At 33.8% G+C, this 70319-nt stretch overlaps 11 protein-coding genes across 15 annotated transcripts; 4 read left to right on the forward strand and 7 right to left on the reverse strand.

Annotated features, from left to right (window-relative positions):
• Positions 1 to 1779: 1779 nt before the first annotated feature.
• LOC25501351 (uncharacterized) lies at positions 1780 to 2752 on the reverse strand. The gene has a single exon (XM_013590542.3). It carries the CDS (start codon positions 2535 to 2537, stop codon positions 2049 to 2051), a length of 489 nt encoding a protein of 162 aa, XP_013445996.1. The 5' UTR covers positions 2538 to 2752; the 3' UTR covers positions 1780 to 2048.
• Positions 2753 to 7271: 4519 nt separating this feature from the next.
• On the forward strand, positions 7272 to 7856 carry LOC25501352 (putative F-box protein At3g16210). Its single transcript, XM_024773037.1, has one exon. The coding sequence runs from the start codon at positions 7272 to 7274 to the stop codon at positions 7854 to 7856; it is 585 nt and encodes a 194-aa protein (XP_024628805.1).
• Positions 7857 to 18416: 10560 nt separating this feature from the next.
• On the forward strand, positions 18417 to 20978 carry LOC25501353 (probable nucleoredoxin 1). The gene is made up of 4 exons (XM_013590544.3): positions 18417 to 18636; positions 18977 to 19456; positions 19563 to 20042; positions 20149 to 20978. The coding sequence occupies exons 1-4, from the start codon at positions 18544 to 18546 to the stop codon at positions 20806 to 20808; spliced, it is 1713 nt and encodes a 570-aa protein (XP_013445998.1). The 5' UTR covers positions 18417 to 18543; the 3' UTR covers positions 20809 to 20978.
• Positions 20979 to 23678: 2700 nt separating this feature from the next.
• Positions 23679 to 27038, forward strand: LOC25501354 (uncharacterized). 3 transcript variants are annotated; one of them, XM_013590546.3, is made up of 6 exons: positions 23679 to 23830; positions 24660 to 24803; positions 24878 to 25039; positions 25518 to 25640; positions 25884 to 26027; positions 26458 to 27038. In XM_013590546.3, exons 1-6 carry the CDS (start codon positions 23726 to 23728, stop codon positions 26902 to 26904), a joined length of 1125 nt encoding a protein of 374 aa, XP_013446000.1. In that variant the 5' UTR covers positions 23679 to 23725; the 3' UTR covers positions 26905 to 27038. The 3 variants fall into 3 exon arrangements, with proteins under 3 accessions (XP_013446000.1, XP_013445999.1, XP_039684722.1); XM_013590545.3 differs by having other exon boundaries at positions 23711 to 23866; XM_039828788.1 differs by lacking the exon at positions 23679 to 23830 and adding an exon at positions 24171 to 24270.
• An 882-nt stretch (positions 27039 to 27920) lies between these two features.
• Positions 27921 to 32831, reverse strand: LOC25501355 (pentatricopeptide repeat-containing protein At5g14770, mitochondrial). 2 transcript variants are annotated; one of them, XM_013590548.3, is made up of 3 exons: positions 29340 to 32831; positions 28966 to 29079; positions 27921 to 28300 (listed from the first exon to the last, which is right to left on the reverse strand). In XM_013590548.3, the coding sequence occupies exon 1, from the start codon at positions 32538 to 32540 to the stop codon at positions 29664 to 29666; it is 2877 nt and encodes a 958-aa protein (XP_013446002.1). In that variant the 5' UTR covers positions 32541 to 32831; the 3' UTR covers positions 27921 to 28300; positions 28966 to 29079; positions 29340 to 29663. The 2 variants fall into 2 exon arrangements, with proteins under 2 accessions (XP_013446002.1, XP_039684721.1); XM_039828787.1 differs by having other exon boundaries at positions 29242 to 32831.
• Positions 32832 to 33798: 967 nt separating this feature from the next.
• LOC25501356 (probable nucleoredoxin 1) lies at positions 33799 to 35941 on the forward strand. The gene is made up of 4 exons (XM_013590549.3): positions 33799 to 33945; positions 34146 to 34625; positions 34745 to 35224; positions 35336 to 35941. The coding sequence occupies exons 1-4, from the start codon at positions 33853 to 33855 to the stop codon at positions 35801 to 35803; spliced, it is 1521 nt and encodes a 506-aa protein (XP_013446003.1). The 5' UTR covers positions 33799 to 33852; the 3' UTR covers positions 35804 to 35941.
• A 443-nt stretch (positions 35942 to 36384) lies between these two features.
• LOC25501357 (pantothenate kinase 1) lies at positions 36385 to 42321 on the reverse strand. The gene is made up of 10 exons (XM_013590550.3): positions 41954 to 42321; positions 40423 to 40635; positions 40220 to 40266; positions 39688 to 39804; positions 39277 to 39396; positions 39089 to 39183; positions 38905 to 38998; positions 38636 to 38767; positions 37459 to 37571; positions 36385 to 36794 (listed from the first exon to the last, which is right to left on the reverse strand). The coding sequence occupies exons 1-10, from the start codon at positions 42039 to 42041 to the stop codon at positions 36569 to 36571; spliced, it is 1245 nt and encodes a 414-aa protein (XP_013446004.1). The 5' UTR covers positions 42042 to 42321; the 3' UTR covers positions 36385 to 36568.
• Positions 42322 to 46969: 4648 nt separating this feature from the next.
• Positions 46970 to 48824, reverse strand: LOC25501358 (putative UDP-glucose glucosyltransferase). The gene has a single exon (XM_013590552.3). The coding sequence runs from the start codon at positions 48754 to 48756 to the stop codon at positions 47302 to 47304; it is 1455 nt and encodes a 484-aa protein (XP_013446006.1). The 5' UTR covers positions 48757 to 48824; the 3' UTR covers positions 46970 to 47301.
• Positions 48825 to 51351: 2527 nt separating this feature from the next.
• Positions 51352 to 52976, reverse strand: LOC25501359 (putative UDP-glucose glucosyltransferase). The gene has a single exon (XM_013590553.3). It carries the CDS (start codon positions 52951 to 52953, stop codon positions 51493 to 51495), a length of 1461 nt encoding a protein of 486 aa, XP_013446007.1. The 5' UTR covers positions 52954 to 52976; the 3' UTR covers positions 51352 to 51492.
• A 1299-nt stretch (positions 52977 to 54275) lies between these two features.
• Positions 54276 to 55445, reverse strand: LOC25501360 (putative F-box protein At3g16210). Its single transcript, XM_013590554.1, has one exon. It carries the CDS (start codon positions 55443 to 55445, stop codon positions 54276 to 54278), a length of 1170 nt encoding a protein of 389 aa, XP_013446008.1.
• Positions 55446 to 61891: 6446 nt separating this feature from the next.
• Positions 61892 to 70060, reverse strand: LOC25501362 (ubiquitin carboxyl-terminal hydrolase 21). 2 transcript variants are annotated; one of them, XM_024772047.2, is made up of 7 exons: positions 69416 to 70060; positions 64415 to 64529; positions 64197 to 64307; positions 63959 to 64104; positions 63276 to 63440; positions 62732 to 62854; positions 61892 to 62486 (listed from the first exon to the last, which is right to left on the reverse strand). In XM_024772047.2, exons 1-7 carry the CDS (start codon positions 69899 to 69901, stop codon positions 62211 to 62213), a joined length of 1422 nt encoding a protein of 473 aa, XP_024627815.1. In that variant the 5' UTR covers positions 69902 to 70060; the 3' UTR covers positions 61892 to 62210. The 2 variants fall into 2 exon arrangements, with proteins under 2 accessions (XP_024627815.1, XP_013446010.2); XM_013590556.3 differs by having other exon boundaries at positions 63108 to 63440.
• Positions 70061 to 70319: the final 259 nt, after the last annotated feature.

Raw genomic sequence — 70319 nt, forward strand, 5'->3', positions numbered from 1 at the left:
AGGAACATCTTTTCCCAAAATTTCTTCTCTAAACATTTCCCATCTAACCACAGTTCCTGCACCCTCTCGAGCCTTTGACGAGCATTCCCCCACTAGTACTCAGCCTCTTATGCAAGCATGTGTGTCGCTAGTCTGACCTTATGTTCGTTAGTGCATGTCATCTCCCTGAAGATTCTTTCGATCCCTTGCAATGAGTTCTAGCCATCATCAGGATCGTACCTCCCCTTGAAGGTAAGTGAGTGGTTTCTCATAAACATATTCAAACGAAGCTCATCTGCTTCCCCTTGCTAGTTCTGCTATCCTTATAGCACATTCTTCAAGGCTTGTGCCAATGTAGTCATATCATTAGAAATTGCTTGATCATTTCTTCCATCCATTTCTTACTTGTATCCATCAAAATCAGGAACATTTAAAAATCGTAGGCCGAATGTACCGACCTGCTTTGATACCAACTATGTAACACCCTATTCCCGACAAGTATTTTGTATATAAAAATACAATTTAAAATTAAACACACGAGGGTGTCACATATAATCGTTCAAAAATCACTTCAAATTAATTAAACATATCGCAGCGGAAAATAAGTTCAAATATCGTTATATTGTCTTAGTAATTAATTGATTTCAAATAACGAATTTCAAACAAAGTATAATAAATAAAAATAAACCAGAAATCCCTAGTGTTACAGAATCCGAGCTTGACCCAAAATAAAATAAAAGACTCCAAGAAGCGAAATAAAATGACAAGAAAGGCTTCTCGTCATCCTCCAACTCATGGCTGCTACAATTCTTCATCCTAAACATCTACACTACAAGAGCGTAGCTGTCCAATCCGCAATCGGGGTGAGAATATATCCAAAATAAGAATTGCATAATCATAATGAATAGAAACAATGCATAATACACGTAAGCATCTTCAATCATATATAAATTATTCACCTCGTTAGATAATCATATTGTTAGATAATCAACTTCACATTGTTAGATAATCAACATTCACATCATTTAATAAATTACAATGAACAAGTATCACTTAAACAAAATGAATCATATCCAATTCTGGATATTAGAGGTATGTTACTGATTTTATCCCACCAACTTTAAACCTTCAAACACCCCATAATTCTTCAAAAGGCGTTACAATTTACAAACATCAATAAACTTAGCAAATCAACATATCCAATTACCATCCACATCACACAACCTTATTTTTTAGAGTATAATATTATACTCCGTCTTTTAAGAGAAGTTTGAATTGATATCTCATATTTTATGTTAAAAATATACAATCTCCTAATAAGTAGAGAAAAAGGTATACCCCTTCCCTATGAGATGCTCAGATTTAAATTTAAATATTTTTTTATAATTTCAAATATCAATGATTAATAAATTTAATTTTTTTTAAGGCATTTAAATATTTTATTATTAACTTTATGATTTTAGCATATAAAATTTGATTTTAGTTATCTTGTTTTATTGAGTAATTTGTCCAATATTTTTTTAATTTAGATGAAATTTATAATTTATATTTTATCTTATTTTGTTTCATTAAATGATAAGATAACACATTATTAAACCCATGCGTAAAACTTTTGTACACCGACAGTCTATATAAATTAAACACTCATTCAAGATACAATAATTAAATTGTCGTAGTAGTACATGCATTTAAATCCCCACAATTTACAATTTTTTTGAGAGGAATTTACCTTTTTTTTTTTTTTTTTTTTCTTGTAGTTTGCTTGTTTAGTTATCACAATTAATACACATCAACCATGCATTTCATTAAAAAACGCACTTCATAAAAATGTTGAAAATATATTAATTACTTTTTTTGGTCAAGGAAAATATATTATGTTACACATCTCTAAAAGTAAATTCAATATAGTTTTATTACACGTATACTGTACATCATGAATTCGTCCAGGACTGAAAATTCAAGAAATAATTAAAATAAGATAATTGGAAGGAATTAAACACACAGTGGAAGTTTTTATCAGCATAAGATGGCTAAATCTTACATGTATAATATATAGTTCAATATCATAGTCATAAACCTGCTCTATGCTGATCACTTTCATGATCAGATTTCATTTCAAAATCTTTCATATTACCATGTGGTTGAGATCCTTTCATATTACCATGTGGTTGAGATCCTGTGCGTGGTGGTTCAAAAGCAAGTCCTCTAGGCCTAGTAATTATTGGTGGAGGCATTCTTTTGTCAACACCAAGTTCAATGTCATCTTCTCTTGTTTGAAAATCATGAATCTGTTGCTGCCTATTTGACGGCTTAACGGGCCGTCTCTGCAGGCTGTTATGTTGACGATTTTGGTTGTCGTTGTTTTTATTGTAGCGTCGGTTGCAAAGGCGTCCGAGAAAACAAGCAACAACTGAAATGACTAGTATTATAGCAAGGACAATGAAAACTGTCCCAAAAGATCCATTTGAATGATGAGAAGATGGTTGATTTGTGTTAGTTGTTGGGTAAACTTGAACAGGTTGTTGTGGCTGTTGTTGTTGTTGAGCTTGAAGAGACATGTTTGGATTGGAAGAAGAGAAATATTTGGTTGAGAAGTGTTTGGGAATTTGTGAGTAAAAGGGTTTGGTATTAAGAGTTTGAAGTTCTTTATTCTTTGAGTGTATACCAAGTTTTTATTTGGGTTAAGACATCAAGCAAAGGTGGATAATGGTTGGTTACCATGAGAAGAGGTAATGTATAATGTAAGGGGTATCAAAATAATTAAGAAGGGTTTTTAGGATTTAAAATAGGGAGAAAATGAGAACCTTTCTTTATTAAAGAGATAAGTATATAAAGATACATATTTATTCTCTATGTTCTTTACGTAATTGTTTCTTTTAATTGCTTTGTTAGGAGAAAAAGTAAGAACAACTTTCTTGGAGCTTTTGGACACGACACGCTCTCTCCCCCTTGATCAATACCCCGGTGACTCTTCAAAAGTTGTAATTTTTAGAGTCTTCTTGACTCAACTGTTTAATTAATTTCTTTCATTTTAACGTTGATTTTAGTGTTATTTTTAATATATGTTTTATTTATTTTGTGGAGAAAAAATAAGTTGAAAACATGGGTAGTTTAGTCTTTTTTTTTAAGAAGCCAAAGATATATATGTGTGTGCGCGTGCGCCTAGCCAGAAAACATAACAAAGTCTCCGAAAATGACAAACAAAATATAACCAACATCAATCAAATTATGGCATTACAGGATGGAATATCTTGAACAAACAGACAGATTAGTCCACCAAGCATGAAAATCAGAAGAAGAAGAAGAAAAATAATTACGACAGTATAGAGTTCTTTTTACCTCATTGTTTGGTATCACTAAAAACTTTTAGAAAAACTTAAGCGCCAGTTGTTGAGAGTTTTTTTGGTGATAACGAGGGTTCGAAATTACATTCTAAACATCTTGGTTAAGAAATTTCATTAGAGGAAGGATTCAAATTTTCTCTCTTGAATTCATGATTGATCTTCTAGTATGTTGAGAGACGGAACATAAATTAAAGTTTAGAAATAATAGGTTGTTCACGGAGAATTCTTAAAATTAAACTATTGTAACTTCTTTATATCTCATTAGACTAGGATAGTGGATGAACCTCTTTAAATCTACTTGAACTATGCAACCTCTTTAAATGGTTGTCGAACGTGTTGGCAAAGAGGTTATCGAAGGTGATGGGCTCAGTTATCTCTTCTTCTCAATCGGCTTTCTTGAAAGGTAGGAATTTGGTGGATGGGGTGTTGACCTTGGATGAGGTGGTGGATTTAGCCAAGAGGAGGAAACGTGAGCTTTTAATTTTAAAAGTGAATTTTGAAAAAGCTTACGATTCGGTGGAATAGTGTTTTTTGGAGTATATGCTTAAAAGGGTGGGTTTTTGTGGCAATGGGTTAGTTGGATGAGGGCTTGTATCTTTGGTGGGAGTATGTCTATTTTAGTTAATGGGAGTCCAACGGAAGAAATTGACATTCAACTGGGGTTAAAGCAAAGTAATCTGTTAGCTCGGTTCCTCTTTATTCTTGTGGCGGAAGGATTTAGTAGGCTTATGAAGAATGTGGTGGAGAGAGGGTTGTTTAAGGGCTTTGAAGTGAAGAGGGGTGGGACGATAGTATCTCATCTTCAATATGCGGATGATACTATTTGTCTAGGGGAGGCGACGGTGGATAGTCTATGGACGTCGAAAGCACTCCTTAGGGGTTTTGAGATGGCTTCGGGATTGAAGGTTAACTTTCATAAAAGTTGCCTTATGGGTGTTAATGTGGAGGAGGTGTTTTTTGGATATGAGGTGTAATTTTTTGAATTGTAATAAAGGGGAGATCCCGTTTGTTTATTTGGGGCTTCCGGTGGGAGGAGATAGTGGATAGAGCTGACAAAACAGGCCGGGCCTACCGGAAAGGATTTTTGATGATTAGGCATGCGACTATTTGGGCGATTTGGAAAGAGAGAAACGATAGGATGTTTAACGGGGTGTCTAAAGAAGTAGAGGAGATAGTGGTAGTGGATGCCATTAAGGTGCTCTCTTGGATTTGGAGTCTTAATAGGTTGAAGATTAGAGCATTTATGTTTTATGAATGGTGCTGGAATCAGAGAGATGTCTTGAGTAGGGAAGGGAGGAGGTAGGTGTGGCTGCTGTTGACAGGTGCGTTCGTGTAGCGGCGTGGCAGCCCTTTGGCACTACTGTTGTGCACTGTTAGCTTCTGTTTTTGGTCAGCCTGTTTTGTTGCTGCGGCTGTTTGGTTTGTTCCTGGTTGGGCAGGTGTGATGCTATGCTCTCTGGCCGTCTGGTGTTGTGATTTTGGCCTGTTCAGAGTGAGGCAGTGGTATGCCTGCCTCTTTGCAAGTATATTGCAGCATCACTGTTTGATGCCTTGTTGGTATTTTGGGTTGGTATTGGTGTTTTGGTGTTCCGTATATATGCGGCATCGTATTGTATTATTTCTTCTCTTTTTTCCGCGAGTTTATTATGTGCGTCTTGCACGTGCTCGACGAGAATAATATTGGCCTTTTTAAAAAAAAAGCATGTCATGAAAAAACTAACCAATGACTCAATCAAATTAATGGTTCAAAAGGTTATTTTATATATCAAATTAGAATAGAACTCAGAACTCTTGCAGTAATGAGACATGCACTTATAAGAGATTCAAGATAGCATCAAAATAAGACACTGTATCAGACCCATCTTACAAACACCAGAGAAGATAAAAAAAGTAGCACCCGCAATCTGTATACGTCAAAAACAACCGTTAAACAAAGAGCTAGTATCATCTCCTTGAGCCTGAGAACTATTGATTAATATTTCATGTTATTATATGATATAGGGAAAATCTATCATACCATGGCAGCATTGTGATTAGAGGAAGAGTTAGTAAACCAGTCTTCATAACATGGAAATTGCATATAGAGAGAACCTGGACTTACAAAAACATGGCGGCATTGTGATTAGAGACGCATGAGAAACTTCACAGTCAGCTAAAATAGAATAGAGTTACAAGCGAAATTAAATTCGAGCGTCATAGAAGACCAGAATACATCTTGTGGTAAAGCTATAACAGTCAACTTATAGCAAGTTAGCAAGAAACTAAATTCAATTCAAACTACTTTAAATACGGCATTAGACAACATGTCCGCAAATCAGCAATTTATAGTTGTTCAAGTGAAAAGCACAAGATGAAATATCAAACAGGTAGCTTATCCTCAGCTGATGGTATACAAAACTTGTAAGAAGGTTCTGGTTTTTCTTGAAGAGACTGTTGGTTAGAAAAAATAAAGTAAATGATAAGAGATAAAACATTCAGAAGTCGTCAGTTTTGGCTTGGTTTGTGATTTGAAACACAAATAATGACCAATGAATGAAAAAAAAAAAAATAACTATAGGAAGAGTTGACGGAAAGAAAAATATAATTATGTCAAGAATAAAAAAAAACATTGGTATAGTTATAATATAAAAATGAACTCATTGTTAAACAGAGGGAACTCTGCAAGCTTCTTTTCAGCATAGAGAGCCGCAGCAATGCCTTTCAGAAAAAGAGCAGAATAGCAGACCGACAAGCTACTGCAAACGCGAACAAGAAACTGTAACAGCTTCACACAAGATCCTGGACTACAAAACAACAGGCCGAGACAACTCGAAAAGGAACACGCTCCTGAAGAAATGAAACTAACACGGTCAAAATGTAGACAAAATCAAAAAAACTCCCAAAAAAGTGCTTTTGACACCAAACATCATTACTTACGCACATTTTTTTCTTGTTGATGAATTTAAACCTGATTTTATAGATAAATATTTGATCAACAATACTATAAATCAGGTAACTGATTGATTTCGTTTGAAACCAAGAGTGAATAATATATCTATGCACCCTAATTTTTAAAGTGGTAAATTTGGTCCTACCAACTTAGCATTGTACGGCCACATAATCACTGTTTAACCGAGTTTGATGAAAAGAGGGTAATCGTGGAGACATTTTATAATTTAAATGACCAATTTATTGTAAAAAACTTAAAGGAAAGGGAGACAAATTTAGCCTTAAAAATATAATTAAATATTGCATGTCAAATTACATAGCTATAAAGTTCTAAATTCCATAAAACTTCATGTTTGATCATATCATGACAATAGTCAACGATAAAATTTATTAAATTTAAGATACATTTATTAAAAAATAAAAAAAAAACAGTTTGTATTTTAAGAAGACAAACTAACCACCCAAAGAACTTAAGAGAATTACACTTCAAGGTCACAATCCAACACCGCTAGACTAAATCAAGTGGATAACATCGCAATAATGGATTAACTTACTGATAATGAATTGGTGTAAATAATAAGAAACTTGGTCCGTAAGTGGTTAAAGATTCAATTTTTGACTCGTGTGTATGAAAAAATCTAATTTAAAAAAAAAAAACAAAAAATTTTGTGTTAACGGTCTCTCTCCAACGAATACTAGAATATTTATTTCAAGGGATTAACTTTAGTTTATATGATTTTCTTAGCCCCCAATTAATTTGTCCCACCCCACAAATAAGGATAAATAAACAAACAAACCTACTTGTTTTGCATGTCTTTAGTATTATTCTGTTGTGTCTTTCACAGTCACTCCGAACTCAATTGATGATTGCACGACCAACATAGAAACATAATCCCCACACTTCACAAAATCTTCATCATGTTTTCAATTGATTGCATGTCTTTATTATTGTTATGTTTAGGATTGCTTTGTTTTGCATGGAGCATTCTTTCATTCAGCTTACAATCAAGAGCTCTTTCTATGACTCCAACGTCTGAGAAGAATAAAGTTACTTGTAGCTATATCCACGATGACATTGCTTTATCTATTCTCTCTAAACTCCCTATTAAATCTCTCAAGCGATTTACTTGTGTTTCCAAATCATGGTCTCTTTTATTTCAAAACCCTAATTTCATCAACTTGTTCCGCAACAATCTTGTTTCCAAATCTCATGATGATGATGATGATGATGTGTGTTTCCTCTTCGTCTCGTACGCGTTTGTGAGTATGTTTTATTTGATTTCTGGTGAGAGGTTTCAGAATGTGGTAAACCTGGATCTGCCGCCACCATTTGAGAATCCATTTCGTAGGCCTTTTCATATTTTTTGTTCTGCTATTAATGGCATTGTTTGTGTTTATAGCTCTTGGGATCATAGTGAGGTAGCACTTTGGAACCCAGTTACTGGGGAAGTTAAGGTCATCCCTCCTGGTCTTGTAGAGCATCTACCTAATATCCATGTTTTTGGTACCTTGTGTCTTCATGGATTTGGTTATGACCATGTCAGAGATGACTACAAGGTTATTCGGCATGTTCAATATCGTTATATATCAACTCATTATTCTTGAAAAGAAGATTTACTCATGTTACCTGACTCATTTTGGGAGATATATAGCCTAAGAAGTAACTCTTGGAGAAAAGTAACTCTGTGTCTGGAGTGTACTTGAATGGAGTGTGCCATTGGTTGGGGGTTTCAGATGATGGAAAAACTTCTGTTGTGTCATATAATTTGGCCAATGATGTATTTTTCACTACACCAATAGTTAGGCATCATCGTTCTTATTCTATTTCTAGATTGGTGGTGTTAAATGGGTTCTTATCGATGATCACAGATTACTATATAACCAAGTCTTACACCATATCGATTTTGGGTGAAATTGGTGTCAAAGAATCATGGATTAAACTCTTCGATATTGGACCTTCATCTTATGTTAATCATGTTATCGCAGCCGGGAAGAACGGAAATATATTCATAAATAAAAAGAATGGTAAAATAGCTTGTTTTGATTTAACAACCGAGGTGATTGAGGAGATCGATTTTAAAGGTGCAAGTCGCGTATGTCAAATTGTACTCTACAAGAAAAACCTTGGTCCAATTGGAGGAATAAACAGTTAATTGCTTTTGTAGTAACAGCTTAAAGTTTTCAACCTGAAGGTTTATGAGTCTACTCCCTCCGTCTCAAAATATAAGCAAAATTCACCTTTTAGGTTCATTCATTTAATGATGTATATGGTCCATATTATGAACCACATACATAATTAAATGAATGAACCTAAAAAGTAAATTTTGCTTATATTTTGAAACGGAGGGATTAGTTACTAAGATTTAATGCTGTATTAAATAATAGGATGCAGTACTTTCTATGACATATTAGACTGATTTTTGCTTTACTTACCTGCTCACTTGTCTTTGTGTATTACTAATGAATTTTTTTCCTCTCTGTCTTTGTATGCTTAGAAAACAATTTGTTAAATGAAGTATTAAATGAAATATATAAAACAGGTAAATCTATTTTATATTCTCTAATTTTCATTAGATTAAGACTGATTCATGGAATTATTTGATGATTTTGGGTTGATTACTTCCATTATCATTTTATTATTATTTGGAAGATACACTGTCATCTAACTACATATAGTTCTCTTTTTAGGATTAGTATTTAGTTATTTATCTATCTTCCCAAAGTTTAAAATGGAGTGAAAATTACACCAACTACATAATGTAAGATTTGTTTGTTGAGAGAAAGGATGAAAGATTGTTGTAGAGACAACTTCACTTCGAATACTCGGAAAATGATTAAAGAAGATTTTGATGATTTTTTTTATTAAAAAAACTAATTTTGATGATTCACGTCCTTTGGCTCTTCCAATTGAAGAATGAGGAATACTATAATCTGCTATTGGCAATTAGCAACACTGGTATAAATTTGTGGTTTCTGGCGTTCATTTGTAAGCTAGTTCATATAGAAAACAACTACATGCAGAATTGTAGAAATGCTAGACACCAAACCAAGGTCTTGAAGAGTTCTGTTGATTTTGTAGAAATGTCAAGCAATATGTTAAAAGAGTGGTTGATTAGATATGAGTCTAGACACCATTTGGTTTTTATATCAAAGCTGAATATGATTGTTAGTAATTTGGTATGGTATCTGTTGGATAAAGTTGTATTCTGTAAGGATGTTGTGATAAATAGAATAGAGATGAAGAAGTTGATTGTGCAAGATTACACAATACGTGTTGATACTAGTTTCAGGTTTTTTTTTTTATTTTTTTTTTGAAACGGCAAATATTATTCACGTCGAGTGTATGCAAGACGCACAACAACTCGCAGATAAAATAAACGGTAAACATACAAAGGTGCCGCACATACACAGAACACCCAAACCCAAGGCTTCAAACAGTGAGGCTGAAGTATACTTGCATGGGGCAAGCATACCCCTGCCTCACTCCCGAAAGACCCAAAGAGCACCTGCCCGAGCAACAAACAACAAGAGCAGCACGGAAACCCAGCCAAAACAACAAGAGACACACCGGTATATTCGTTCTTCTCAAAAACCACCTCCAAGACAACCCCTTGATCTCTTCCACTATCTCATCCACCTCAAAATTTCTCCCATTGAAAATCTTCTCATTCCGGACTTTCCACAACACCCATAAGGTTAATAGTCTAGTGGTTAGACTCACACGCTTTAAGTGTGGAGAAATGGAGCTACCAACTGAGCTACATTTACATGACATGTAAATTTATTTTTTATTCTCTAATTATATATTACCATCCATATTTGAAAGAAAGAATGTCATGCTTTAGAATCTTATACTGCAAATCACAATTAACACATGTTTAATAGATTAAGACTTATAGATGGAATTATTTGGTGATGTTCTATTAATTACTTCCATTATCATTCTATTATTATTTGGAAGTTAAACTGTCATCTTAATTACCTTGTATACTTCTCTTTTTAGGATTAGTATTTGCCGAGTATGTTGTGTAGCTGCAACTTGTTTAGACATGAATGTGATTAGAATTGAGATATTCAGTCCATATCATTCAGAAGACTAGAATAAACATGTTATAACTTATAAGATACTTCCTTAGAGAAACCAAATTGAGAAGGCATAACCATATACATTAAGTGATATTCCTCAATTAATAGGACTCCATTGAAACCATCTAGTAATGCTACTTTGTTGAATACTAGTAAAGAGAGAAGTTCATAGGTTATATGTTCATTGTTATATACAAGGAATGTCTCCTTTACAGTAAAGGGAAATCCTTTTCAATTTGCATTTTAAGAATTAATTTGTAGTATCGTCAAATTGGGGCTATAGAGGTGTTGTATCACTGTTGCATAGCGGAAATAGAATAAAATAAACCAATATTTTCTGATATTAGCAATTGATATCATTGATATAAATGTGTAGTTAGACAACAGCTACATGCAGAATTGTAGAAATGATGAGCCACTACCAAGTTCTTGAGAGTTCTGTTGATTTTGGATTGAATTTCCACAGCTGCGCGGATTATCATTATTGCAATTCTATTATTTCTATATTTCTTGATTTATCTTTTTTTCTTTTACTAGAAAACAGAAAGACAGACATGTTAGTGTATGTATTTACGCCATTTCTAATAGTTCTTTTAATTCCTACAAAAAAATCTGCAGCAGTTTTATTACATGTTAAAGCCAAATTTGTTTAATTATCATTAAATTCTTCGTTTTTAAACAATTTTTTACAGACGTATAAGAACATTATAAAAAGTTTGACCACAAAAAAGTAAGTTGAAATTTTGATTTTTAGGTCCAGATTTTAGTTACTTTTATTTTAAACTTTTGTCTTTTTTAAAAAAAAAAATTATATAATTCTTCTCAATGTCAAAATTAAATTAAACTTTAGTAAGTACACTTTTTATGATGTTCTAAACATGTCTGCAAAAATCCAAGAGTGTTTAGATGAGATGGCATGGGCAGGGTCGGCCCTAGGCATAGTCTAGAGGTGTGACGACCTAGGACCCAGCCCTGTAGGAGGCCCAAAAAAATTGAAGCGAGGGCATGTATATAGTAAGGATGCATTTTATGCGCGTGTATATAGTAAAACGTATAAAAATGCCCCAACAAACTTAAGCCCAACAGATCTTCTCTTTTTATTCTCAAAACTATATCAAATGCCTTCGAAAATTGGTCTTCTCCCATAAAAAATTACTCACTCCCATACAAACTGACAAAAATACCCCAGCGTGATTTAAGTCACGCGTGTTAAATTCAATGTGACTTAAGTCACGTTGAGTACACACTCGTGATTTATCTGAATTACACGATTTTAACAACATAATCACACGTAATCGATCGAAACAACATTGAATGTCATTAATCAAGTCATTAATGACCCGCCATCTTTACACACTCATAATTGATCTGAATTACACCATTTTAACAACATAATCACACGTAATCAATCGAAATTTCATAAATTCGTGACTAAAATCACATAATCACACATAAACGATCCAAATTAATCAAGCATAATGAATTAATCACACTTAATGACACATAAATGATCCAAATTACACAAATTCATCATTAAATACACAAAATCACATAATCACGCATAAACGATCCAAATTACACTAATTCGTCGCTAAATACACAATCCACAAATTCATTAAAATGTAACATTGCGAACACAAAGTCAAACACATTACACTACTACACGTTAAATATTAGACTTTAATGGATCGAACATAAAGACGTAAAATGTTATTTTCAACCATTAACCTAAACGTGTAACAAAAAGGTCATTAACCATTATACGTTATTTTCAACCATTCGTCGGAAGCTTCAATTAAGGCCGGTTTCGGCTCAACGTCATCATCCACCATATTTACAGCCATCACTATGTGTATTGAATGACAAAATAACAAGGAAAAATAATATAAATAATTTGTGCAACAAGCTAACAAAGAAAAAAATTGGCGCGAAATTTGAAAATTGGGCATTACACCTGTGTGATTTAAATCACGCGGGCTTTACACCTGCTTGAGTTAACTCACGTTGGCCCAGTGTGAGTTAACTCATGTTCATCCTGCTTCCCAGACTGACGAACAAGCCTCAAAAACCAGCAAAATTAAATGAGTTAAGATGATACATTACCTGATTTTTTATGATTGATGGGCGTGGAAATTTGCTTCCTGACGATTAGCAATGATTTGAAATGAAGATTTTAACCCAAAAAATTGCATTTTTTAGCTTTTTGGAGTTGAAGAGGGAAAGAAAGTGGTTGTTGGAGTTGGGATTGATGGGTTTTGTACCAAATCAGTACATCCATCCCACGTGAGTTAAGTCAAGCTGAGTTTACTACATGCTTGGGTTAACTCGCGCTGAAGTCACGTGGGGTACATTCATACATTCAGTTGGGAGTGAGTGCTTTTAATGGGAGAAGAGCACTTTTCAAAGCCCTCAAACATTAAAAGACTCAAGACCAATTGATCTTCAACTTTTTTTTTTGGAATTTCTTTTTTCACCCTACTCATTCTCAAGCTCCTTCAAATTGATCATTTTTTCTGTTTGGAATTTTTAATTCAAAACTTATTTGTTGTATTTGGATTTTATAATTTGATTAACTAGTTTTTTAAAATAGTGACATAAATTACTAAAATGACATAAATGAAAATGAAAATTTAAATAGATATAATAAAAATTGTGAAGAATTGAACACATTTTATTATTTGATCAAGAATTCATCATATTTTTAAATTAACATAATATTTATTACAGCAAATTATTTGATAAAGAATTCATTAGAATCAACTATTTTTTACTGTTTATATGGCAATTACTTTTGTGAAAAATAGATACGATGAATCGAAAACATTTGAAATGATTTAGCATTTCAAAATGCTCGAAGAAACCACAGTCTTATGACTTCGCAATAAAAATTGTATTTTTTTAGTTGATATTTTGTAAAATAGTTGTAGATTCTCATTGGTGATCTATATATCCTTGTTTTATCAGACTGCTTTTTTTTTTTAGATACGTTTAGGGCTCCTAATGAACCGAATCAACTCGATTAGAGTTCGTAATTAGATTCGATAATTGATTCGTCGAACTTGGTTCATGAACCAAATGAGTCGAACTTGAGCTGAAAATTAAGTTCGTCAACTAATTGAGTTGAACTTGAGTTATATGTAATTCGATTCATTTGGTTCACGGGATGACTCGATTATATATATATAACACCTAAAAAATATTTTTAAATTTATATATAATTGATCTTACGCAGCAATTAGATAATTATATATATAATACTTTAAAAACTAAGACAAACACTTAGCAATAATAGGATAAAAATGAGTCAAAAATTGGTATAAATTCCAATATATTTTGATGTGTCAAAAATTTAAATTCTTTGACTTTTGAGTTACGTGGTTCAAGTGGCTTTACTCATTTCCATATCTAAAGTTACGTCCTTTGAATAAATGAATTGAACCTAATGAGCCAAAGCAAATTGTTCCTGATCTTTAAATGAGCCGAACTTGAGCTAAAAAAAAGTTCGTGTCAAACAAGAATCGAGGTTCGAACCGAGGCAATTCTTAACGAGTCGAGTCGAGCTCAGACAAGTTCGATTCGACTCGACTCATTTCCAGCCCTAGATCATATGTTTGATGTCTACATATCGTTTTAGTAATTAGTTTTGTTGGGTTTGGTTTGGCACCCCAACTTTTTTTGTTGTTCTTTTTTACTAATAATACATAGGATGACATGCATTTGACACACAATGTTTTGCGATATTAGCATAGTTGGAATTTCAAAACATGGTATTATGATAACTTGGGATATCAACATAGTTTAGATAGAAACTACCATAATTAATATATGTCTCATTCATTGTTTATCATAAGGAAAAAAAATCGTGTGTCAAATTCTAAGGATACCATTTTAACACATGATTTTAAATTATAAGATTTTACCATTTTTTAGTCTGTCGCTAAAGGACAAATTTCCATAGATAAATATCTCGAGGACATTGATCGACGGCTCAACGACTACATATTTTTCATCTTTACCTACGGACAAAACCGTGGATAATTCTAAGTATACAATTTTAAAAATATTAAGGACTTCTACCTATGGTTGTGGTTGTCAATAAAACTTATCATTGTTTTATTTTTGTTATATTTTCTTTTCTACTATATATTCTAAAAATGAACAATACATAAAATTATCACTAAAATTAATTTAATACAATAAAATATTATGATCAATATCATTGGAATTTGAAATTAATTACTATATATTATATATTATATCATTCACTAGACTTAACTAGAATAATTTTCTTTAACTATTAACTATATATTATATCATTCACCCATATCAATACTCACAGAAATACTCACATAAATCAAAATCTATATATACATCATTGCTCATTTAATTTACGGTAACAAAATTTGAATCACACTATTCATAATAGTTTATCGGACAAAATGACATACTATCAAGTTACAACTTACAATCAGTTCTACAATAAGTTCATACGTAAAAAAACTTACAATCACTTCTACAACTGGACATAATAAATCTGATTTTAACTTCTAATTTGTAGATCTAGCGAGTGCACCAAAGCTATTACCAACATCAACAAAAGTTGGAAGTCCACCAGTTGTCAAGCCATGTCAACAAGCTAGTAAAATAATCTTATAAGCCCGCGAGAAAGAATTGTTACAAACAAGATCAACGATGTGTGGTTCAATGACTTGATGATATGTTGCACCTAGCGGGAGATATTCAAGTCACTTGATGATGTTGATATTACTCGAATATTCACCGCAAAGATGTCTCAGAAAGGACATTTACCTCCTAATTTTATTTAGTACACTATTGGCAAGTTATGTTTCATCTCTCTTATTTCAAATTGTATTTTTGCTAACAAAATAACGAGCATTTTTTATTTTAATTTATGACTATTTATATATTATGTCATATGTGAATTTGGGTTAAAATTTTACCTAGACTCTATAAAATTTCTGGTTCCATTACTGTCCAGATTTTCAATGTTTTTATGTGTACACATCTTTCCACGCAACCTCTTATTTATCACTCTAGTGCAAAATTAAGAAAAAGAAATGTAAATGTGTAACTTGTTAGACAATATAAGAGGCTCCTCTCTTGGTAATTGATATAAAGAAGAGAAAAAGGACAAGAGAAAAGTGTTGTTATTTTCAATTTGTTTTCCTTGACAAAGTCATCTTCTAAATAAATAAAAAAGTTGACTTGTGTGTGAATTGTGAAGTCGTCGTGGCATGTCATTGTCCAATTCTGATCAGATTAAATTTTGTTAATAAATTGGACCAATGTCACTGATAGTATTCAATGCGTTCCCACTGCTTTTTTGTTAAGAAGATGCCGATCATATTCCACGAATCTGCGATGCAATTGCTAATTCGTACTATGCTACTATGTTGACGTAGACCAAGTTACTCAAGAAACACAATTTGTTGTTTAGTAGAATTCATTAATTTTTTGAACTTATTACTAGTATCATTTACCAGTAGAGGATTTCTTTTAGAAAAATTAAGATTTTAGTTTTATTTATTTATTTTAATATTATTATTATACTTGAAATTATGTTTTCAATGGTAAATAAGAAAAGAAATACATATTCCATCTCTCTACATAGAACCAAAGGTATATGATAGGATCGAGTGTCCTCGTGAGCTTAGCTCAGTTGGTAAGAACAATTCATAATATATGCAAGGTCTGAAGTTCAAACACCGTCACCACAAAAAAAAAAAAAAAAAGTATATGATAGGATGGAGTGTCATGATTGACTTGTCATTTTTTACTAGTTCATTCAACATTGAATTAAGACTCTTATAAAACCCAATAATAATAGTATGATCCGATTTATGTCATCATGTCTTAAATCTTTTATCCGAAGATCTAGTAAGTGTGTAATTCATTTGATAGAGAAATTGTGATATGTATGAATCGGAATTCGAATTTTAAATTTCTCATCTATTCATCGAAAGTGGATTTTTAGTCACTAAGTGGCCTTAAAGTCTCTTTCTTGGACCATCAAACATGTTCTAAAAGGATAACTATAAATATTGGTGAAGATGTTTCAATTATTAAAATTTAAGATGAGAGGATGGTGCCTTAACCTAAGAAGTGAAAGACCTTCGAACTCAACGAGCGTTTACATATGTATTTACATTTACATTTCTTCAAAAGTACCAGCAAAACTTAAACCCAAAACAACAATGTATTTTTTTTTTACATTTACATTTTTTTTTTAACCCAAAACAACAATGTATTTAAGATATGTCCTTTTCCCCTAAATCGTACCTTTGAAGTTTTGTTTCAATTATTTTTCATAACAAAATTATAATTTGAAAACATATTATATAGATACAAAAATTAAAATTTAGATAAGTTTAAGCGAAATAGATATACTATAAAACTAAAAGAAATTTATAAATTGGTAAGAACAAATTTATATATAGCTTTTTTCCGATTCAATTTGATACTCCAAGTCATTAACATTTGTTAAACTTTAGTTGTAAAAGGTCAAGCATAGCAATATTATGTAATTTTACTTTTGCATGATAATATTAAATTTTAGAAAATACTATCGTGCTAATAAAAGACAATTTTATATAGTCCCATGAGAGTGGAGTAGTAAGTATTCTTATCCTAATTCAGTCTCGCGAAATGGTTGGAACTTGGTGCAACATGTTCATCAACTACTTAAACTTGAGAAAATTGCTTACACCTACATGAACCGACGAAAATAACTTTAACGTAAATTAACTCACGTTCAATATACTTAATATGAGGTAACTCACGCTCATGTTAGATATGTGTGAATTAATGCACGCCGAACTCCAACGTAGATTAACTCAAGTTGGATTGGATTGCATTCAAACATCTATTATATAAATGCAACATCCTTTGTTATGCTTTGGTGCCAAACAAACACATTGAAGTAATTTCTAATTTCTAAATGGTTACATCTATAATTGACTTGATACAACAAATTAAGACAACAAATACTTTTACTACTTTTGATACAACAATTTATCTTTTACCTATAATAACCTTAATAATTTAATACTTCATTCCATATATTTCTCTCTCAGCAATAAATATATAAAGGTAATATAGGTAAAATCACATTTAATGATAAATTGAACTTTGAAAACAACAATTAATTGGAAACAAATTTTGTATACAAAAGTGACAATTATAAAGGAACGGAGGGAGTAGTTTTCAACAATAGTATAGAACACGTGAAATTAATTGTCCATATATGATGGACCACTAACTTATACGTGTCGATTTTGGTCATGGTTGGTAAGTTTTGATTGTGTTGATAATGTGAAAGGACCGATGAGAAGGATGTTGCATTTATGATATAGATAGATCTAACCATTTAGAAATAAGAAATTAGAAATAACGTGAGTCAGCTTACATTGGAAGTATTTTGGTTGGTTTGTAAGAGTGAATAATTTTGTATGGGAGAAAAGCAATTTTTTAAGATTAATTAGTTTAAAAGTGTTAGCATCACTCTCTTTTTAATATTTAGTCAAACTTTTTTTTTAATTGGGTGAAATATATGTGTGTTTCACCACTTTATGTGAATTTCATTTTTAAAATGCAGGATAAATGTTGATTTCATTCGATAAAATAGAGAGTTTGAGTAAGTGTTAAAAAAAGAGTGTTGTTAACGTTACTTTTGGTAAGTTATGCTTTGTCACTTGATGAAGTGAATGGTTGCTCATAAGGTTTAGCTAATATATTTACGCAGTGAATAGTAATTTGTTTCATTAAATATATAATAAGTAGTTATAATAGTTTATCAATATTTCAAAATTTCAATACAATCATTGTTTGCGCACCCGATTAATCAAAATAATTCATAACTTTAAAAATAGTCATTCAATTTTCACAATAACACTTTTTTGATAGTGATTGATATGACAAATAGACACTCATTGTCTTTTTCACATTTCTTAATGTGTTTATTTTGTGTGTTAATATTACCAAATTGTTGTTAGATAACTGTACTATTATGGTTCTTAAATAGGTGTCACTGCTCTAGTTAATATTTCCCTATCAAAAAATTGATGTGGGAGGTAATATGATTTTCTCTGCACGCTTTCCACTCCTATAAATAAGACGTCCTTGTTCGTCTAGTTGTGTTCTTCTTCTTGTTTTGTGTCGTTAGTCACTCACTCACTCTCCAACAGCTATGGCGGATTCTGTTGCTGATGTCACTCACAACGTTCACTCTATTCTCTCTTCTTCCGATAGAGACTTTCTTCTTCGAAACACCGGCGATCAGGTACTTCCATTCCACCGTAACTCCATTTCTTCTCTTTTCCTTTTTTTGTTGAGTTTTATGAAATTATTATGAGACTAATGTGATCAAATATTTTTTAATTTGATGAGTCATAATTTTAGTACTTTCTTGATTCAAACAAACCTCTACAATTTGTGGCGATTCATTTTGTTTAAGTGAAATTATTACATTGACCAGAGTTGACTAAGTTTTCCAGTGGTTTATTCTAGTGTTTTTCTTATTGGACATTGTGGTTTATGACAGTTATTTGAAGTGGTGGTTTTATTTGTACTTATACCGATGGAATATTGTGGTGCTATTTCTTATATTTTGAAATTCACAGGTTAAAATTGATAGCTTGAAGGGAAAGAAACTTGGTTTCTATTTTTCAGCATCATGGTGTGGTCCGTGTCGAGGATTCACTCCAAAGTTGGTGGAGGTGTACGATGAACTCTCTCCAAATGGTGAATTTGAGGTTGTTTTTGTCTCAGCCGATAAAGATGATGAGGCTTTTAAGAGCTACTTTTCCAAGATGCCATGGCTAGCTATCCCATTTTCTGATTCAGAGACACGCGGTCGCCTTGATGAATTGTTTCATGTCAACGGAATTCCTCATCTTGCATTGCTTGATGAAGCTGGAAAAGTTATTACTGAAGATGGAGTTGACATTATCCGTGTTTATGGAGCTGAAGCATACCCTTTCACATCAAAAAGGGTTCAAGAGTTGAAAGATATAGAAGAGGAAGCTAAGAGGAACCAGTCCTTGAGATCGATATTGGCCTCTCGTTCCCGTGACTTTCTGATATCATCCGATGGAAATGAAGTAAGCTACTAACTTTACTCTGTATCATGTAGTAGGTTCCTTTTGTTATTATCTGGTTGTTTTGGTTCATTTACCAATCTGACTTTTCCTTTCATGTGCACAACAGATACCTATCTCTGAGCTTGAGGGAAAGACAGTTGGTTTGCATTTCTGTGCGACTTCATACAGAGCATGCACGCTATTTACTCAAAAGCTTAAGGAGGTTTACAAGAAGCTGAAGGAAAATGGGGAGAACTTTGAGGTCGTGTTTATACCTTTAGATGATGAGGAAGATGCATTCAAGAAAGAATTAGAAAGTGCGCCTTGGTTATCCTTGCCTCTCAAGGACAAAACCTGTGCGAAATTAATTCAGTACTTTGAGCTATCAGAACTCCCCACCTTGGTTATTATTGGGCCAGATGGGAAAACTCTTCATCCTAATGCCGCTGAGGCCATTGAGGATCATGGGGTTGATGCGTATCCATTCACTCCTGAAAAGTTTTCTGAACTCGATGAAATAGCAAAGGCCAAGGAGGCATCTCAAACACTTGAGTCCGTTTTGGTGTCTGGCGATCAAGATTTTGTCATTGACAAAGACGGGAAGAAGGTAATATATCTTACAAGATAAATTCACTCGATTTTGTTGAGTGACTCCCCCGTCATTTCCTTTTTTTAATTTGTTATTAATAAGTTAGCATTTATCTTCATTTCAGATTCCGGTATCAGAATTAGTGGGGAAAACTGTCCTCCTCTACTTCTCAGCCCACTGGTGTCCTCCATGCCGTGCGTTTCTTCCAAAACTCATTGAGGCATACCATAAGATTAAGGCACAAAACAATGATGCACTTGAAGTGGTTTTCATCTCAAGTGACAGGGATCAAGAATCGTTTAATGAATTCTTTGCGGGAATGCCATGGCTGGCACTTCCCTTTGGTGACACGAGAAAAGAATTCTTGAGTCGCAAATTCAAGGTATCTGGCATCCCCAAGCTCGTGGCGATTGGACCAAGTGGCCAGACTGTCACGAAAGAAGCTCGGGGTCTGGTTGGGCTTTATGGGGCAGATGCTTATCCTTTCACTGAAAAGAGAATAAAAGAAATAGAGGCACAAAAGGATGACATTGCAAAGGGGTGGCCTGAGAAGGTGACGCATGAAACACATGAGCACGAGCTTGTATTGTCGCGCCGCAATGTTTATTGCTGCGATGGTTGCAAGGATGAGGGAGATACTTGGTCATACTTATGTGCAGAGTGTGACTTTGATCTCCATCCAAATTGTGCGCTGGGAGACAAAGGAAGCATAAATGGTGCCAAGGAAGAAGAGAAGCCCAAAGATGGATGGGTTTGTGATGGAGATGTCTGCACCAAAGCCTGAAATCTGCTTGTTTTATGTTGGTGATTACTGGTTTTAGTCATATGCTTGTGATGTTAGTTCTAATATGTCTTGTGAGTTGTATAAAATAATTTGAATCTTTGGATATTGTGATATGGATGATCATCTTTAATGTGTGATTTAATCTTGTGCATGAGTCACCCTGCCAAAAATTATGGTTATTCTCCTTCCTCTTACCTTTATTGTTATAGTCTTAGCTATTGCTTCCAAATGGGGAAGCTGGAAGCATTCGATTGATTGCTACTGCAACCATAGCTGCATAATATTTGAAATTGAGATTGAAATTAAAAACCAAATTCGTCATAGTAGCAAAACTGTAATTATACCCACGTATGAAATTTAATATTGCGTATTAAATTATCTTTAGTAAGTTCTTTTCATCAAACACCACACACAAGAGAAAGTATCTATGAATAGAGAAGCATAAATGCAAAAACACCACACAGAGGAGAAAACTTCTATGAATGGAGAAGCATAAACGCAAATGTATGCCTTTTCAATTCTCTCAATGTCAGCAATCACCTTCACTTTATGCTACCAATACATTAGAAGCTTATGTGCAAAGAGAACGCATAAGCACATTAAAAAGGGGTTCTTCACGCTTGTTATTATAGCCCCCCTACCCACCACCACCACCAAATAAAAAGAGAAATCAAAATAAAATTATGATGATATTTCTTAAACCAAGAGGGCATGCAAGACATATATGTGGTAGCAATAGTGTGGGTTCAACTATCGTTATTAGCGTTAAGATCTCGTTGATAATGATGATCTATATTCTAACTTTGGTGAGCCCCAACACATTTAATTTCCATAATAAAAAAACATAAGAACTACAAATTGGTGAGGGTGTACTTATTTTTGCATTTTAAACATCATAAATTCATTTTTTTCGCACTTCAAACCTAAGCGGCCCTACCTTACTCATTTTCACAATACAAACTTCTCTTTAAACCTAAATTCTCTCAACTCAAACTCTTAGAAACTCCCCTTTCCATACTCACCAACAACGGCCTCTCAAGCGCCGCCACCACATCATCGTGAGACCTCTTCCTTCCTTCTCTCTTGTGTGATCTCACTCTCATTTCTTCTCTCTCGTGCTCTTTCAACATTCCTTCCTCATTGTATCAGCACGAGAGTAAACTAAACAAAGAACATCATTTTTTAAGGTGAGGGGGGTGGTGACTTATGCATTTTTTGTAGTCGTTATTTTGTTGCTCAATTTTGTGTTATTGTTGTTGCTCACTACATTATTTAAATAGTTCATATTTCATTTTTGAGTTTTATAATCATTATACATATATCACAACCTTATATGACTCTAGACTTTCTCTTGAGGTGATTCTTGATATTGTTTTTCTATCAATGTCGATGAAAATCAATTCAAAAATAAGATCACATGAAGGATTTGTAGAATTTAAGTATTAGTTATTGATGAATTGTTTGTTGGACTTTATTTTTGAATGGACCGTAATGTTCAATGACAGGTTTATGTACCCAACCATTTTATGTTCTCAACCATTTAACTATTCAAATGTTGTATCATTCGACGGTTATTAAAGGGTTAATAGGTCTTTATCCCCTGTAATATAGGTCATTTTCGGTTTTCCCTCCTGTAAAATTTTTATTTTGATTCACCCCCTGTAAAATATTTTTTGTTTTGATTTACCCCCCTAATAGGCCAAACAAAAACGAAAATTTCTTGAAAAAAAAAATTTGGTTTTTGTTTGGCATATTAGGGGGGTAAATCAAAACAAAAATATTTTACAGGGGGTGAATAAAAATAAAAATTTCACAGAGGGGAAAACCAGAAATGACATATATTACAAGGGATAAAGACCTATTAACCCGTTATTAAAATATAGTAAACCCTAAACAATAATGATAATGGCCATCCTCTCATCCCATAAATGTTCAAAATCCAAAACAAAAAAACATTTATTAATAATTTCAATTAGTTATATGTACCCCAAATAATATTAAAACTAAAGTGTATATTTGTCATTTTTTATATGAACCTACACAAGCTTTATTCAAAAAAATAAACTCAACTTTTTTGTTTTGAAAAAATCAAACTAGCTCACTGAAACTGACATTGAGAGAATCGAATATGAGATCTTAAAAGAAACACGCTCTAAGGTCTCAAGTTAACCTAAGTGGATTTGTTCTTAAACTATTACCCACCCTCCTATATATTTTTTCTATAAAAATATAATCGATTAGTCCATAATCAAGAGATTAGCTTAATAAATTAAAAATAATCTTTGCTCAAAAAATTAAAAATAATCTTAACTAATAAGAGAAAGAGTTATAGTTTACTTTAGAGATTATATTATTTTTTCTTTTAAGGAGGCCAAAATCTAAAACTTCTCAAGAATGCCAAATTAATGCATTATTTTTAAAGAAGACCAAATTTTAAGAATTATATTACCAAATAAGAGAAAGAGTACTAATAGTTTATAGACCAGAATTAATGTATTATTTGTAAAAGTGACCAAATATTAAGAATTATCTTACCAAATAAGAGAAAAAGTAGTACTAGTTTATAGACCAAATTAATGTATTATTTTTAAAGTAGACCAAATTCAATCTATTTTGTTTTACCAAACATAAAATAAAATAAAATAAGAAAAATTATTTTTTGTAGTCCTTTAACTTAATTCAGGTCATGATTTTGTTATTTATCTAATTTTTTTTCATATTCTTTTGATCAATTTTTGAAATTCAAATATGTGGTCTTTCTGACATATTTTCATATGAAATTTAGATTTAATACTTAAAAAAACATATGCAAATTAAATCAAAATAAAATATGAAAATGTGAAAGATGAAAAGTCATGATTGGTTGGTGTAATGGTGGGTCCAAAACATTGAGCAGACAAATTGAGTTGAACATGTAATGCACGTGCCTTCTTCTTACTTATCTATCTTCATCGCTCATCCTCCATACCTTTCAATTCTCAAGATATTGTACAGTTCCCATTTCCAAGTTCCATCTTTGAAGGCAAGTTCTCAAAACTTAATCATATCATTTTATCTTGTAAGTATCTTCTACAAATCAAATATAACATTTATTATTTTTATTTCATTAGCCAGCCATTCTGTTTTCTGTTTTATTTTGAGTGAATCATGCACTCATGCTTGTTCTAAATTTTGGTTGAGTTCATTATCTTGAGTTTTGTGCTTAAACTTGATGCTTATAGTTTATCTTCTAAATGTATCCACCCATTGAAAATTTTCACTTTTACCATTTTATGCTAAAATCATTAATATTATTATTATTTTTGAAAACTCGGTATCCGGACTGACTAATTCGGGGGACCAATCCCACCGTTCACTAACAGGGACCCAACCAGTATTCAATTAGGCTGTGAAAGGATTTTAGAAGACCTTTCTTCGATGAAAAAGTCTTGTGGTTTCCAATAAAACGTTTATATAACCAAGGTTTGAAAATTAGAATGCAATCATGTTTTGGATCATTGTTACTGCAAAAAACAACTGTTAAATGTGGCTGATGCAGCCTCAACCGTGATTGCTGACCTATTTATTAACCAAGGTTTTAAATCGTGATACAATCGCATTTACGATCCTTGATATTGCACATTGTCACAATAACATAATAACTGTTTTAAATCGTGACAAAATAGCTTTTTGAATCTTTGATGTTGTAGAAAATCACAGTTAAATGTGGCTGATAGTGATACATTCATAACCACGATTGCATACCTAATTTTTCAACCTAGAATATAATTACCTCCATCAAGTGAGAAATTTATGACAAAATAGAACGATACTAATATTTATCAGAAGACATTTTTCTTAAAAAATTTCAGGTTTTTATGATGGGTGAATCAGAGGGTACCAAATTCAGCTTAGATGCTAGAAAGAATGAAAAAGTTAGGTTTCCAAAACGATTGGATCCTGCAATATCTAAATTTTTTGTGCAGCTACCTCACAAGTTTCAAAATATTGTAAAGGTCAGTCACCAATCCTAGCTAAAAGTTTAGTACGAATGTCGATTTGCGATTAACTTATTATCTTTTAACTACAGAATCAGATGAGTAGATTAGCGAAACATGAAGGAATGAATTGGGGGAGATCTGTTCAGAGAAATGGGAGTGTAACTTTTAGTGCTTCTGAAGCTGAACTGAAGGAACAACTGCAAGCATGGAAAGAAAATCCTTCTTGGGTTGATAAGCCACCAGAAATAAAGGTGAAGAGCAGTTAAATAGGATTGATTTTCTTTGGAAAATGTTGTCTTCGTACTGAAACTGAAGATTATTGGATTTTAATTGCTTTACAATGTAGTTAGACTAGTTTGCCTTAGAGGCTTTTCTTTAACCTGTTCCTGTCTAGGAAGCACTGCCACATACAAGGACACCAAAAGCGACAGAGACACATAGGCATCGGTAATAACTTAAGAAAATAAAAGTGATTGTTTGTAATTACAAGTGTTAGTGTTGGACACTTAGGCACACTGACAATCTGAAGTGTCGGTGCTACATAGGTTCCTATTGATTTAAACTTTTTGAGATACTTTTAAACTTCATAAAAAAAGTAGCTAATATGGTTTATTCAATTCTGCTTAGATTTAGAAAACTTTCAACTTAACTTTCATATGCCTTAAAGAAGAATTGAAATCATTTCTGAAATATCCATGTCTATATCTCAGTAAATGTTTTTTTTGGCAGGTGACTGTTCCCAAAGGTTCTCTTTGCAACCTCAATGTAGAAGTTGATGTTGGGCTTCCCCCTGATGCAGTATATAACATAGTGATAGATCCTGACAATAGAAGAGTTTTCAAAAATATCAAAGTAAGTGACTTCTATAAGTCTGCTCAGTGAGTTTAGTTACAATGATTACAAACTTGCTAAAATAAATAATTTGAAAAACACTGAAGAACGTCATAATTGAAACAGGAACGTTCGGTATCGAATGTTACTTCTTGATTCTAGATTATTATTTTTTACTTCTAACTTGTATAATTTATCAGTTACATAGTTTTGGCTGTCTCCTAAAGTTCTGCAATTCAAAATGGTGATGTTTTTCTTGGTCAGGAAGTGATATCCAGAAAAGTTTTGGTTGATGAGGGTCATAGGCAAGTGGTTGATCTTCAGCAAGCAGCTATTTGGAGATTTCTTTGGTGGTCTGGCACTATTTCAATTAATGTTTTGGTCGATCAAAACAGAAATGATTACTCTGTAAGGATCTATCCCTTTTTCATACAATGAATGGATTCCATATTTGAGGCACATATAAAGTTACCTCTCTTAAGACTCGTTGACTGGAAACCTTTTAAGCAAATGATTGTTATTGTTGTTACTGACATTTACCAACTACCTAAAATTGAAGAATATGTCTAGAATTTCAATTAATCAACACACATTCATTTAAAGGCGAACGCTAGTAATTAGTTGTTAGATATGTTATAATGTAACTCTCAGCTTGTGGTCACAGCTTTCACTAATCACAACACTATCCCTTGGTGTCTTAGAAACAAATGGGCCATTAATTGTTTGTTACTAAGAACATGAATTTCATCAGTTCTCATGTCAATGAATCTCATATAGTATTACTTTTCATCCAACCAAAAAGGATGTATATCTTACTGCTACCTAATTTTTGTGTCAGATGAAGTTCAAGCAAACCAAGACAGGATTCATGAAAAAATTTGAGGGCTGCTGGAGAGTAGAGCCTTTATTTGTCGATGAAGCAACCTGCTATCCCTTTAAACCCGTAACAAAGGAAGATTACAATATGTGTACAAGAGGAAAAGGAAGAATTGGATCTAAAGTTCGCCTACAACAAATACTTCAGCCAGCCATTGTCCCTCCACCTCCCATATCATGGTATTTGAGAGGAATCACTTCCAAGACGACTGAAATGCTTATAACTGATCTACTTGCAGAAACTACCAGAATCAGAGGAGGATATGAGGCTGAAAAGTCCAAGGAAGAGATTCAAGGAAAGCATGGTGAAAACTTGGACCTCATAGCTAACACGAATAACATTAAAGAGAGATGGATTTTAAGGAGAAAAAATGCGAAGCAGAGTCATAGAAGACCGTTAGACTGCTAAATGATTTTCCTGTATCTATTTTTTATAATTTTAAAGGATTGATCCATGGTTGTTCAGATCACTTTAAAGGATTTTGATTTATATATCTTTTTTTATAATGTTGATGCCACTAATTTTTGGCTCAATGCGTTCCAGTTTGGTCAACTCTTGTGGATGCATCCGATAACATAACAAGGCATGCCATTGTAGTTTTAGATTGTTTGGATTTCTCAAAATATTTGAAATATTAAACAGGTTACCAAGGAGTGACTAAGTATGAGATGCGTGATTTTCCATTTCCAGAATTAAGCTCTAAAAATAATAGTAATTTGTAAATACTTAATGGATTAATGAATTTTTTAGAAGCAAAATTCACAAGAACTCAGACAGTTATGCACCTGATCAAAGTTAGAAGAGAAGAGCTTCACTAACTACCTGGATCTGAAATCTGTGCATTTCATAAAACCCACAATTAAACATAAATTGCTCTTTACCATCGACTTGAGATGATACAGCTAATATTAAACCTTCACCAAACTATATTTAGCTAATATCCACTGTTGATTTGAGACCAGAAGGCTAAGATCAAATGTATCGCGCATTTACGATATTGAATCCAAATCCTAAAGTACCTGGAGGTCGTCGCATTGCAGTGGGGGGAAGTCGCGAGCAGTGTTTATCACGTGTTAAATGGGTATATAATTTGTGGTGAGAGAGAATGAGGTAGCAAGAATTTAGTTTAAATTTGGAAGAGAATAAACACCATCTTATTTCCCGGATTATCTTTTCTTTCTGCTTTAAGCATTTTCCCTTTGTATTTCAGAAACTCTGGATCTGTTATAGCTTTGATATAAGTCGTGTTATTTTCATCAATTTAAACAAAGTCTCTACATTTTATGGTGCCTTAATTACCTATTACAAATCTTTATTAAAGGATATATATCAGATCAAAACTAGCACCCAAAACAGAAGACACAACAAAAGAGATCTCAGTAATGAGCAACAATGTCATAGTTCGTGTTCACAAAAACCATTAGTTGTTGCACAGTATAATGCAAAAAATATTTACTAACGAGTTCACATTTGGAATTCTTTTTAATTCTAAGTCAATACTATAGTTATAACTTTCAACTATTTTGCATAATCAAATCCAGTCACAACTACAAATCATTGCTAGAAACTACCGATAACATCATCTAAGCTGCATAGACGCTATACTCTATACTTTCAACAACATTTAATTCCCCGTCTATTTGACCATGCATTTTATCAACAGCAAAAGATAACTTGGTGGGACTTTATTGGGCCTCTTGCTTGACCAATAATTCTTTGATGCCACGTTTATCAAAACTCATAAAGGCCAGCTCCAAGAAACCCTTCATGCCGCAAGAACATTGCTTTCACCTCACCTTTAGACCTAAAAAATAAACAAAGATTCACTAGTTTATGTTTTCTGATTAAAATCATGTCAGGACTCAGAAGCAAGTGTCAAGTGTGAATAAAAATCCTATGAAACTTTCCGTGCATTATAGCAAAACAATGACAGTTTTACATTCTAAACTTTAGCGCACAAATGCAAACTCACTCCTTCAAACCCTAACTTGCTCCCTGCCAACCCTTAGGAATGTGCTAAAATTGTAGTTGAGCATTTGCAGTTGCATGTTCTAAAATTGATGCCAACGTAGATAAATACAGGTTTTTATTGATGAAAAAATGTATAAAGTACTTGCATTTTATAGATGAAAGTTGTAAATCATAATATTTTTTCAATAATGCTAAATATAATTGTTTTTGTCGAACATGGAAGAGCCTCTGAGAAGTCTCAGATATAGCCTGATCATGGTCATGTTTGTCAGGAACTTCCCAAAGGCTATCTTTCTTGATCGATAAGAATAATAATGGTCAACTAGTATAGTTTTGGCCCTATAGAACCAAAAGTTTTTGTGAATGTTGTAAAGGACAGAAACAATTTTAAATGAGCTGTTATTCGTAAAGATATAAATCTATGTCCCACAACATAATCCATTTTAGTTACGAAGCACCAAATTAGCAGTTGAAGAGAGGATCTTCTTTGTCACTTACCAGAAATTAACAGCAACAGATAGTGTATCCACAGTAAAAGGATGCCTCTAAAAAAAAAAGTCCGCCAAAAAATATACTCTTCAGCCCAAATCGAAGGGCATTTAATCAAGAGATCTGAAATCAAACAACATAGCAAAACAAATAAGAGCCGAAATCCATTTCACTTCCTGATAAAAGTGACAAAAATATTGCATGATAAAAATATAAATAGAGGAAATCAGAATATAAGAATTTAACTCTGCAATTGGATAGCTTATAAGTGGGGGCAATCCTCACCTCATAAGCCGGTTTTGTGGGGTTGTGTTAGGCCCAACCACGATTTCTAAGAATTTAACTCTGCAATTGGATAGCTTATAAGTGGGGGCAATCCTCACCTCATAAGCCGGTTTTGTGGGGTTGTGTTAGGCCCAACCACGATTTCTAAGAGAACCCATTGATCATTGTTGATCCACCGCAACTTCAATTATCTCCCAGGTGCCAAGTCAGTCCTTGACACCGAACAGTAGCAGTTTCACATCATCTCACCGTGAGTGTTTGTCATGCATTCTTCTTTTGGGTAATTACCTTCAATAACCTTCTAGCTTCAGCGATGTGAAAATTGGATCTGATAAATAAGAGGGTGCTGTTAGATGGCCTGTGTCCTTTTTTTTTCCCTCATTTCTATCAGAAAATTTTTCGCCTCAGTTCGGTATGACTGCTTAAGTGCCTGGTCTATCTCGTGCTTTTAGAATGTCATAAGTTGAAGAATTAGGAATTCTTCCTTTTGTCCGCATCTCATTGAAAAGCTCTCCTGCTTTGTGCATCCTTCCTGCTTTTGCAAAACAATTAATAAGCACATTGTATGTTCCTGTGGTGGGAACAAAACCTTTGGTTAACATTTCACGATAAAATTTAGTGGACTCTTCTTTATTTCCAACTCTACCATAGCCAGAAACCAATATGTCATAAGTAGCAGCATTTGGGACAAATCCTCTTTCCTTCATCCCCCTGACTATTTTATCCGTCCCTTTCATTAAACCAGCATTTGAAAGACCCCATAAAAGGGTATTGTAAGTAGTAATATTTGGAGAGATTCCATCAACAAACATCTGTAAATAAGTCTTAAATGCCTTCTCCACGTGACTTCCTGTACAGTAACCGCGGATAAGGGCATTGTAAGTAACATAATCAGCTGAAATTCCACGTTTTACCATTTCATCAAGGACCACTTTTGCCTTTCTAGTCATCCCTAATCTGCATAATACAGTAATCAGTGTGTTATACACAGTCAGGGTGAGTTTGAGGCCCATGTCGATGAGTTTATTATGAATTTGTAAAATTGTGTCTGCTTTTTTAAACCTTGAATATGCTTTAACCAGAAACTTGTGAGTAATTGGGGTTGGTACAACCCCCATAACCAACATTTCATTTAAAACATCTGCTGCTTTTTGAACGTCGCCAGTTTTACAAAGCCCGCCAATCAGAATGTTATAAGTGACTGCATTTGGCATTATCCCGTAGCTCTTCATCTCAATCAAAATACCCAAAGCATCTTCTATGTTACCTTTGATGCAGTATGAGTTAATTATAGTGTTATATGTAACACAATTTGGAGCCAAACCCAATTCTATCATTCTTGAACAAACATTTTGCGGGTCATATTTCCCCAACCTCAAGAGCCCCTTAATCAAAGTGTTGCAAGCAACAACATCAAACCGGGTGTTTTTCTCTGTCATTTCCTGGACAATGGAAAGAGCGGCCGACTCGTTTCCTTCTTTAAAGTATCCATCTATTAGAGAAGTGTAATTAACGATATCCGGATCGATACCCTTGGAGTGCATATCTTTAACTAACGGTCGAGCTGCATCCATCCTCCCAACTCTTTTCAAGTTGTTCAATAAGATATCAAATATGACATTGCTTTCCTCCAATCTATGCACTTTGATTTCCTTATAGTAACCATTAGCAACATCTTGTTTACCTGCCCTAAAAAAGGCATCAATCAAAATTGCATAAACAAAAGTATTTGGCATAATATTCCTTTGGACCATCTCCCTTAACACATCAACTGCTTTACTAAGCATTCCTTTTTTAGCATATCCATTTATAATGGAAGAAAAGGTAATAACATTTGGAGGAACATGTTCCTTCTGCATTTTTTGTAACACTAACTCTGCAAGTTCCATTTCGCCTAACTTGCAATACCCATCAAGCAATGCCGAATACGTGACACAGTTTGGGGCAAGATTGAGCTTTAGAATAGTTTCAAACATTTCCTCGGCCTCTTTCGTTTTCCTAACTTTGAAAAGTCCATCCATTATAGTTGTGCACGTAACTATATCAAAAGAAACACCCCGAACAACCATTTGGCTTTGAAGATTAAAAGCCTCCATAACCCTCCCTGATTTGAACAAAGAGTTAATAATTGTAGCATACGAGACATGATTAGGATCTAAACCCATTTCATACATCTCTTTAAAAAAAACTGCTGCCTCGGTTAGTTTACCATGCCTACAGAGTGCATAAAGAATAGAACTGCAAGTAACCACATCCGACATGATTCCATTCATAATCATCTGCTCAGACAGAGAAAGTGATTCTTCAACTCCAACAAACTTACAGTACGCAGAGATTAATGTTGTGTATGTGACAAGTGTAGGCTGCAAATTTCTTATCTCATTTTGAGTTACAACATCATTATTTGTCAACTGATCTTCGTCTTTCTGAAATGCGAAAATCTCATTGAAAAGAGATTCAGCCCTTTTAAGATCACCCATTTTACAAAAAGCTTTAAGCAAAGTATTATAAGTAACAACGTCAATCTCGACATCACCCCTCCATCTTTTCTCCATCAAATCCATCGCTTGACTCATCAACCCACATTCACAATACCCATCAATCAAGGTGTTCAAACCAATAACATCTTTAGTAACCCCACCATCAACCAAGTTGTACATAACCCACTCAGCATACCGAACAAATCCAATTCTGCAATAACCCTTAACTAGTATATTACAAGTGATTGAATCAACACATAAACCTCTTTTAACCATTTCAGACAACAGACCAAAACCCTGATCAACCAACCCTTTCTGACAGAATCCCCATATAACAGTATTATATGTAACATTATCAATAACATCATTGTTCCTAAGATATCCTAAAGCCAAATCTAAATCACCAACTTTACACAACGAATGAACCAAAACATTAACACTGAAAACATCAGGCACAACCCCACAAAACACCATATCAGAATACATAACCTTTACCTGAGAAACCAAACCAGAGGCATTGAATTCAGACAAAAGGTTTTTCCAGAAATGTAAAGAGGGAACAAAATCAAAGGCACGCATGCGAGAGAAAGTATCAGAGGCGGTGGAGAATCTGCCACATTTCAAGTAGAGACTAATGAGAGTGTAGAAGAATGAAACATAGAGATGGGTTTTGGTGGGTGGGATCAAAATCGGATCTTTATGGAGTTGGGAGGAGAATTTTGTGATGGGTGTAGAGTGGAAGGTTCTTGTGACTCTGGTGGATGAGAGAAGGGATACAAGGTTGTTGGTTTGAACATTCTTCAGATGATGTTTCATCATCTTATTAACAAACTTCAAATGACATGTTAATGTGGCTATTCACCAGCATTGAAAAATGCATCAATTTTCATCTTTGTCGGAAACTTTCCTTTTGAAAAATGCATCGATTTTGTTATGTTTGATCATGGAATCACTCCTACAAAATGCATAATTCACACCAGGTGTGACTGAGGAAGAGGCACCGCCGCCGTCACCGGAGAAAGGGATGCAAGGTCGCCGCAGACTGAGACGAGCTAGAGAGTGTGAAACTGAATTTGCATTGGGGTATTACTCAAGATTCCTATACTTTTTTTTCATGGTGTTACAGGTTCGAACTTACATATATATATATATATATATATATATATATATATATATATATATATATATATATATATATATATATATATATATATATATATATATATATATATATATTTTGTTTTAATCAAAATTTCATAAAAAAAACAAAGCTCATATTTTCGAGCTGAATGATGGGCATGTGAATGTTATCTTCTCTAGTTAGTGGTATAAGGTACTAACAAATATTCACTTTTTAGTGACATAAAAATAGGTAAAAAAATAACGATGTCCCCTCTTTTGCTAGTATTCTTGTTTAATGTAATTTTTTTTTCTTCTGTGATGGTTGCGATTCGAACCCGGACCTTGTATATATTATGCATCGTTTATTAGGGGTGGAAATGAGTCGGGTCGAGTCGGGCTTTGCTTAAATAGGTTAGGCCTAGTTGAAAAAACTAAGGCATAAGCCTTGACCTTTTATATGTCATAGACTTTATTTTAAGTCTGACCTGACCTTTTTAAAAGTCTAACCTGACCTATTAGCCTGTTTAAAAGTATAGTTTGTATTACAAATTTCAAAAAGAGTTTGTTCATCAATTTTTTTTCTTTCAATTTGTGCAACGTACTTAATATAGATATAAATATTAATCAGATACAAATTAAACTAATAAAACACAATTGTAAAAATTATAGATGGATAGAAACTCAAGAATAATCATGTCTAATCAAAACAAGGATTTTAAATTCAATCTAATAATCATACTTAACCTTAAACATATCAGTGACAAGCCTTAATAGTTCACACTGATAACTTAACAAGCTTCTAAACGGTACGGAGTTGTTCCATGCAAGCCTTAATAGTTCACATAAAACAAATATTTATTATTTACTGATGCATTTGGTTCATAATACAATTCAGATACATAAATTATTTATGAATTTGAAAAATATTTATTATAAACGTGACAACTATAAATAAGTCGTCCCCTATTCTGCTAGTCCTACGTTATTCTTGTTTAGTCAGTCAATAGCGATGGCAGATTCTGTTGTTAATGTCACTCACGATGTTCACTCTCTCCTCTCTTCTCCAGATAGAGACTTTCTTCTTCGCAACACCGGCGATCAGGTAAAATATTAATAAACAATTTGTATTCATCTGAATTAAATACATCAATTCAATTGAATCCTCTATTTGATGTGGAAGAAATATATGTTTTAAATTTTTAATATATGAAGCACAGACAACGTATGATTACACTGAATTATGGTGTCTTCGTGTTTATGTTTTTAATATATGTCGTCGGGATTATATCTTGAGATTCACAGGTAAAAATTGATAGCTTGAAGGGAAAGAAACTTGGTTTTTATTTTTCAGCATCATGGTGTGGTCCGTGTCGATCATTCACTCCAACGTTGGTGGAGGTGTACAATGAACTCTCTCCCAAGGGTGACTTTGAGGTTGTTTATGTCTCACGTGATAAAGATGATGAGACCTTTAACAACTACTTTTCCAAGATGCCATGGCTGGCTATCCCATTTTCTGACTCAGAGATACGCATTCGCCTCAAAGAATTGTTTCATGTAAAAGGCATTCCTCATCTTGCATTGCTCGATGATACTGGAAAAGTTGTTACTGAAGACGGAGTTCACATTATCCGTGAATATGGAACTGAAGGATACCCTTTCACATCAAAAAAGGTTCAAGAGTTGAAAGATATAGAAGAGGAAGCTATGAGGAACCAGTCCTTGAGATCGACATTGGTCTCTAGCTACCGTGACTTTGTGATATCATCCGATAGAAACGAAGTAAGCGAATAACTTAACTCAGTATGATATAGTAGGTTCGTTTAGTTATTATCTGTTTGTTTGCCACAGATCATGTGGTTCATTTACCAATCTGACTTTTCCTTTCATGTGCACAACAGATACCTATCTCTGAGATTGAGGGAAAGACAGTTGGTTTGCATTTCTTTACGACTTCATACAAACCATGCGTGCTATTTAATCAAAAGCTTAAGGAGGTTTACAACAACCTGAAGGAAAATGGGGAGAACTTTGAGGTCGTGTTTATACCCTTAGATGATGAGGAAGAGTCATTCAAGAAAGAATTAGAAAGCGTGCCTTGGTTATCCTTGCCTCTCAAGGACAAAACTTGTTTGAAACTAGTTAAGTACTTTGAGCTATCAACACTCCCCTCCTTTGTTGTTATTGGGCCAGATGGGAAAACTCTTCATCCTAATGCCGCTGATGCCATTGAGGATCATGGGATAGACGCATATCCATTCACTCCTGAAAAGTTTTCTGAACTCGATGAAATAGCAAAGGCCAAGGAGGCATCTCAAACACTTGAGTCGGTTTTGGTGTCTGGCGATCAAGATTTTGTCATTGAGAAAGATGGGAAGAAGGTAATATTTCTTATTATATAAATATAGATGTATTGGATTATGTTGAGTGATTCCCCATCAATCCCTCTTTTTAATTCGTTATTAACAAGTCAGCTTTTATCTCCATTGCAGATTCCGGTGTCGGAATTAAAGGGGAAGACTGTCCTCCTCTACTTCTCAGCCCACTGGTGTCCTCCATGCCGTGAGTTTCTTCCAAAACTCATTGATGCATACCTTAAGATCAAGACAGAAGACAATGATGCACTTGAAGTGGTTTTCATCTCTAGTGATAGGGATCAAGACTCCTTTGATGAATTCTTTGCGGAAATGCCATGGGTGGCACTTCCCTTTGGTGACTCGAGAAAAGAATTTCTAAGTCGCAAATTCAAGGTAGCTGGCATTCCTAAGCTGGTGGCGATCGGACCAAGTGGCCAGACTGTCACGAAAGAGGCTCGAGATCTGGTTGGGATTTATGGGGCAGATGCTTATCCTTTCACTGAGGAGAGAATAAAAGAAATAGAGGCACAAAAAGCTGCCAAGGAAGAAGAGAAGCCCAAAGATGGATGGGTTTGTGATGGAGATGTCTGCACCAAAGCCTGAAATCCGCTTGTTATATTTTGGTGATTGCTGGTTTTAGTTATATGCATGTGAATGTCTTGTGAGTTGAATAAAATAATTTGAATATTCAGATATTGTGATATGGATGATAATCTTTGATGTGTGATTTAATCTTGTGCATGAGTCAACATGCCAAAAATTATGGTTATTCTACTTCCCCCTACAGCATTTTAACAATCACACAATTAAACACATTAATTGTTCTTGACCATTGACTTGAGATCGAATGGATGATATTACACCTTCACTAAATTATCTTTAACTAATATTTACTATTGATTTGAGATTAGACGACTAAGATCAATAAACATGTCATGCTTTTACATCTTGAATCCCAAATCCTAAACTACCTAGAGGCTGTTGCATTGCAGTGGGGGAAGACGTCAGCGGTGTTTACCACATGTTAAATGGGTATGTAATCTGTTGTTATAAAGAGTGAGATAGGGTGGAATTTAGTTGGAATTTGGGAGAGAATAGAGACTATCAAATTGCCCAGATTATCTTTTCTATCCGCTTTATGCATTTACTCTTTGTACTTAAGAAGCTTTGAATCTGTTATAGCGTTGAAATGAAACAAGTCAGTGTTATTTTCATTGATATAAACAAGTGGTATCTATTTTTCTATTACATTTCTGGTACCTATTACAAATCTTCATTAAAGAAGGTATATCAGATTAAAACAACTATTTTGCATAATCAAATTCAGTTACAACAACAAATCATGCAAAAAACTACCAATAACATCATCTAAGCCGCATACACACTACACTCAATACTTTCATCACCAATTAATTCACCATCTAGTTGACCATTCATCTTATCAACAGCGAAAGATAATTTGGTCGGACTTTGTTGGGCTTCTTGCTTGACCAATAATTCTTTGAGGCCATGTTTATCAGAACTCATGAAGGCACCTACAGCTCCAAGAAACCCTTCATGCCGCAAGAACATTGCTTTCGCCTCACCTTTAGACCTAAAAAATAAACAAAGATTCACTAGTTTATGTTTTTCTGATTAAAATCATGTCAGGACTCAGAAGCAAGTGTCAAGTGGGCTTAGAAATCCTATCAAACTTTCCATGCATTATAGCAAAACAATGAGAGTTTTACATTCTAAATTTTAGCGCACAAATGCAAACTCATCCCTTCAAGCCCTAACTTGCTCCCTGCCAACCGTTAGGAATGTGCTAAAATTGTAGTTGAGCATTTGCAGTTGCATGTTGTAAAATTGATGCCAACGTAGATAAATGCTGGCTTTAATTGATGAAAAGATATATAAAATACTTGCATTTTATAGATGAAAGTTGTAATCATAATATTTTTTATGATTCTAAATATAATTTTTTTTGTCGAACATGGAAGAGCCTGAGAAGTCTCGGACGTAGCCTAATCGTGGTCATGTTTGTCGGTGACTTCCTAAAGGCTATCTTTTGTGTTCAATAAGAACAATAATGTTCAATAGTATTGTTTTGGTCCTATAGAACCAAAAGTTTTTGTGAATGTTGTAAGGGACAGAAACAATTTCAAATGAGCTGTTATTGGTAAGAGATATAAGTCTATGTCCCACAACATAATCCATATTAGTTATGAAGCACCAAAGTGGCAGTTGATGAACAGAGGATCTTCTTTGTCACTTACCAGAAATTAACAGCAACAGATAGTGTATCCATTGTAAAAGGATGCCTCTGAATAAAAAATCCACCAAAAAATATCCTCTTCAGCCCAAAACGAAGGGCATTTAAGTAAGAGATCTGAAAGCAAACAACATAGCAAAACAAATAAGAGCCAAAATTCATTTCCCGCTTAAAGTGACATAAATATTGCACGATAAATATATAAATAGGAGGAAATTAGAGTATAAGAATTTAACTCTGCAATTGGACCGGACACGACACGGATACAGACACGCCGACACTGCTAATAATTTCAGAAAATCACATAATTCACTGTAATTATATGTGTCGGACACCGGGACACGGCTAATCCGAGAAGTGTCCGTGCTTCATAGGTGAAGAGGAAACCATTGGAGAGAATTATAATTTTTCCATTTTCTGTTCAATTTTAATAAACAATTGTTTTCTTTTTTATCTTCTCTAGCAGTTTCCTATTCCTTTTTCTTCGCTTCATAACAGTATCTGATGTAATGTTGAATGTTTTCATTATGCAGATATATTAGGTTAAAGAATGGTAGGTAGAGAGAGGTCAGAATGTCCTCTTAGATACAAAGAACTGACGCCTAGTATAGGATAAATACACAAGCGCAGCCCAAGAAGATTCACTAACAAAATAAGTCTCCAAACGCTAATATCTTTTTCGGTTACGCCAAACGCTAATATCTAACCATGCATATGTATGTAAAAGCTCATATCCACAATCATATTTAACTCTGCCTCTATATACTGAAATCAGTGCAAAATAGCTTTGATTTGTCCTTGTGCATACAACAATATTCTAGTTTTCCCATCAAACAAATATCAATAACATGCAAAGTAGCATTTTGGCTTCCTTCTTTTATCTAGCAACTAAGAATGTTCCACTATATCTTTTTTTTTTTAAATTGCTAATGAGAAAGAATACAGAGAAGAAACAAATAGGGTGAACAAGAAATATTCTTCACTAACCAACCATTATAAACATAGAAAGGCACAAAGAAGATCATTGCAAAAAAGAAAACCAAATTGCAGGTATCGAGACATGCAAAAAGGTTCTACTTCACTAGATACATTGTACGAATGGATATGCTTATGATAAAGAATTACTTAATAATATTGAGTAGTGCACAGTAGCGTTTACGAATCCACAGTACAAAACTGACCTGTCCAATATTATTTGAAATCATTCTTAGAAGAGATCGAGCCATATCTTCGGGTCTGTAATCTTCTCGCTCCTTTTTATCAGACATTGCCTTTCCAAAACTAGATGCTATTGCAGTAGATGAAAGACCAATCTGTTATCAATGAAAGAAAAATATATATTAGCAAACCGAATAGCTCTAAGATAATGTTGATCTCCATTTAAAACGTTTAGAGTAATTGTATTATCATATTGATCAGGAAAAGTGACATAAACTTTCACGAGTCATACCTTTGCATAATCCATTCCACCATAAATATCTCCGACAAGCATATCTACCTCTTTGTTGTTGCCCTGATAACTTAATTCCAGCAACTCATCAAAGCTGAACCACAAAGTGCATTGATGTTAATCCTGTGAGTCTATATAGAACCAATAATGAATATGTCCTAAAAATAAATAAGTAATAAATAACCTCTTGCATTGAGTTAAAAGCTTTCCTAAACCCCAGAAAGTGCCTCCACCTATACTCGTTCCACTAACTCGCTCGAATTTTCCATTTCCTTCCACCTATATGAATTGAAAACATTAAGAGATTTACTAGTGTTTAAAAAATTCAGAATTGGAAGAATATAGAAATTATGTATCTTGAATAATAACAACCTTGATCATGCTAACACCAGATCCAATATTAACAAGAAGATATGGATACAAATCATTTTGATCTATCTGCACAAATTGCCTTTGATCACCCATATAGGTATAGGCTTCTCGGTCGACTACCTATAGAAAGAAGAACAAGACAGAGATTAGATCCTGTATTGCGAAATTCTCAAAGTTCTTAAGAAGGAATACACAAACAACTACCAAATCTTATAAGCACTATTATGGCCATAAAACTAATCAATGTGGGATCAAACATATATGCTAAACTTTTGGGACATCAAAGATTATTTATTGAATGAATGGCAGAAAAATGGATATGAACCAGTCATTTATTTGATGTTTAAATATGGGTTATTATTTGATTTATAACAATAAACTAGCATAATTAGTATGTTAGTAGGATCCTACCTCGAGAAGAAAATTTGCTCCTGCAACAAGACAATCCATTTCATCTTCCTTGTCAAGATTTATCCCTAGCCTTTCTTTGAAGGGGTCTGCATATTTGTATGAACCACCACCTGTGGCCTTCACACCAATAATTTTCATTCTTAAGAAGTATATAACAAAGATCCAAGTGCTTCAATAATAAATATACATTACATTTTATTGAATGGACATTTTTCATTTGAAATGTCTCTCCAAACTTCTACATGTGCAAGTGCATGTGATTGTGATTGTGCACATATTTACTTTCTGAAATTATTATTAATACTCTTTGATTTTTACTAAGCTTCTAGGAATATATGTATGCTGACCAGGACACAAATTCAATAGCTAAGGAATAGAAATTGCTTCAGATCATAGCAGAGGGACTCAAATTGGTAACTTATTTAGATAGAACCTATTATATTTTCTGAAAACACCTATCTGCAAAAGCATAAGGGCAACAGAAACAAATGGTTCATAATATAACAAGTTCAAACTTTTAAATTTTAATTACCTTAATAGATATTGGTTGACTTCCAGGATTTTCTTGCTGCCGACTACCTGAATTCATCACCAGTTACAATTAATTGACGTAAAAAGCAGAGCAGTAATAAGAATGTGGTCACGTGATTCAGAATATTTGATTACAATGTGATGAAACAAACACTATCAAGTATCAGGATTTGCAGCAATGAAGAAACAAAATTCTACACACACCTCCAGGATGAAGTTTCATGGTCTTGATAAAATCTATACAATCATCTATCTTGCTTGTTTCAAACTTCTTAAAATTGAGCTTTCCTTTAAGAACAGGATGGTTCCTCCTACTGCCTTTGGATTTCTCTGAAGTATTTCTAGGAGAAATCTCCGCCTCACCGTCCACAAAATGATCATCATCTTTTGTGAAGTATACTAATTTATTAAGAGATCCTATCAACAGATAGAGAACATTATTAACCACCAAGAAACCAAAATAATATCGTACTCATTAAACGCCAGGCCAACACTATACATTGCAAATAATTCTTAGAATTTGGATTGGGTTTTGCTAAACCTAACAAAACATAATTGTAAGGTGAAAGATTGTCAAAGCAAAGATCACTGATTAGAGATGCTACAAATCATTTTAGTAATATTAGAAATGTGGGACACTTCTAGTCTAAGAATGCTTCTCACTGTCAAAATACAATAACATTATCTTAGAATCCTTAGTGTTAATTTAATCTCCTATATACAATACAAGAGAATCAAAGGCATTATTATAGTAGTAAATGGTGCTACAATTCAACTTAACACTTCTCTGATTAATCAAATTCTCAAAACATCTAACAGAGAGAGCTTGACCTCCACAATTCTGAAAAAATCAGAAGAAAAATTCCTTTTTTTTTTAATCAAAAGTCTGTAGATATTAACAAGTTCCAATACCAACCCCACAACCAATTCTCAACAAGAAACTTAGATCAACCTAAGTGATAGCAATTCAACTACATAATCATGATCATTTCAACCTTCGTAAAAAAAACCATGATCATATCAACAACCTTATCCAATTAGGCGGATTCAGTTACATGTATCAGTTATCCTGTTGAACCATAATCCTTCTATAAATTCGAAATTTGTATCAAGTGCTAGCATCATTCTCACTCCTATTGTTGAGAAATTACCAAGAGTGCATTTGAAAGAGCTTGTTTACACCTTATATTGGATTATCCTATTATACAAGTGTTTGTGTAATTGTCTGAGAGAGCTTACGAAAATAGCTTATGACCTATGCCTTTATTTATTTTTTGGCTTTGTCTCCGTAAGCGCACTAGTATAGATTATGAAAATAGCTTACATCTTATATGCAAACAGCTTAACTGCATTCCTCCGGTCCCACAAAGAAGGGGCTCTGGTAATTCAGGTCTGACCAATGATTGTTTCAGCTAGCATTTGAACTAAGGTTCTACCGAACGATTGGACTTCAATTGAAGTTCATTAACTTATATTTAAGCACTAATCATAATTAATAAACGTTTAAACAAGTTGATCACGTAAAAGCAGTCTAATTCTGAAACTCAACTGAACAAAAAGTGGGTAATCTTCTACATTCATTCATGATATGCAAATTGATCAGAATATTGCAAAAGGGTTCAATTCAATGAATAACACATTACTACTACTAACAGTGAAAATGGAATAAAGATTAAAACTTTATCACATAAAAAGCACACCCCAGAAAGAAAAAGAAGAAAAAAGTGAAAGTTACCTCCAATATCCAAAGCAAGATGATAAACATGAGTTGTTGATGGATTAGGATCAGAATTTGGTTGAATTTCAAACTCTCTTTGATCCATTTTGTTAATTTTTCTTCTTGTAATGAACTCTATGATGATTCTAACTCTTATTTATTGTACAAATCATACACAAAATGAATATTATATGGGTTGGTAGGTTGGTCTTTAAATGACTTCTTCTTCATCTAAATTATAACTAACATGAGATAAATGATTCTCACATTTTTTTAATCATTCTAATCTAACGATAATAATAATTGATTAATTAATAACAAGAAACAAGAGAGTAACACAATTGAGAAAGGGAAGTAAGACAAAGGAATATGACGATGTTTTTGTTTGAAGATTCGTTTTTTAGGTGAAAGAAAGAAAGAAAGAGGTAGGTTCGTTTTCAAATTTATGTTTTCTTTTTTGAAGGATAATTTATTTTATTTTTTGTTTCTGTTAATTTATTTCAAATATTTTTTGTTATAAAAAATTAATATATAATGAAGGTTTGTTAAACTTGGTGGATAGAATTATTTATTATTTTTGTTTATATAGAGATTTAAATCCTTTCTATTGGTGTGTTCTCTCTTTTAAAATTAAATATATAATCTAATCTAATAAATAAGACAACAAACATTGTAAGAGTCATTTGTTTAATTTCCCAATCAAAAAGCATGAAAGAGAGAGGATGAGACTTGGAAAGTAGGTAAGGTAACATGGTATAGGTATGTGATAGGAATTAAGATAGGAATGGATGGATAGTGTGACTTCTTTTCAGCTATTTAATTAATATATTTAATTAATTCCATTTAATTTAACTAAACATCCAAAACCAAAATGGTCTACAAGTCAGATTTTGCTAGTGGGTGGTGGCCAAAGAGCCATTGGTGTAGATGAAACCATGTGTTCTTAGAGAAACATAAAATGAAGGATTAAATGACACACTTGTTAATTTGATTTTCTGATTTTTATTCTGTTCTGATCAGATTTAATTTTGAGTTGATTGATTGTGATTAAAAGTGAGTTGTTGATAAAGTAATTTATGTTTAGATAAATTTATGTAAAAATGAGTTGAATTATAAATTTAAGTTTTATAATAAATTCTAAATCAAAGCTATGAATATAGTTTCTAAGTATTTTTTATCTCTAAAATTGATTTCTCAAAAAAAAAATGTGAAAAATAGCTTTAGAGTTAGAATTGTTTTTAACACTTGAAAAAACTTCTAAGACATCTAGGTGAAACCAAATACCTAATTTATAATGTATACTACAAAAACCAAATACCCAAAATGAAACCAAACACTTTTAAGGTATCTAAAAACACTTCTAAACATAATTTTATAGTTTTTTTTTAAGAAATTAAATTAGTTCACCATAATGACATTAAAGATAATCGAACACTCCAAGGTCACAAGTCAATACCATCATATCAACCCAAGGGAGCTATAGTTATAATTTTTTTTTTCTTTTCTAATTTTATAGTTATAATTGATTTTGGAACCTATCCTACAAAATCATCACAGACATATTGGCTAGACGAGTGAGAGTGGTGATGGACATGTTTGGCCCATGCTAGTGCAACATCATTCATCATTGGAAGAGTATCGACAACATTGTCATAGTACAAGAGTTTATGCATTCTATGAAATTCAAGAAAAGAAAGGTTGGGTAGATGAGTATAAAAATTGACTTGGCTGCTAGTTAACATTACAAATCTATGTTCGTATCTCCTCGTCTAAATATAGGTTTGGTTTGAAGGGTAATAATATGGAGAATGGGAAATGAGATTATACACTAATTAAGCTAAGTATCAAATAATATGAATTAAGTTATATCTATAGCCAATTTGTTTTGTGCTATTTATAGTAGCTTAAAAAGAAATCTATAAAAAGATGTCGACTTTCTGTACTCTTCTATAAGTTAAATAAATATTTCAAAAAGGCTTAAAATTAGGTATTACTTATCATCTATCAGTCATAACCTATGAAGTATGGACATTGACACCAATAGTAATTTTAGAATATGACATTATTGAAAGTAATCACATGTATCAATGTCAGACAAAGACACATGTTAGACACCAGACACACCTTCGATCAGAAGTGTTGGTTCTACTATTATGTGGCAAGGTCGCGGCTCATATCGTGATTGCATACATTTATTTAAAACCCTTGGAAGGGCCATATAAGAACCGAAAAGTCATAACCAATTTAAAATGAACTTTTAGCACTAGTAAGTTGTAGCACTAAATCGTTATTAAGTGATTGCTATAGTTGAACTTTTAGAACAAGTAATGATTAACAAAGTAACACTAATTTCTGAATTAGTTTATATATTTTTACTCATACCAAGTTTGATTCCCACAAGTACAATTGTCATAGTTGTGTACCAAGTAGGTAGCTCGGTTGATGAGTTAAGGGCCAATGGATCAGTTCTAAGAAAGAGGTCTAGAATTCAAACCTTAGAAACTAACATAACCACTAATTTCTGAATTAGTTTATATATTTTTACTCATAGTTGTGTCCCACTTATTTATCCATTGGGAGTGTTGGAGTGGAGGCCCGATCAATAAGAAAATCCGGAAGGGTTTGCGTATGATATGGGAGGCGGCGATTTGGATAATTTGGAGAGCAAGAAATGACCGTATTTTCAATGATGAGAACGCATTGTGGGACGAGTTAGTGGAGGAGGTGAAGGTGGTGTCTTGGAGATGGCTTTTAGGAAGATTTAATATTCCAGCATGTTTGTATTATGAGTGGACTTGGTGTCCCCGGGACTGTTTGATGAGGCAAAGGTAAGGTCGGCAGCTTTTGCTTGGCTTGGTACGGCTGTTCTGGTTTTTGGTGGGCAGTAAACAGGTTGCTGTCATGACAGTACAGCTCCTGTTCCTGCTGTTTTTCTACTGGTGCGGCACTTTGTTGATGCTGCTGTTGGTCTGTTTTCATCTTGGGGGTTTCAGCAGGTTGTGGCATAGTTATGGCTATGAATTCTGCTGGTTTCTATTGGATTTCAGTGTCATACCTTACGCTCGCTTGTTATGGCGGCTGTTTTGGTTTTTTCCCGTGGTTTGGGTTTGGGCTGTTTGGGTGGATGTTACGCCTATATGCGGCATCTTTGTTTTATTTTCCTCCGCCTCTTAGCATCTTGCGAGAGTACGGTTATCAATAATACTTTGCCGATTCAAAAAAAAACTAATTTATTAACAATTGTCTATCCAAGAAATTGTCACAGTTGGAGAATAATGTCTAAGTTTTGAAATCTATTGCATACAATTAGATTAGCATATGATAATTCTGTGTATAATAAAATGCAGTTTTATTTGATAGGTTCAATTCATTTCTTTGGCATATTTTCTTTTTGACTGGTAACAACGTTTGCAATCCAAAGGAATCCAGAGCATATGCTTCTGTTGCAATTGGATTCAAATTGATTTACACAATTAATCTCTTCTTCTCCCATTTTTGTCAATTGTCATCATTATTCCTTTTGATACATATACTTTCATTTTAGCTTTTTAGTACTGAACTCAAATAGGCTCTAATGGATGGGAAGTTTTGTATTCACTCCCAATAAGAGTTTTACACATGAGTATTATATTTTTAGCCAGACTTGTGTAGGAAGTATCATTTGTTTGATTGATTTTCTCTTATAGGATTGCTTGATATGAAGGTATAACAACATAAGATGGGTTGGAAAAATGAGAAGGGAGAGCACATGGAGTGGAATGCTCAAAACACAAGGCATTGGTTGAAATAATTTATAATCGGATGAAAAAGATCAATTGCAGCAGTCAACCTTTGAGACAGAAATTTGGGAAGATATAAACAACGAATTCAAGAATATCACAGGAGTAAATTTTGGCGTCGCTGGACTGAAGAAAAAGTTTGATCGCTTACGTTTTGAATACAATTTTGTATGTTCAACTATTTCAGTTTAAATAATACCATTGCCCATGTATTGTTATCTTTGTGTATTATGTACATGCTATTGAATTTATTCATTTACCATTAGGAGGGAGGAACATTACGCTACAAGTTTACGCAACATGAAATAGAGCATGAGTATAATATGCTTGTTGAAATATTCAAGCATATTATAGCACACCAACCAGAATATTAGACCATGCTTCAGCTCAAGGTCCACGAATCTTTAAAGAGGAGAGAGTAACAGAAGGAGCCCATCTTACAAGAATATGACAAAAAAGAGGAAAAATGCAGAGTCTTCAAGTGAGTACCAATATAAGGATGCAAAATATTCTAGAATTGAGAAATTGGAAAGATAGAAGCATCAAAAGTTAAGGCTGACAGGTATAAATCAGAAGTTGATAGTGCAGTAACAAATCCTTATTCAATAGAAGCATGCATGGAATTGCTCGACTCTATGGAAGACGTTCCTAGTAAGTTTTACAATAATGCATTGGTGAAATTTAAAAATGAGGACTGGAGACTTATGTTTATTAAGATGCCTTCCTCTAGGAGAAAGGATTGACTTGCATCTCTTGAGTAGCATTCAGTGAATAGTTCAAATACTTTTACACCTTGATTGGAAGTTCATACAGATTACTGTTGCGTTTACTTGTTTAGTTTTCTACAAATTGTCCTTTTATGAGCTTTTAGTTACATATTAATGCATTTTATGTTTTAAGCCATGAATTGAGTTTTTATCATTTCTGTTTTTTTGGAAGTTAGAAGGGGGAAAGGAAGAGGAAAGAAAAGGGGAGTATAGGATATAGCCCTCACGTCAGGGATTTTTATATGGCACATTAACCGAATACATGGTCGCTCTAGGTTGAATCGTTATCCCACATCAATACCTTCACATCAAAGGCTAATTTTCGAGTATTTAGTCCCCTCACAATTGTAATTACTGACACATTTGTCCTTGATATGACCTAAAATCCATAGGCAAATTAGTCTTTGATGTGAGATCAACGTGTAGTGTAGGAAGTAGGAAATGCATATTCAGTTAGCGTGCCACATCATAATCCCTAACGATAAAAGTTAACATAAGGAATATTTCGACTGAGATGTTACAATTATAGAGGTATGTACCAATTTACAAAATTTAAAAACTATTTTCACCGATCTTTACTATTTTGATGACTAATTGACCAGTAGAATCTAAATTTAGCGTAGTTTATAGACACGTACACATGACATCTATCCAACAAACGATCAAATCATTACAAATTCACTTCAAGAAGGTACTGATGAATTATTTATGCTTCTACCAAAAGATGTACTAGCTGTTGTACATTATTGGTTTTTGCATACCTAAATTTATTTCCCATCATGGGTTTTCTGGGATGTATTTCCTAGCTACAACAAGGACATCAAGAGAGAGTATTATATCTTTTGAATCGTGCCTTAATGTCTTCCATAAATGCATCAAGATGTTGATCAGAGGATCCACCTATGGCAACAGCAGCCTCTGCTGCCTTCTTCCACTTGATTGCGTTTTGCTTCAACTCCTCTGCTTTTGGTCCTGCCATTGCTTCTGATAAGCATTTCTTCACCTCATCTCTACATACCAATTTGTTTTCAGCCTGACCACAACCCAATCTGATCCCTACCCCAAAAACATCTACCAAAAACTTTGCATTTGTGACTTGATCGCCCCATGCTGGAAATGTTAACATCGGCACTCCTAAAGTAAGTGCTTCCATCGACGAGTTCCAACCACAATGTGTTACAAAGCATGCCACCGAAGGATGAGCTAGTACTTGTTCTTGTGGACACCACTTCACCACTTTTCCTCTCCCACTAGTTTCCTCGAAGAACCTGTCAGGCAAAAAATGTGGTTTGAACCCCACATGGGTAAAATCGGGAGGTGGTTTTGCTTTTAGTACCCACAAAAATGAGACTTGTGAGTTCATTAAGCCATAACCAATTTCATTGATCTGTTCTTGAGGAAGGTGCACAACAGTCCCAAAGGAGATGTAAACCACAGATGATGGTGGCTTTGAGTTCAACCACTCTATGATACACTCATCATCACTCTTAACAAAATCACCACAGATATTACTTGCATTTTTAATTTGTGGGTTTTTAAACAAAGGACCAATAGGTCTTATTTTGACTGAATTTTTAGAAACATAGTCGATGAAATCATGTTCTAGTTCCTCATACGTATCAACCAATACACAAAACACTTTAGACAAGTTCTTAATTTGTTCCATTATGATTGTCCCAAGAATTGAAAATGTACTAAAACCTTGAACAAAATCCGGGATCTCATTGTACTTAAGAACTACAGAAGACAATTGAACATCAATATATGGTTCTTCAACCGAAGGGAAACGTACCAGTTTGTGGAAATAGTTATAGTAAGCGGCGAAAACAGCACTAGATTGAACCCATAATAAAGCAGAAGGAATCTCATTTTCAACAGCTACATCACAAACCCATGGAAGAAAAGGATTGTTTATGATACAAGAAATCGGTGTATTTGACTCATTCTTGATCATTTGAGAAAGAAACTGTTTCCCAACAAGCTCGAGGTGTGGTAAGTAGGTAGTTTGACTTGTTCTAATGGGATCATCATCTGATAAACCGTCATCAAAGAACTGAAATGTGAGAGAACCATTACCAACTGGAATGACTAATTTTTCAGTGATATTGTTAACAGTTCTCAATTCTTTGCCAGCTTTCTCTGTTGTGATGAAGATAACAGAAGAACCCTTTGATGCAAGACACTTTCCTAGTCTAAGCATAGGATTTATGTGTCCTTGTGCTGGATATGATACAAGGAGAATTTTAAGGGGAGCTTTGGTATATTCCATTTTCATTTTCTTCCCTGCTTCTCTTCTTCAAAGTCAAGGATATATAATAGAATAGACAGTTCTTATTATTAGCAAGATTAGATGCTTTTTCTATTTTATTATTAAGATAGTAATAATCATCGTGTCACACATGGGAATAAAAAAATAGTTGTATGGTTCAACACTCCGTTTCTTACTAGTATTTTGGTACAAAACATAATAATCATCTTGAATCTGAAAAGGAACAGGGTAAGTGTTGGGTATGCAGTAGGACCTACTAATTAATTAGAAAAATAAAAAGAAAGAAATAAAACAAATAAAAATGTGTGTGAGCATTAACAAAGGAGCACCCATAAGAGCTAGGCCGGGGTGAGGCATACTTTTAAAAATCGGACCGATGATCGATTCGGTAAGGGTATTGAGTCATTGGATCATTGGTTGTACCATTATGTCACTGGTCGAACCGTATGGCTCGGTTATATGACTCGATTTATATAAAAAAATTATTTATGTTAAATTAGACTAAACCGAATGACTTTGAACTCAAAAAAATTAATTTATTTTTTACACTTAATAGAAGCACATTTTTACGACATAAATAAAAACAACTTTGATAGAATTTTTTTTTTAAGGGAAAACAACTGGATAGATATCCCTTGAATTTATATGCATATATTTTTTATGGATATAATACATGTTCAAATAAGTATTTAAAAAAGCAAAAGTGTGCTAAAAAATAGTAGTAATCAAGTAAAAAATGTTTATTATAATATCTGAGATGCCCGTAGATAATATGTAAATGATAAGAGTGTACTCGATTCTTTAAAAAAAAATAAAAAATAGAGTGTGCTTGGTTAAAAAAAAAAATGTTCAGTTATTAAATATAAATTATATCGAAAACAAAAGAGGTTCATGTTGCAGTGGATAAGTGATTGCGTTGCAATATAGGGGACGCGGGTTCAACACTCGGCGTTGACCGATTGCTCTACACATCTTTTAAATAAGTAAACTCATTACTTATGTGGGTGAACACGTAAAATGTGTTTTGTAAATTTTGAATTGAAATTTTTATTTTAATTAAAAGGTATATTAATAATTTTGGGATATAACTTGGATTATTTCGGGTGTGGGTAGTAAGTATATGTCAATCTTATTCATAATGTAATAAAAACAGAACTTTAACTTCTCTATAGTTATTGAGGTAGACAAAATTGACCAAATTATGTTAAGATTAAGGTTTAATTGCAGTTTTGACCCCCTATGTTTTAAGAAGTTGCGATTTTGATCCCTAACTAAATAAACTACAAAACCGCCCTTTAAGTATTAACTTTTTTTTGCAGTTTTGGTCCCGTGTCAATTTTGACCAAGTCTAACGGATACTATATTGTTTCTATTTTATGAATAATATAATAATCACATCTTGCTCGCATGAGAATTAAAAATTGTTGTGTTATTCAGCACTCAATAGTCAATACTTTTTCATGATAGTTTTTTTTTTTTTTTTTTTTTTACGAAACATATCCTGTGAAATCTGAGAAGGAACGAGACAAGAAACAGGGTCGTGTAATCATACATGTTCCTTTTTGCATGGTTTCTTTGGGAAAATTAGTAGACCTTGCATTCTTTATATTGAGATTTTGGGTTTATACCATGGTTTGAAGTTGTGTTGGGATACTCGAATTTAAGCATGTGGTGTGTCTCTCTGATTCAACTATTGTTGTTGACCTCATCCAAAAGGATTTGAATTTTCATCACAAATATGGGAATTTAGTCATGACTATTAAACACATTATTCGTAGAGATTGTGTGGTTAGTTTATGACATACTTTACATGAGGGTAACACTGCAGCTAATTTTCTAGCTAAGAAGGGGGCTCTTAGTGATAGTAGCTTTGTTATTTTGAATCAAGCCCCTCCTGATATGACATCTATCGTCTTGATGGGTGTTGAGTTTGTTCGACCCTAGTATGAGTCTTTTTTAGTTTTTTTTTCCTTCCCTTTTGTTACCAAAAAAATTAAGAAATAGTATACAAACAAAGACAACTTTTGGGTACCAAATAAAAAAATAGTCGTTATTCAAGAACTTTTAGATAAGAAGAAGCATATCTCTTCTAACTTAATCAATGTCGTGGGTTTGAATTCAGTATTGAGCATGTAACAGCGTTAAAACTCTTTAGAAGAATATGTCCTCTATTTAGATCCGCAGTTACATGTAGAAGATACCTAGTTAACACCAATAAAAAAAGACAACTTTTGTTTGTTGGCACATAAAATTGAAGACTACATAAATATTTGATTCTTTCAAACTGTAAAGTGAGATAATTTACTCTTTTAAATTTGTAAAACAATAGCAGTTTAGTCTTTTAATTAAAATTTCAGTTTTTATTTTTGTTGATAGAAGTTAAGGCTGACAGGTATAAATCAGAAGCTGATAGTGCAGTAACAAATCCTTATTCAATAGAAGCATGCATGGAATTGCTTGACTCCATGGAAGACGTTCCAAGTAAGTTTTACAATAATGCGTTGGTGAAGTTTAAAGATAAGGATTGGAGACTTATGTTTATTAACGCGTCATGTCATAGTTTCTAACGATAACGTTAACATATGGACTATTTTGACCGAATTTTCACAATTTAAGGGATGTATTTACCAATATAGAAAATTCAGAAATTACTTTTATATCTTTGGTTTTCGCACACGTAAATTTATTTTGAACATCGGTTTTTTGGGCATGTATTTCGTACACCATGGACAAGGCACATAATCAAGACAACTTATTACATCTTTTGAATCGTGTCTTAATGTCTTCCATAAATGCATCAATATGCCGATCAGAGGAACCACCTACCGCAACTGCAGCCTCCGCTGCCTTCTTCCACTTGATTGTGTTTTGCTTCAACATCTCTGCTTTTGGCCCTGCCATTGCTTCCAATAAGCATTTCTTCACCTCATCTCTACATACCAATCTATTTTCCGCCTGACTATAACCCAATCTGACCCCTACCTCAAAAACATCTACCAAGAACTTTGCATTTGTAACTTGATCACCCCATGCTGGAAATGTTAACATCGGCACTCCTAAAGTAAGTGCCTCCATCGACGAGTTCCAACCACAATGTGTCATGAAACATGCCACTGAAGGATGAGCTAGTACTTGTTCTTGTGGACACCACTTCGCAACTTTTCCTTTCCCACTAGTTTCCTCCAAGAACCCATCAGGCAAACAATGTGGTTTGAACCCCACATGTTTAGCATTAAGAGATGGTTTTACTTTTAGTATCCACAAAAAGGAGACTTGAGAATCCAATAATCCATAGGCAATTTCATTCACTTGTTCTTGAGGAAGGTGCACAATAGTCCCAAATGAGATGTATACCACAGATGATTGTGGCCTTGAGTTTAACCACTCTATAATACAATCATCATCACTCTTAACTAAATCACCACAGATATTACTTGCAGTTTTTGTTTTTGGGTTTTGAAATAAAGGACCAATGGGTCTTATTAAGACAGAATATTTTGAAATATAATTTATGAAATCATGTTCCAATTCCTCATAGGTATCCACCAATACACAAAACACTTTAGACAAGTTCTTAATCTGTTCCAATAAGAGTGACCCAAGAAATGGATACTTACTAAAACAATGAAGGAAATCTGGTATTTCATTGTATTTAAGGACTAGAGAAGACAATTGAACATCAATATAAGGTTCTGCATTCGAAGGGAAACGTACCAGTTTGTGAAAATAGTTATAGTAAGCTGCGAAAACAGCACCGGATTGAATCCATAATAAAGCAGAAGGAATCTCGAGTTCAGCAGCTACATCACTAACCCATGGAAGAAAAGGATTGTTTATGATACAAGAAATCAGTGTATTTGACTCATCAGCAGCATGATTCTTGATCATTTGAGAAAGAAACTTTTTCCCAACGAGCTCGAGGTGTGGTAAGTAGGTAGTAAGGCTTGCTCTAATGGGATCATCATCTGATAAACCGTCTTCAAAGAACTCGAATGCGAGAGAACCATTACCAACTGGAATGACTGATTTATCAATGATGTTGTTAACAGTTCTCAACTCTCTGCCAGCTTTCTCAGTTGTGATGAAGATAACAGAAGAACCCTTTGATGCAAGACACTTTCCTAATCTAAGCATAGGATTTATGTGTCCTTGTGCTGGATATGATACAAGGAGAATATTGATGGGAGCTTCTGAATATCCCATTTTCTTTTTCTTCCATGTTTTCTCTACTTCAGAATCAGATATATAGATAGACAATACTCATGAGAATAAAAAAAATATTTTTTCTATTTAATGGATGATATAATAATCATCATCTTTCTCACATGAGAATAAAAAAGAGTTGTATTATTCAACACTCAATCTCTTCAAAGTTTTTTTCTATACAGATAGTACGCATCAGAGTAAAAAAAAATACTTTTTCTATTTTATGAATAATGAAATAATCATAAAATAGGAAAAATACTTACTAGTTGAAGTAGTGGTTAGCACGATAATATACTTTTTCTATTTTATGATTAAGATAATAATAATCTTCCTCACATGAGAATAAAAAAATTCTTGTATTATTCAACACTCAATATCTTGATAGTTTTTTCTACAAAACATATCCTCTCGAATTTAAAGAGAGCTCTTTTAAAAAAATGAGGAGGAAGTCTTGTATGATCATCATACTTATTTCTAATATGAATAGCATTGTTAATAATTTGCGTCAACCCTAATTCTTAATGATTTTGGCTCCAAATTGTTCTGGCCATTAGATCAATCTATGTTGATCTCCACACTATAAAATTAGTTGTTTTTGAACACAGTAACGGGAACTTGTTGTTGAAGTCCAAGTTGCTAATATTAGGCGTACTCTAGCAAAACATCACCAAATAATTCCATGTATCAGTCTTAATCTATTGAACATGTGTTAATTGTGATTTGCAGGATAAGATTCTATTTTCTCAAAGCATACATTGACAGAGAGGAAAATAACTTTCATTTAAGTACATCAGAAAACCATTATGGAACACCAAAAAGTACACTGTACAAAATGTTTAAAATCTCAGATTCTATTTTCTAATAATCGAATATTTACCTAATTTTTTTTAGTTGACAAAACAATCAATTGAGTTGGAATATACAAATAAATAAGTAATACAGAAAGCAAACGCAGTGCATACATATCACAAGCAAAGTTTATTTAAGTTCAAAATATTATTATTTTTTAATTAGATCACCATTAGTATAAACAAGTAAACAGGTAAGAAAAGCAATAAAATAAAATAAAATAGAGCATGCATAGATCAACAGAAGTTTCTGAAATATGAGATATATTTCTACACAAGGAAGATCATGTCCATACAGCAGAACTAAAAATCAATCTAAAATGTCATAGTAAGATAGTAAGCATTGAAAGAAAAAAAAACTGGTGAATCCAAACAAGTACTGCATCCTATTGTTTAATAAAGCATTAAATCTTAGTAACTAGACTCATAAATCTCCTGGTTGAAAACTTTAAGCTTTGACTACAAAAGCAATTAACTGTTTATTCCTCCAATTGGACCAAGGTTTTTCTTGTAATGTACTATTTGACAAATATGAATTTCTCTTTTAAAACCGATCTCCTCAATCACCTTGGTTGTTAAATCAAAGCAAGCTATTTTACCATTCTCTATACTTAAGAATATATTTCCTTTCTTCCCGACTGCAATAATATCATTAACATAAGATAAAGGTCCAATATCGAAGAGTCTAGTCCATGATTCCTTGACACCAATCTCACCCAAAATTGATATGGTGTAAGACTCGGTAGCATGATAACGTGTGATCATCGCTATGAACCCATTTAACACCGCCAATCTAAAAGAAGAACGATGATGCCAATCTATTGGTGTAGTGAAAAACACATCATTGGTCAAGTTAAATGACACAACAAAAGTTGTTCCATTATCTGAAACCGCCAACCAATGGCACACCCCATTCAAGTACACTTTAGAGCCTAAACAACGAAAGTGAGGAATTGGTATATCAACAATAATTTTTCTCCAAGAGTTACTTCTTAGGCTATATATCTCCCAGAATGAGTTAGGTAGCATAGGAAAATCTTCTTTCCGAGGATAAATATCAGGTATATACCGATAACCAACATGACGAATAAGCTTGTAGTCATCTTTGACATGGTCATATCCAAATCCATGAAGACAAAGGGTACCATAAACATGAATATTAGATAGACACTCTACAAGACCAGGAGGGATTACCTTAACTTCCTGAGTAACAGGGTTCCAAAGTGCTACCTCGCTATGATCGCAATGGTTATAAACACAAACAATGCCATTAATAGCGGAACAAAAAATACGAGGACGAAAAAGCCTACAAATTTGATCCTCAAATGGAAGCAGCGGATCCCGGTTTACCACATTCTGAAACCTCTCGCCAGAAACCAAATAAAAGAAACTCATAAACGCGTACGAGACGAAGAGGAAACACACATCATCATCATCATCATCATCGTGAGATTTGGAAACAAGATTGTTGCGGAACAAGTTGATGAAATTAGGGTTTTGAAATAAAAGAGACCATGATTTGGAAACACAAGTAAATCGCTTGAGAGATTTAATAGCGAGTTTAGAGAGAATAGATATAGCAATGTCATCGTGGATATAGCTACAACTAACCTTCTTCTTCTTCTCAGACGTTGGAGTCATGGAAAGAGTTCTTGATAGTACGATGAATGAAAGAATGTTCCGTGCAAAACAAAGCAATCCTAAACAGAACAATAATAAAAGACATGCAAAACAAGGATTGTTTGTTTATTTATCCTTGTTTGTGGGACGCGTAAAGTTAATTGCGGGCTAAGAAAATCATATTCTCTCCCACCGCCTCTACTTCATCTATTTTTTTTTTAAGTATTTTTTTAGGAACTGTCTTCTAAAAGTTATAAACAGTTAATCTCTTGAAATAAATATTTTAGTCTTTGTTAGAGAGATTCTGAGAAACAAAAGATGAATTTTTTATCCTTGTTTGTGGAGGTAAGGTGGGACGGGACACGTTTATTTTTTAAATTAGATTTTTTCAAACACAAGAGTCAAAAATTGAATCTTTGACTACTTACTTATGAACCAAGTTTCTTACTTCTCCGTTTGTTTTTAAAATGTCTTTTTATGAGGAATTTTTCGTTACTATTTAATTGTCTTTGGGTGTTTTAAAGGTACGATTTATCAATTATACTCTTTGTTAATTATTCTTATTTTTTTCAATAAAACTAATTAATGCTATCTATTTGGAAAACTAAAGTTTGTTCGTTCTTTTTAAACAAAGTTTGTTTCTTGTTATCTTTAAATTTAAACAAGAAAAATAAAAGACTTCATGAATGTTCAAAAGAAAGTAAAAGTGGAAGACTCATTGGAACTACTAATGAGAGGTTAAGAGGGAATAATTTCTACAATTTTTATATTTACTTAAACTAATTAAAAAGGTATGCAAAATATTTAGAAAATTAACAATTGTTTGTTATGAGAGAGAATGTGCAATAACAATAAGAATTTGTTGGAGAAAAAGATAATAACTGACAATTGTTTGTTACGAGAGAAAGATAACATATTAAATTTATTTGAAAGATAAAATGTGTGCAAAAAACTAGTAATTTATTGGTTGATTAAAATGAGGGTATAATGAAGAAAATGTACAAAAGTACACATCGCTAATTTGGGTTTAATTTTCTAAAAAAACACTTAAAAAGGAACGGAGGGAGTATTATTGACACTAATTCATTATCTCTAAGTTAATCGATTATTGCGAAGTTATCCACTTGATTTGGTTCGGTGGTGTTGGAATAGTATTTTTGGTCGAAATGCTCCACCGGACATAATGTAACAGCCCAATTTTCACTAGATTTATTTTTAATTGTTTAATATGTGTTTTTATGTGCTTGTGTGCGACTATTTATCGTCGGGTGCATTTAACTGGTTTTCGTGTTATAAGGGTAATTTAGTCATTTTGGACTCAGGGGTATTTTGGTCATTTTGTGAGTAAGGGTAAATTAGTATTTTTTTTTGTGAGGATTATTTTTAGTGTTTCAGTGAGAGCCATTATTTTACTAAGTTACTAGTGTGGTAAATAGTTGTGAGCTGGTAAGTGACAATTGTTACTATTTTACCGTTAAGTGTGTAGAAACATTTTAGAATTGTAATTGAGTGGGTTAAGCCCACTAAGGCATTAGGGTTAGGCCCATTTGAGAATAGCCTATATAAACCTTGTCTTAAGAGAAAATAGCACTCATTTTTCATTTCATAAGATTTTTGGAGAGAGGTAGAGAGAGAAAGTGCAAGAAAAGAGGAAAATGGTTGGAAGAGAGGAGACTTGAAGACCTAAGAGGTGGTGAAGATTCTAGGAGATAAATTGAAGTTTGGGCTAGGATTTTTGCTAACTAAGGTAAGGGGTTAGAATTCAACCATAATCAATTAGTTGTAATTTTTCATTAATTGCATGGTTAAGTGCTTAATTGAATAAGTGATTATTAGTTCATAGTTGTTGAAATTCGTGCTCTAATTATGATGATATGTTTGAATACATGAAATTGGTGATAATTGAATTGTTTTTGGTGAAAATGATATATTGTGAATTATGCTCAAAATGTTGAATTGTGTTATGTTGTTGTTGAATTGTGATGAGAATCATGTTTAATTGATGTTGTTGTTGTTAAGAGATATTGTTGTTGATGATTCATGGCTTGGGTGTTCATAAATCATGATTTGATAATGAGAAATAAGTTGTTGTTGTTGGTTTTGTAAAAATGGCTGCGACTGTTGAGAATTTTTATGTATGCATGTTGTTTTGGATTTTGTTGATGATGTGACGTCTATTTCTTGAATATTTATATTATTCGCGTGTTTTACCGCTTTAATAGAAATAGGGCGTTACACATAACTAAAGAATCCATGATTTCTCTGAGACAACAAATGCATGAGAGTAATCATGAGATGGTTAACATGTTAACGCAACAAATTGGTATATTTTTTTAATCATTTGATTCAAAGCACAAACCACATTTACCAAGCTTTAACCACCCAAATGGGGTGAATAACAGATTTATTTGCCCTTCCACAATCTGTTCATCAACAAATTCCTCGAATCCAAAATAATCATCAAATCAAAAATCCACAACCTTTACAAATTGTCGAGCCTATGGTTCAGAGATAACAATTTGTGCCTCAACCCCCAACCTGTTGAACCAGTAGTCCAGGCACAGTCAAAAGTTATTTTGGTAAATAGGAATTATGGTGCAGATGAAGTTGTTAGGAATGTCCAACAACAAAACTTTGGGGCACATAATAACATAGCTAATTTTTGGTCGAAATCATTATGGCTCAAAATTCTCTAAATATAGGGTTACATAGGCCAAACTTTGTTTCTCCTTTGTCAGAGCATGTTTTACAAACTGAGCTTCCCAAGGGTTGGAAAATCCCTAAGTTCACAACGTTTGATGGTGATACAAGTGAGTCTATTGTCGAACACATTGCATGTTATCTGACTGAGGCATGAGACTTAGCAAATAATGATAATTTGAGATTAAAATTCTTTAATAAAGAATGTCCTCACTTGGTTCACTACCCTTCCACCGCATTCAATTCAGCATTTGATGCATTTGGAAAGGGTATTCCATGAACAATTCTACATGGGCCAAACTAAGATCAGTTTGAAAGAATTGGCTAGTGATAGAAAGTGATGATTGCACATCAACACTAGTTTTTCAGTCATGTTTTATGTTGTTCTTAATGGCATTTAGAGAGTCAATTAGTTGTAATTCATGGTGAAATAGATCAAAACAGGAACAAGAGCCCAAAAGAAGAAAATTGTGAAGAAATGGAAAAATTCCTAAGAGTGAAGAATCGTGCCACGTTTAAGATAGCTTGTGGCACGATATGTGAACGTGGGACAAAGGATTCAACAAAAAAAAGTAGTAAAAAGTGATAAAACATGTCAAATAAAACTAATTCAAATTTTTTCGGATTTTCCTGGGAACATGAAAAATGAGAAAAAAATGAAAAATGGGTCTAAATGATGAAATTTTGAATTTTGAGTGGCAAAGTCTTGTAGGAAGTCCCTAAGTCTCTTCTATGGAAGTCTTCATCCTTGATTTTTTTTCTTCTGATTTTCTATGAAAATTTTGGAGCAATAAGATCAAGTAGTCCGAAAATCGGATAATTCGACTGGAAACAACTAACAACGACTTAAAACAGAAGTATGGAAGTTTGGAAGAATAATGTTGTACTTAAATTGCTTATCCATTTAAAAAAACAAACTCAAAATTTGTGCTGATATAGTTTAGATTATATAATTTGAACAGTTTTTTCCTAATTAAGGGTGTTTAGGGGGTGTTCGGTTCTATAATCCGAAAAAGCAAGGAATGCGCCCTATTTTGAAAGGGTGTTTGGAATATAGAATATGAATTGGTGAAATACTCATTTTTTCACCCCCAAAATAAGGGGAAAATTCAATTCGGATTATAGAATCTATAAATGTCAAGGGCATTTTCATAAAAAAAAATAAAAATAAATAGGGTGCGCAAGAAAATGGTAGGTGAAACAATAATAGTCTTTCATTTGAGATAGTTTTTTAAGGTCCAACCCATTCAAAAATATGGTTAATGGGTCAGTCCATCAGCTTGATCCATTTTTTACTGCTTTACGTAGAAGGAGGAAAACTCAAAGAATTCTTCTCTTTACCCAAACGTTTTTGCTCCAAGTGCAAAGATCAAAATGTCCTTGTGTGAGTTAACTCCCGCAGCATGTGTTAACTCACGGTAGTGTAAATCTCAGCGTGAGTTAACTCACGCTAGTGTAAAATCTTGTGTAAATCTCTGCCTTAGTCGTGAGTTAACTCACACTAGTGTAAAATCTTGTGTAAATCTCTGCATTAGTTAACTCACGCTGCGTGATTTAACTCACGCAAATTTAACATTAGCGTAAGTTAACATGTGTAGGGATATTTTAGTCAATTTCTTTGAGAATGAGCAAAAACATTTAGATAAAGAGCATAATTCAAACTCAAAAGCACAATGAATGCATATCTTATTCCCTAAGCTCTCCATAAAAACATAATATAATGACCCCGAACATTTGATTAGGTGTGAGATAATGTGTCAACTCAACAACGTTTAATTAATCATAAGTAACATAAGGACCAACTTAATTTATATTGTGCAATGTCTAAGATGATTTTTGGAATTACGGTACATTGGAGACCGGTTTGAAACAAGTGGCAAAAGTCAAGGACGAAGATTGGTAGTATAACTAGAGATGAAGGTTTTCCAATTAAAATGACGTTTTGGCTACTACAATTTTAGCTTGTGTTGACGAGCTATTCTTTTCTTCTCCCTCTTTTTATATTTCTTTGGATGTAAAGAGTGTTATTAAGGTCATAGTCTCTTTGGTTAATAATGTCACTTCGAAATTAAAAATTATCTTAAGAACATATATAGTCCCTTCGGTAAATTTTTCCCATTTGAAAATAAGAGCATCATTAAGATCATAGTCCATTTCGATATATATCGTCCCTTTAGAAATAAGAATGATCTTAATAATATAGTCTCTTTTTATGTTTTTATGCTCTTCGAGAAATTAAAGGTTAGAGTGGTGGAAACACCATATTAGAGTGATCTTAGTGCCATAATAGAGTGATATCAATACCATATTAGAGTGGTCTTAGTACCATATTTAAAGGTATATTTCTATAGCAGATCATATAGTGTAATATAGGACTCTGATACAATTTTAGTTGGGTTGTTCTATCATGGGAGCGTCGTGGTTGATAGTTTGTTTGCACAACTTTGAGCAGTGCCACAAAACATCTCAAAGAAAGCGACATAGTCCGCGAATCAGCCTAATAATCTCTTTTGTGATAGTAAAATATTTTTTAACTAATTTTGGCTATTGTTACAACGTGAATAAATCCCCACTATTCGTGTATATGTTGTGGGAGTTTGTCTTTGTGTACATCTTTTATGATGTTTAATTGTCTTGCATGGTCGCAAAAAAAAATTAAAATCGTCTTGTGTGGTGGATGAGGGTGTAAATAATTTGAACTGATGTTCCTATATATATCAAAATTCCATGTGCCTTGTGTTATGACATGAGAAAAGTAAATCAGAAGACGTGTCTATAAGGTGAGATAATGTCATGACTTAAATATCAAATTTAACTTTATTTTATACATTCCTTAAAAAATAAAAATAAAAAATAAAAAAACTTTATTTTATACATGTTAGACTCATCGCAGTCAAGGTCGGGCGACCCTCGTGTCAGATTTTTTTTCTTCAATTCTTTTTAAAGGAAATTTGTCAATATTATATCAGGGTCTTTGAATTGTCGAAGACGACCTTGATAATAGTGTTAAATGATTAAAAGTCGACATTGAAATTTGTCAAGGTTATAGAAGATCTTCCGAATTGTCAGATAGGACCTTGATAATAGTGTTACATGATTAAAAGTCGGAGTTTATAGCAATTTTTACTCTATTGACGGTAATCTTAGTTGAACGTCTTCACTCATATGTCATTATTTAGTGGTGTGCCTTAATCTAACTAATTGCTAGGTTATCTTGACGGATAATTCAGTAGCTCAAATCTCAATCAAAATTTGAATTTTTAATCCTTAAATTAATGATGAGAGTCCAACCCAAAAAATTAATCTATAAGATATTAAAATATCATATCTTAAATATCAAATTCAGGTTTAAACTCAATGTGATATACTTGCAACAATTTTAAGTCGTTGATTGCTATGTATAAGAGTTGTAGTATGCTTATACTCTCATTGATACATTTTACTTCTAAAAAATAAATAGGCATGATAAACATAAACTTTTAATCAAGACAATAGTGAAGTTACTTGTAGAACTTGTTCACAACTTCAGACAAGTGCCAAGACTTTTTAATTTTGGTGAACTGGCCTTCTGTTTTGACAACATCACTCTTTGTGGCGACATTAAATTGCACATGCTTAATCACTTGATCATAAGTTCATGGGACAAGTTATTTTGTCGTCGTGATCAAATAGAATTATAGTTTTGGATAAATAAGAAGCTGCAACGTTTCAAATTGCAACTTGTGACCTTCACAAATATCATATCACATAATGTATATAGACAAATATAACCAATAATTTTGTGCAAATTAAAGAATGTCTAAAAGCATATTATACCATTTGGGTGCAAAGAACTTACACATTTCTACCAATTGAACTCCAAACTGTATGGTTTACGACAGCAGAATGCCACTTCCTTAGAATTTCAATTATGACACATCAATCATTCTAATTTCCACCTAAACTCCAATTGAAACACACATTTTGATAACTACATTCCACGGAGTATTTTACCACTATAACTTCCATTAGTCTGTATGGGAATCATATTCATCTATACAATCAAGTTTTCTGTAACCTGGAAAAGCAGATACTATTCAGCAATTTTTACATGATGGAACATTCACATGGTTCATACTCTTCACGCGCCCTTCTTTCACCCATCTTACGCAACCAGCTGTAACTTGCATCGGTTGAGTCATTATCATCCTCTGCTCCATTATTATCATGATCTTCTTCATTTGGATCAGCAGTTGAGTCATTATCATCCTTTTCCACAATAGTAGAAAACCAGGGTGTGCCTTCTTTGGCATAAAACAGAATGTATGCCTTATGATCCGCAGCTCTATGATTCAGAGCTTCTTCTTCAGAAACACTCGAAACCTGAAATCAGATAATAATTCATATTTCAACAAATATTCTTTAAAAAAGCAAAATCTATGACTATGATCTATCTGCAAATAGTAATTTAAAGTAGCAAATTACTAGTAATGCTTAAATTATGTGTGCAATTTAAAATTTTGCAAAAACCACAGGCATTATTTAAACAATGCATGAGCATATATATGACACTATCACTTTTTATTTTCAAACAGAACCTACAGAAAGAATTTTCCACTATATTTTACCTTATCATCATCCATCAAATACCATTTGTCTGGAGCAGAACGCACAAAGCAAAAATAATGCCCTGAATTAGGTGAAGGTCCTCTATGCATGACAACAGCATATACCTCATAATTCAAAACTACCTGTTATATGAGTACAAAAAATATGGAACTCAGAGAAATTGGAACAATTATTTAAATTGCAGTCCAGAAATGCAATTGTGGCAGCAACATAAAGGATTTTAAGATCTCTCCAAAAGCATTAAAATCGTAATTTCTAAAACATCTAGCTTAATTTTCCACATTTTACTGGAATTTAAATGTCTGAAGTTTAACCACAATTTAAAGCCAAACAATTGAAAAAATTTATGAAAGTTGAAAATGATCCCAAACTTACATTGTCACTGCTACTACCAGATGTATAAGGATTCAGGTTCAGTTTCTTATGAAGCCAAAGAGATCTTTCAATTTTTTTCAAGGAATCTCCATCTTTTAGAAACCTTTTCAAATGAAATACTGCAATTGAAGGAGCTTTATCAAGCATAAGCTGTTTTTCCATAGTTACCTCTTGGTTGCAGTTGCTGCATCTAAACTTTCCAGCCAGCTGTTCTACCCTGGTGATAGATTTCAGAGCATGCGGAATGCTTGCCGCAAGTTCTATCTCTAAACTCATGTCCTTAAATGGCACAAATGTAGCCGAAGAGTAACCACGACAGCAGCAACATCGAAACTGAGTAATAACAAACATCAATACAAGATAAAATTAAAATCATCGGAGAATAACGAAAGCACAAAGAAGCATGGTTATAAAATTGCGGTCCTACACCATACAATATTCTGGATTTTTAAGTCTCTGCAATGAAATCACAACTACAATTTCAATTTCAACTGCATCGGTTTGCAGTGTAGCCACAAAAAAAAAACGGCATCCCCAATTTAAAACTATGCAAAGAAGTGTGATTCTAAATTAAGTTAGCAACTACACTTGGTGATGTGACACCATCACACCAAGGTTTTTTGACCACCACAATTACAATTGTGGCACCAAGGTTTTTCGACCACCACGATTACAATTGTGGTAGAATCCTAAAGATGTAACTGAAATCGTAGTTCTATGCATTATTTTAAAACACTGTGCAATGTAAATGTCCATAACTTAAGACCATACAAATGAAAGAAGGCTAATTAATTATCCAATAATAAACTACAAGAATAAAAAATAATCAGATTAGTGTGAATCATACGTACTGTGTCAACAAGTCGACCCCCAAAAACTTGATCAATTAGATTTTCTTCTCCAACTGGGAAGCTTTTTTGCAGCTCTTTCAAAGCACTTTGCATAAACTCATGTGCATCCTCCTCCTGCTTACCCCTGACATAACCAGCTATAAGAGCTGGTACCATATATGTTATGGATCACAATTCACAACACATTCAAATAATAAATAGATAAACTTCCCTAATTAACAACAATAAAAAAGGATACAATGCAAATTTTCAGTAATCTCTCTAGGAACAACTGGAACTCCAGAAGGTTCAAGAGCATTGTCAAAGTGATTCCGAAAAGCACAAATAAAACAGAAACTTTTCACATCACCTGAAAATCAAATTCAACCATTCCCATACATAACAATCATTCATTAGGACAGTATATGTAATAAAACACTGAACAATACCAAGAAAATCAACACTAAAAACAATTACATGGAGATGCATGAGTGCAAGAACGAAGACCACGGAACATTGGCACTGTGTGTGTAAAACACTGAAGAATTGCACTCAAAAAACTGGTGTTTCCCGAATTCCTAATTCCAGCTCCCTGCAAAATAATTGAGTCCAATAAAAATGGTTGAATTATCAAAAAATAATTCACAATAGTTCGGTATAAAAATTCAATTTCAGAAATTATCTAAATTAACAGTACACCATAAAAACTAAACAAGAAATAAAATTATGATCATAACACTGTTAGGTAGTTTATTATTCTTTAAAATATCACGTGTACTGTTGTTTGTTTAGCAGTTTCTAGGAAAGACCTATTCTTTAGAAAGAATGCTATTATTTAGGAAGAATAAAGTTTGTTTCAGTTTAGATTACTGACCACGTAGTTAGTGGACTCAGTTTTGCTTGTAAGGCTATTTATAAGCCTCATTTTCTTAATGAATAATTATCCCTTCCAGCTTTTTGTTATTTTAAAACTCACATTTGGTATCAAGAGCTGTGCAAGGGGCCAAATTTAAAGTGTCTGAGCAGAATGACAACTGCAGAAAAGTTTGTGCAACCGTCCATTCCTAAATTCGACGGCCATTATGATTATTGGTCAATGATGATGGAGAATTTTCTAAGGAGCAAGGAGATGTGGAATCTGGTTGATGAAAGAATCCCTGCAGCAGCAATTGGGACATCAGCAGCAAGCGAGGTGCAGAGAAAGACAGTGGAGGAAGCCAAACTCAAAGACTTGAAGGTCAAGAATTTTCTGTTTCAAGCCATTGACAGAGAAATTCTTGAAACAATTCTTGACAAGGGAACCTCAAAAGCAATTTGGGACTCAATGAAGCGGAAGTATCAAGGGTCCACAAAGGTGAAAAGGGCACAACTTCAGGCATTAAGAAGGGAGTTCGAGTTGCTAGTCATGAAAGAAGGAGAGAAGGTAGACACTTTCTTGGGGCGAACCTTGACCTTGGTGAACAAAATGAAGTCAAACGGTGAAACAATGGAGGAGAGTATGGTGGTCAGTAAGATACTTAGATCTTTAACCATCAAATTTAATTATGTTGTGTGTTCAATAGAAGAATCAAATGATCTAAGTACTTTAAGTATTGATGAATTACATGGAAGTTTACTAGTTCATGAACAAAGAATGCAAGGATACCAAGAGGAGGAACATGTGTTGAAAGTGGTTGATGATGATCGATCAAACAGAGGTAGAGGTCGAGGCATGTTCAGAGGGGGACGTGGCAGAGGTAGATGGAGATAACCCACAAACAAAGCAGTCATTGAATGTTTCAAATGTCACAAATTGGGACATTTCCAATATGAATGTCCTGACTGGGAAAAGAAAGCTAACTATGTTGAACTAGAAGAAGAGGAACTTTTGTTGATGTCATATGCAGATATTCATCAAGAAAAGAAAGAAGAGATATGGTTCCTGGATTCAGGTTGCTCCAACCACATGACGGGAAACAAAGAGTGGTTCTCTGAATTGGAAGAAAATTTCAATCGAACGGTGAAGCTTGGAAATGATACAAGAATGGCAGTAGTAGCAAAAGGGAGTATAAAGGTGCAAATAAATGGCATAATCCAGGTAATATCTGATGTCTATTATATTCCCGAGCTCAAAAACAATCTATTAAGCATAGGGTAGCTTCAAGAAAAAGGATTAACCATTTTAATTCAGGATGGAACTTGTAAAGTGTATCACTCTAAGAGGGGACTGATTATGCAAACTAATATGAGTGGAAACAGAATGTTTTTTGTGAAAACTCTTATGCCACAGAAAAATTCCATGTGTTTGAAAACTGAAGATGTATCAGAGAAAGAGGCGCGCATATGGCACTGTCGATTTGGGCACCTGAATCATAAGGGATTGAGAACATTGGCCTTCAAAAAGATGGTGATTGGCTTACCTGTTCTACAATCTCCCAACGAGTTATGTACAACCTGCCTAACTGGGAAACAACATAGAGATACAATGCCAAGGAGGAGTCAATGGAGGGCATCAAAACAGCTCCAACTAGTACATTCAGATATATGTGGCCCTATCAAGCCAGCATCCCACAGTGGCAAGAGGTACTTTCTAAGTTTTATTGACGATTATTCTCGTAAAACTTGGATTTATTTCTTACATGAAAAATCAGAAGCCTTTAATACTTTCAAAAATTTTAAAGCTAGTGTTGAGAAGGAGATAGGTGCATACATAACTTGTTTGAGGACTGACAGGGGTGGCGAGTTCACTTCAAATGAGTTTGGAGAATTCTGTAAATCACAGGGCATTAGTAGGCAACTGACAGCAGCCTATACACCACAACAGAATGGAGTTGCAGAGAGAAAGAATCGGACAATCATGAATGTTGTCCGATCCATGCTAAATGAAAGAAAAGTTCCCAAAACCTTCTGGTCCGAGGCTGCAAAATGGTGCGTTCATATTCAGAATCGATGCCCAACATCAGCTGTTGAAGATAAAACCCCAGAAGAGGCATGGAGCAATGAAAAACCAGTGGTAGGTTACTTCCGAGTTTTCGGATGTGTGGTACATGTTCATATACCAGATCAAAATAGAAGCAAATTAGACGACAAAAGCAAAAGATGTGTTCTTCTAGGAGTCAGCGATGAAACAAAAGCATGGAGGCTTTATGATCCGATCTCAAAGAAGATAATTGTCAGCAAGGATGTTGTTTTTGAAGAAGAAAAAGGTTGGGATTGGAGCAGATTTTTTGAAGAAACAAAGCAAGATACACTGGAGGAGGGAGATGAAGGAGATATTGTGGCTGATCAAAATGAAGAACTTGGTGAAACAAGCACAAATAATTTGAGCAACAGTCCTGGAAATTCCAGCACTTCACCTCCAAATGAGCAAAGTTTTGATGATAACGAGCTAGTTGAAAGGAGGGGTATGCGAGGAAGAAGAGAACCAACATGGATGACAGATTATGAAACAGGGGAAGGTCTCTCTGATGATGAAAATCTGAACGCAATGATGATGGTTACTGAGAATGACCCTACAACGTTTGAAGAAGCAGTAAAATGCAAAAACTGGAGGGAAGCAATGTCATCAGAAATTGAATCCATTGAGAGGAACCAAACATGGGAACTTACTGTGATTACTAAAGGAATCAAACCTATTGGAGTCAAGTGGGTATTTAAAACAAAGTTAAATGAAGATGGTACTATGGAGAAGTTCAAAGTGAGGCTGGTAGCAAAAGGGTATGCACAACGCCATGGTATTGACTATACTGAGGTATTTGCTCCGGTGGCAAGACTTGACACTATCCGTGTAATTCTTGCAATAGCTGCACAATTTAGTTGGGAGGTCTTTCAACTTGATGTAAAGAGCGCTTTTCTTCACGGAGAGCTGAAAGAAGAAGTCTTTGTTGAGCAACCTGAGGGGTTTGTAAAGAAAGGAGAAGAAGAGAAAGTCTACAGACTAAAAAAGGCGTTATATGGGCTCAATCAAGCACCGCGAGCTTGGTACAGCAGAATTGAAGCTTACTTCATACGAGAAGAATTTGATAGATGTTCCAGCGAGCATACTCTATTTACAAAATCTAAAGGAGGTAAACTCTTAATTGTAAGCCTTTATGTTGATGATTTAATTTTTACCGGGAATGATAGAAGCATGTGTGATGAGTTTAAAAACTCGATGATGTTGGAGTTTGATATGTCCGATTTGGGGAAAATGAAGCATTTTCTTGGAGTAGAAGTGAAGCAATGTGTTGATGGAATATTCATTTGTCAAAGAAGATGTGCAAAGGATGTTTTAGGTAGATTTGGTATGGAGGATAGTAATGCTGTGAAAAACCCCATAGTACCGGGCACGAAATTGCGCAAAGACGAGGGAGGTGTTACAGTTGATGAAACTTTGTTCAAGCAAGTGGTTGGAAGCCTCATGTACTTGACTGTAACTAGACCTGACATGATGTTTGGTGTTAGTTTAATAAGCAGGTTCATGGCTAGACCTACTATGGCACATTGGCTTGCAGCAAAAAGGATTTTAAGGTACCTAAAAGGTACAATTAATTTGGGTATCTTTTACAGGAAGCAAGAAAGCAATCCAGAACTTATGGCCTTCACCGATAGTGATTATGCCGGTGACTTAGACGATCGAAGAAGCACTTCCGGATTTGTGTTTAAATTAGGAGCAGGAGCAATTTCTTGGGCCTCAAAGAAACAGCCAGTTGTTGCTCTATCTACCACAGAGGCAGAATACATAGCAGCAGCGTTATGTGCATGTCAATGTGTTTGGCTTAGACGAGTGTTGGAAAAGATTGAAGTTGAGGAAAAAACAGCAACCATGATCATGTGCGACAATAGTTCTACTATACAACTGTCCAAAAATCCTGTGTTTCATGGAAAAAGTAAACATATAGATGTGAAATTTCACTTTCTTAGGGACTTGGTGAACAATGGAGTTATCAAGCTGAACTATTGTGCTTCTAAGAATCAAACTGCAGACATTATGACAAAGCCATTGAAATTGGAACAATTTGAAAAGCTTCGTGAGATGCTTGGAGTTATGGATATTACTAAAATAAGCTAAGTTCGGATGAATTAGCTTAAGGGAGGGATTGTTAGGTAGTTTATTATTCTTTAAAATATCACGTGTACTGTTGTTTGTTTAGCAGTTTCTAGGAAAGACCTATTCTTTAGAAAGAATGCTATTATTTAGGAAGAATAAAGTTTGTTTCAGTTTAGATTACTGACCACGTAGTTAGTGGACTCAGTTTTGCTTGTAAGGCTATTTATAAGCCTCATTTTCTTAATGAATAATTATCCCTTCCAGCTTTTTGTTATTCTAAAACTCACAAACACACCAAAAAATAATAGTAATAGTTCAATCTTCGTGCATGCAACTAGAAATTCAATTTGAGAAATTATCAAAAATCAAGAAACGCCATAAAAATTGAACAATAATAAATATAATAATAACAAATTAGTAATGATCATCATAACTTTGTTCAAAAAAAAAAAATGAGATGATAAACGCACCACCGATTTAAACAACGCGCCGTGAGCAGCAATATCGCGGCCTAACGCATTCGTCATCTCGCCGTAAGCAGTGGAAAGACGAGGATTGCCGCCTATCATATCCGACGACGCGCAGTGAACAATAGAAAGACCAGTAGCAAGATCGCCGCCTAACATATCCGACGACGCGCCGTGAACAGTAGAAAGACCAGTAGCAAAATCGCCACCTAACATTTCCGACGACGCGCCGTGAGCAGTGGAAAGACCAGTAGGAGCAAGATCGCCGCCTAACATTTCCGACGACGCGCCGTGAACAGTAGAAAGACCAGTAGCAAGATCCCCGCCTAACGCATCGGTGACGGTTGGTGGTGGTTTGTTTGAGGTGGTTTGTGGATGAGAAGGTGGAGCATTGGGATTAGGCTCAGTTTCGGGAATGGGATTGGGATTAGGTTCGTTAGGTTTGGGTTCGGAGGGAATGAGTTCGGGAGAAGAAGGTAAAGAAGGCATAGCTTGTGGAATGAACGTTAATCGAAAATCTGAAAATGAAATTGCTACGATTGAGTGGGTTCGTATATATATAAAGAAATTAAGATTCTGTCGACTTATGAAATTATGCACTGTAGTTCATAGTTTGTTGAGAATGGGAGTGTGAATGAATTTGTTGATGTAAAGTTTGTTCGAAAAAATGGAGGGAACAAGGGAGGTAAGGAGTTTGCTTAGTCAATAACCCCCTAAAATTGTAACTTTCGTCAAAAACTCCCCTGAATTTTGCAAAATGTCAAAAATCCCTCTGATATTGTCAAGCGTCTGTCAATTATCCCCTCCGTTAATTTTCTCCATCCAACATGCTGATGTGGCCGTTAACTGCCACGTGGCACTGACACATGGTAAAAAAAGTCATGCCACGTCATAGGGGGTAATTGAC

The sequence above is a fragment of the Medicago truncatula genome, chromosome 8 (assembly GCF_003473485.1).
Source record: "Medicago truncatula cultivar Jemalong A17 chromosome 8, MtrunA17r5.0-ANR, whole genome shotgun sequence".
Classification (NCBI taxonomy): domain Eukaryota; kingdom Viridiplantae; phylum Streptophyta; class Magnoliopsida; order Fabales; family Fabaceae; genus Medicago; species Medicago truncatula.

Coding starts and splice junctions, on each gene's coding strand:
- LOC25501357 (XM_013590550.3), bottom strand. CDS start 42,041: ATGGATCAAAGAGAGTTTGAAATTCAACCAAATTCTGATCCTAATCCA. Junction 39,397..39,687: donor GAGCAAATTTTCTTCTCGAG/GTAGGATCCTAC, acceptor TTCTTTCTATAG/GTAGTCGACCGAGAAGCCTA. Junction 36,795..37,458: donor TCTGTTGCTGTTAATTTCTG/GTAAGTGACAAA, acceptor TTTATTTTTTAG/GTCTAAAGGTGAGGCGAAAG.
- LOC25501354 (XM_013590545.3), top strand. CDS start 23,726: ATGCACGTGCCTTCTTCTTACTTATCTATCTTCATCGCTCATCCTCCA. Junction 23,867..24,659: donor TAATCATATCATTTTATCTT/GTAAGTATCTTC, acceptor AAAAAATTTCAG/GTTTTTATGATGGGTGAATC. Junction 26,028..26,457: donor AAAACAGAAATGATTACTCT/GTAAGGATCTAT, acceptor TTTTTGTGTCAG/ATGAAGTTCAAGCAAACCAA.
- LOC25501360 (XM_013590554.1), bottom strand. CDS start 55,445: ATGACTCCAACGTCTGAGAAGAAGAAGAAGGTTAGTTGTAGCTATATC.
- LOC25501352 (XM_024773037.1), top strand. CDS start 7,272: ATGACTCCAACGTCTGAGAAGAATAAAGTTACTTGTAGCTATATCCAC.
- LOC25501362 (XM_013590556.3), bottom strand. CDS start 69,901: ATGCCTTCTTTACCTTCTTCTCCCGAACTCATTCCCTCCGAACCCAAA. Junction 64,308..64,414: donor TTGCACTCATGCATCTCCAT/GTAATTGTTTTT, acceptor TTTGATTTTCAG/GTGATGTGAAAAGTTTCTGT. Junction 63,441..63,958: donor GGGGTCGACTTGTTGACACA/GTACGTATGATT, acceptor GTTATTACTCAG/TTTCGATGTTGCTGCTGTCG.
- LOC25501359 (XM_013590553.3), bottom strand. CDS start 52,953: ATGGGATATTCAGAAGCTCCCATCAATATTCTCCTTGTATCATATCCA.
- LOC25501355 (XM_013590548.3), bottom strand. CDS start 32,540: ATGATGAAACATCATCTGAAGAATGTTCAAACCAACAACCTTGTATCC.
- LOC25501353 (XM_013590544.3), top strand. CDS start 18,544: ATGGCGGATTCTGTTGCTGATGTCACTCACAACGTTCACTCTATTCTC. Junction 18,637..18,976: donor TTCGAAACACCGGCGATCAG/GTACTTCCATTC, acceptor TGAAATTCACAG/GTTAAAATTGATAGCTTGAA. Junction 19,457..19,562: donor TATCATCCGATGGAAATGAA/GTAAGCTACTAA, acceptor TGTGCACAACAG/ATACCTATCTCTGAGCTTGA.
- LOC25501356 (XM_013590549.3), top strand. CDS start 33,853: ATGGCAGATTCTGTTGTTAATGTCACTCACGATGTTCACTCTCTCCTC. Junction 33,946..34,145: donor TTCGCAACACCGGCGATCAG/GTAAAATATTAA, acceptor TGAGATTCACAG/GTAAAAATTGATAGCTTGAA. Junction 34,626..34,744: donor TATCATCCGATAGAAACGAA/GTAAGCGAATAA, acceptor TGTGCACAACAG/ATACCTATCTCTGAGATTGA.
- LOC25501358 (XM_013590552.3), bottom strand. CDS start 48,756: ATGAAAATGGAATATACCAAAGCTCCCCTTAAAATTCTCCTTGTATCA.
- LOC25501351 (XM_013590542.3), bottom strand. CDS start 2,537: ATGTCTCTTCAAGCTCAACAACAACAACAGCCACAACAACCTGTTCAA.